Below are 72,089 nucleotides of genomic sequence, written 5' to 3'. Positions count from 1 at the left end.
CCTTGAATGCTAACCCTTCTGGTAGGAGCCCCGAAGCGTTTTTGCCAATGGTTTTGTTAACATAATCTTGACTTCCCTCGGGTTTCTGACATGCAGCCCATCTGGCCCAGGTGTTTTATTTATTTGGTTTTAAGTCATGTATCTGGTCACCAACTCTGTAAGGCTAATTTTATTACACCTCATAACCTGGCTATCTTCAAACATCTGCCTTGCTACCACCTTTAGACTGCCCTTTCCACCTGTAACATTTAGTACTGAGTAACTCAATTGATTTTTTTTTACCTATGTCCACATGGTTACTCATTTTGACATTGCCGTCAAAAACCACATGTCCTGCACTCTTGCAGTTTTACTTTCCCACTGATGTAATAAAAAATTTCAGTGCCAACTATTGTGTCAGACAAATAACTGCAAGTTGACGTCTTGTTAGTACAACTAATATTTATTTAAGACACACAATCAATAATCACCCACCCAACCAACAATAAGTTATCTTACAGAAAATATTAGAGTTCAAGTCCAAGATAAGACCTTGACTTAACTTTGCATGACTGGGAAGTACCCAAGCAGATATTGGTCTTATCTGTGCATTGGTCTCGGTCGTCCTCTGCGTAGTCTGGTCCTTTGGTCTGATCTGGCACTCTGGCTCTGGTCTTCCTTCCTTCTCAGGTGTGGTGGCTCTCCTCATGCTGGTTGTCACTGGCGATGGTCACCGTTGTTGTAGCCCGTTTGTAGGGTCAGAGAGAGAGAGAGATTCTTAGTTGCGTAGCACCCTTTATACCCCATTGGGTTTCGTGCCTCTTTTGGCCGTTGCCAATCAATCAATCAGGACTTGATCACCCTGATCAATAAAGTCCAATCGGGTGCTGCCACACCAATCTCTGAGTGTGTCCCCAACGGCCATGTCTGTAGGTTCTGGGGGCACATAGAATACACACCTCCCTCCCAAATAAGGGGTTATGGTGCCCCTGTGTCTGGTAAACAATTCAATTTGACTAGAAAGTCTCTTTTGTCCTGGAGATGACCCATATCCTGTGTGTTCAGTCGTCTGGGTTGCAGCCTTTTCATCTCTGTCTTTTAGGCTGCAGCCTGTCATTTTAGTTCTTGCCCAATTGTCCCAGAGTGCTTTACAAATCACCATTTTAGATGGCCCGTTTGGCCACACAACCTAACAGTGCCAACCAGCGCCAATGGGCAGGCCCAGTGGGAGCTTTATGGTGGGGTGGGGAGATTCATTTATATGTGGTGCTGGCCAGGAGTGTGCGGAGGATCTGGGGATGCTGACAATGGCTGCTGGGGGACGGGGGCAGGATTAGATGCCGGATCCAACTGTGTTGGTGCGGGACGAAGGGGCCAATGATGGGGGGGGCGGGGGGGGGGATGATAGGGGTGATGATCAGCTGGGGGAGCGAAGTGGTTGGGGAGGAAAGAGAAGTGCTGACTCTGATCAGGGGTGGGAGGGGAGTACCTGAGACCTCCATGGTGAACTGGGGTAAGATTTATACGTGTTCTGATCAGGACGCATTTAAAGATGGCACCCTGACCTCTGTACAGCTGGGTTTTGCCAGCATGTTAAGCCCTAGCGTCCTGCGGTATAGCGTGAAACTTGCCCCCTTGACTCTTTTTGGCAGAGTTTTGTAAGCTTCGGAGAGAAAATTGGCCTGTTTTCTCACCGGGAAGAACACTCTGCAAATGTTTGGTAAGATTTCCCCCAGCAGGTTGAAAAGCCTTGATGGTAACATTCGCATTAACACATTTGTTTCATTGACAATGCTAGGCAATATTTATCTAATCTCTGCATTCAGTGTATTTTCACCAAGATACAAGATACTCTCCCCATTCAATGCCCCAACAATATGCTGTAATCACCTAAGCCTCAGAAGAACACTTCCCGTTCTACTGATGTTACATTTCTATTTTCAATACTAATCGAGGCACTTCTACCTCCCCCGGCCCCTCTGCCCATCCCACAACCACAACGTCAAAAAGCTCCCCCTCATATCCTCTGCTTTACAGTTTCAAACAAACTCTTCAGGCCTGCATCTAATAGGCATTGTGAATTGTGCAGAATAAATCCGTGTGCTTGTCTCCTTATGTACTGTGGAAACAATTTAGTATGTTTGAAAATATTAAGATATGCCAGCTCTTTTCATGGCCTTGTAGTGTTGATAAAATGTGTAGAATGTTCCTTTGGCAAATAGACTGCTGTTCAAAGCACAGTTTTCCACTTGACTGCCTGTAGCTCAATTTAGCAAGACTTGAAGAAAAACAAAGCAAATAAAATTTTCCTTTGCTCTTAAAGCAAAAACAAAGAAATACTTTTCTAAAAGTGGTCAGTGTCCATTAGCAGAGACATCTGTGGGCTATGGTATTCAGACATTCCACTTAAGTGGCAATGCCAGGGGCCAGGATGGCATTGCCACGCTGGCAATGCCCAGGGGGACAACCCCAGCCCGTACTCCTGACTTCATGGGGGCCCTCATGGCCTGTCTTCAGTCCAGCGGTGTTGGGCCATCAGCTTTCTGTTTGTGGGGGAGCTGTTGCAAAGCTCACGGAGTGAACCACCCATGGCGGGGGCGGGGAGAGGCTAGCGGGCCTGGAGACTTCAGTCCTGGGCCAACTAATAGGATACAAATGCCGATTTTAATATTTAAATTAGCCCCACATCGATTTCCAGCATGGAGCTGATGATGCTGGAAATTCGGGCCTTGGAGACGCGTGGAGGCTCTGGCGCCCAGCGGGGAGCCCATTAAACAGCCTCCGCTGATGTGTCCAGGCCCATTTCATTGCTAGATAAATGCAATGGGCTGGAGAATCACCCCTATAAGATCTTGAGGTGTCTTCACAAGGTGGATGTGGAAAGGATATTTCCTCTTGTGCAAAATCCTAGACATGGGGTCACTCTTCAAAATTAAAAAAAAGATTCCCCGTTTAAGATGGAGGTGTTGGAAAGAATTTTTTTCTTTCAGTGTGGTGTCATTCTTTAGAATTCATTCCCTGAAAAGATGGTGGAACCTTTGAAGATAGATTCTTCTGAGCGAGGGGGTGATAGGTATCGAGGGTAGCAGGATGCAGCTCTGCAGTTACTATTAGATCAGCCATGATCTTATTAAATGGCAGAGCAGGTTTGAGGGGCTGAATGGCCATCTCCTTTTCCTTGTTTGTATGTTCGTATATTTATTGTCCAAATAGACCACTGTGAGGCAGCAGTGCTAACCACTGCACCACTGTGCCACCCAAGTTCAACGCAGCTGAACTTCGACGCTAGGCTTCAGGGACGGCACTGTCTGGATCGCTCCCAGCCTGAGTCAGAAGAGCAGGCAAGACATTCTGAGAATAAAAATTCACGTCAGAAATTGGACTGGGAGTAGCAGTCTGACGCTGATTACCATTCCAAGGAAGTTCAGGCCCATAGATTAGAACTTGCTATTTGCAGAATAAATTACAAATTTATTTATACACATCATTAAAAAATAATTTTAATAAAGTTTAAAAGAACTAAATTTCCCTATTCTCCCCTGTAGAACTGGATCAAGTAAGGGTGCACAACAAAATTCATTTCAATTTGCTGGAAAATACATAATAATGTGATTAATGTACACGTCAGTCGGCCCTGAGAAAGGATCAGTGCATAAAATTATATGTTAAACAGAAACATAGAAACATTGAAACTAGAAGCAGAAGTAGGCCATTCAGCCCCTTGGGCCTGTTTTGCCATTCATTTTGATCATCGAATTCGATATCCTGATCCCTCTCCCTCCACTCCATATCCCTTTACCCCTTTAGTCCCTAGAACTATATCTAATTTCTTCTTGAAATCAAATAGGGAGGGACAATATTAGAACAGATAACTTAGCACCAGCATCCATCCAAAGATATGATTTAAATCACAAGCTTTGGATGGTTCCAACTTCATTACATCACTAGTTACCCTGAAAAGGTTAGAAAGATTAAAACCACTTTTAATTTCTGGGTAACTAGTGGAAGATCCAGGGTACACCCCCAAACTCCTAACTAATTCCCTCCCCTACCCACCACCACAGGTCTTCCCAGATCCCCAGCACCCCAGGGGTCTACCCTCTCCCCACCCAACTACCACCCCCATGAGAAGCGCCCATCACCAAGGATATACAATCTTTGACAAGAACAGCACATCCTCACTGGGAATCCTTCACATTCCCTGCCTCAACCCAGGTTCGCCTCTTACCTCAGTCCTCTACCTCCTCCCGATCTCTGACTATCCCTGACTCTCAAACGTCTGACATCCCTCAATTCCAAACCCCAAACCTCTGACCTGTTAGAATGTAACCGATGATAACATTGGATCTGTTGTAGTGTGACCAATGGTAACAAGCTGTGAGGGTCAGCTGACGTAGTAAACTATGTAACCAATGACAAAATGATACGACGATCAGCTGACCAGCTGACTCAATGTAAATAAGAACCTGTTGGGAATAGTTGGGAGCTTGGAATGGCCCAGGGTAAGGCCTCAAGTGTTGGATTAATGAAGTTTCTTTATTAAACCTTTCTCTTTGATTTAACAGTTGAAGTAAGTTTTGTTTCATTTTATTGCCTAAAACTGAAGAGTACCTTTGGCTGGATGAACACGACCAACACCCTGATCTCTGACCAATCCTGATCTCCGATCCCCCACCCACTTCCCGAATCCTATCCACTGTCCTTGGCTATTTACCTCCTGCCTGGCCTGTCAAGGACTGATCAACTTCAATGAATTTTTAATTTATCTGGTTTATGGCAGCTAATGCTGTAAAACAGGGGGCATGTCTTTCAATCATAGAATCCCTACAGTGCAAAAGGAGGCCATTCAGCCCATTGAGTCTGTACTGACAATGATCCCATCCAGGCCCCATTCCCGTAACCCTCATATACCCTACTAATCCCCCGACACTAGGATCAATTTAGCATGGCCAATCATCTAACCCGCACATCTTTGGACTGTGGGAGGAAACTGGAGCACCTGGACCATGCAAACACAGAGAGAAAGTGCAAACTTCATGCAGACAGTGACCCGAGACTGGAATTGAACCCAGGTCCCTAGCACTGGGAGGCAGCAGTGCTCACCACTGCGCCACCATACCACCCAAGTTCAACTCAGCTGAGCTTTGATGCTAGGCTCCAGGGACATGTTGCATTGCCTGGATCGCTCCCAGCCTTAGTCAGAAGGACAGGGGAGACATTCTGAGAATAAAAATTCAGCTCAAAAATTGGACTCGGAGTAGCAATCTGACGCTGATTACCATTCCAAGGAAGTTCAGGCCCATAGGTTAGAACATGCTATTTGCAGAATAAATTACAAAACTCCTCAGCACACAGACATCATTAAAAAACAATCTTAATAAAGCTTAAAAGAACCAAGTTTCCCTATTGTCCCCTGTAGAAACTGGATTGAGTAAGGGTTCACAACAAAATTGATTTCAATTAAGAGTACAGCATTGTAATTCGTTAGCAGAACTTGTTTTGAATAAAGCTTATCACAATATTAGCATGTGTATTAACCTGTTACTGCTATTAAACATTTATCAGTTTTATTCATATTATTTGCTGTCCAGGGGGTCCTTGTACACCAGTCACTGATAGTAAACACCCAGGTGCAGCAGGCGGTAAAGAAAGTAAATGGAATGTTGGCCTTCATAGCAAACGGATTCGTGCAGAAGAACAGAGATTATACAGGCTGCAATTATACAGGGCTTTGGTAAGACCATACCTGGAATGTTGTGTGCAATTTTGGTCTCCCCTTATCTGGGAAGGAAACCTGTTGTCCTTACTTGGTCTGGTCAATATGTGATTCCAGATCCACAGCAATGAGAATGCCCTCATGGACGGGTAATACATGTTGGTCCAGCCAGTGATGTCCACCTCCCATGAATAAATTTTTAAAAATGTTCTTGCTATAGAGGGAGTGTAGTGAAGGTTTATCAGACTGATTCATGGAATAGTTGCACTGACGTATGAGGAGAGATTGAGTTGGCTAGGATTATGTTTGCTGGAGTTCATAAGAATGAGGGAGGATCTCATAGGAACCTATAAAATTCCCTGTGGTGGGGGGAGCCCTGAACTAGTAGTCATAATCTAAGGATTCATAGTCTAAACATTTTAGAGCTGAGATGAGGAGAAATTTCTTCACCCATAGAGTAAGGTAAGCCTATGGAATTCACTATTACACAAAACAGTTGAGGCCAAAGCATATATGTTTTCAAGAGGGAGTTACACATAACCCTTGGGTGAAGGGAATCGAAGGATAGGGGGGAAGGTAGAATTAGGTTATTGAGTTGGATGAACAGCCATGATTATAATGAATGCAGCTTGAAGGGCTGAATGGCCTACTCCTGCTCCTATTTTCTATGTTTCTATGCAAGGAGACTGCATCGTGTTGTAAGAGTTACTGATTTTTATAGAGTTTAACACATATATGGTGTTATGGAACCATTTGTGGAGAGTTAGCTCTAAAGATAGTTAAGATTTTTTGGAACTGTTTAAATTATTGATACTATGCACAGCCACTGAATTAGTTAAGTGTACTTCCAGCTTACTTTATTGCTGTTTATTTTATTTCTTAATAAAGATTCATTTTATCTGAAATCATCACAAGATGTCTGAGACATCATTCTCTGCTTTTCAGACCATTCCGTACATTATACCAAACAGACAATTGAGGGCAATTGTTTAGTTTTCTCTCGTGGAATTTGGAACAAACCACCATTTACCATCACCTTAATAAAATCTTTCCCTGCATAAAGAGAGATAGATAGAGGGATGAATGAGTAGGTCAGAGGCTGGTAATTCTGCTGTGGATAACTCACCTCCTGACACCCCAAAGCTTGTCCACCTTTGACAAGGCACAAGTCAGGAGCGTGATGGAATATCCTCCACCTGCCTGGGTCAGCTTCAACAACAATGAAGAAGTTCAACACCTTCCAAGACGAACCAGCCCACCTGATCGGTATTCCATCCACTTTCTTCAGCACCAACACCCTCCACTATCGATATAGAGTGACAGCAGTATATAGCATCTATAAGTTGCATTGCAACAACTCAACAAGGCTTCTTTTATAGCACCCTGTAAACCTGTGACCACTACCACCTAGAAGGACAAGGCGCATGGGAACACCAGCAAGTTCCCCTCCAAGTCACCCACCATCCTGACTTGGAATTGCATTGTTATCGCTTCACTGTTGCTGGATCACATTCCTTGAAGTCTCTCCCTAACAGCACTGTGGCTATACCCATACCGCATGGACTGCAGCGGTTCAAGAAAGCGGCTCACTGCCGACTTCAAAAGGGCAATCAGGGATGGGCAGTAAATGCTGAACTCGCCAGTGATGTCCCATCAAAGACTACAAAAAAAAGTCAGTGCTGATGTTCCATCTGCTGACAGTGTGTGACATTCCTGCGAATCCTAACTCTTAAACTTGTGACAGTGTGAATTTGCATTGTAAGTTTGACTTACCCAAATGGAATGGAGAAAGCATCCATTCATTTCCTGCACTCAGGACAGTCCTTCTTTTGCACCTCACTGATAGCCACCACCCTGTCACTTTCCTCCCAGATTGTTGTGGTCAGACAGGAAGGTCTCCTGCTCCCAACCCTGAGAATGGAGAAGAATCCCCAGGGAGATATCACTGAACCATGGAGATAAAGCTTGCTGTCTTCTCCTTGATTTTCTTTCATGGAATCTGTGGTTCTGACCTGCTGTGAGTGAATGGTTGTCTGGGTGTTTTTTAAATATGGCATTTGGGGATGATGGCAGGTCAGCCCACTACCTACCCACCCTGTCATAAGATTCAATGTGGCTGCATAATTAAAGAGCTGAACAGTGCAGGATTGTGTGTGCTGACCCATCCCACAGTCCAATTTCCACTCTCGCCACCGGACTTAGGCCACTGCTGAGATCGCCCAGGCCCACCGGAAGTCAAATGGATTTTCTCCGGCCTGTTGCATCCCCATGGGGGTCCTGTCATGGAGGGGCTGGAAAATCTCACCCTTAGAGTGGAATTTTCCCATTCCACCCACCACGGGAATCATAGCGAGCTGGACCATGCAAAAGTCTGTTGACCTCGGGCGAGATTTTCCGGCCTTGGGGCAAGCGCGGCTGGAAAATCTCACCCCTAGTCTCTGGAATGGAAAACTCCCCCCTTAGTTACCCTGCTTTTATAGCAAATAACCATTTGTTTCCATGTGTTTTGTGTCATCTGCATCCAACGATTTTGGAGGCTTAAAATCAGACGGATTGGATATACCTGCCGCTTAAGCTGCGGTTTGGCCAGTTAACCAGTTTAAATCATAAATCACTTGCAGATCCAGCTATAATGTGCCAAAATCTAAGTAACATTCTTTAAGAATGTTCAAGTTGAGAGGGATTGGCATGCCATTGATCTGGACAGTGCTAAATAATTTTTATGTCTTGTGAAAGCGAACCATAAGATGAAAGGAAATGCGTGTAAATGATTTTTTATGCTACTGTTAACGAGTAATTGCTCTTTGAATTGTTTCCATTTAAAAAAAAAATTAATGGGCAGCATTGTGGTGCAGTGATTAGCACTGCTGCATCACAGTAGTTTAATTGCGGTCTGTGTGGAGTTTACATATTCTCCCCTTGTCTTTGTGGGTTTCCTCTGGGTGCTCCGGTTTCTTCCCACAGTCCAAAGATGTGCAGGTTAGGTTGATTGACCATGCAAAGATTGCCTCTTAGTGTCAGGGTCACAGGGTAAATAGATAGGGATATGGGGGTAGGACCTGGGTGGAATTGTGGTCAGAGCAGACTCAATAGGCTGAATGGCCTCCTTCTGCACTGTAGGGATTCAAAGATTCGATGATTCTAGTGACATATTGTAAGAAAATTAGCATTGGAAAGCTTCCAAGAATGTAGCAAGTGTCGATAACCCTTCAACAAGTGTAAATCTCATTGATATTTTCATATGTGGTTGGTGCCTTTATAAAGAAAGCAAATTATGGTACTCAAGAAAGAAAATCTGTTCAGCTCTTACATGTTAAAAAAAAACGTTTGGCACCTAAAGCTTATTTTTCATTCCTTTGTGTATGAAAGTACTGGCTGTTCAGTTTAGGGAAGGAATCTGAAGTATGGTGTTAGTTTTTTGTACCTTTAGTGAAATTCCTTGTGGTTGTAAACATCTGGGAAAGCTTTCATTTTCTGCCAGAACCTCATCTGTTCAAGGTTTCCCAGCACATGACAATGTTCATTCACTCTTTTTTATCCACAATGCCCTTGTATTTGAAGCTTTTACATTCTTTGTAATCAGTGTCTGGATGAGTTACAAATCACTTGGGAATGCATTTTTATTCTTATGTAATCCCACGGAGCTTGGGACGCCTAATAAATGTGAGACGCCTAATCCATTAGTAACCATTTGGACATTTAGCTTCCAAAATCTTTGAATGGCGCTTGGTTCCCCCAGTGATGGGAGCCCAAGAGAATGATGAATTAGACTCCATGGTAAAATTCCATGGAAAGCGATGGTCATCGATCACAGGATGAACTATTGCTGGAGAGCACATCAAATTAAAGCATTTTAAAGTGAAGGTACAATGAGCCGGAATTGAAAATTACCAGCCATGTCAATCTATGCACCTCTGAAGTGAATATCATCCCCCTCCACCGCCACCCCTGCCAAACCACCGCCCCCCCCATCACTTACCTGGCACATTAACTATGTGGTAAAAGTGAACAAAATAGATGAAGTATTTCCTCAGTTAGAACCCAATCAAGAATGCAATAGAGTTTGTTCATTTGCCACAGTGTGTTTGAGCTAGGGAATGTAGAGGAAACAAGGATTTTGTTCCTGTGATTCTTGCTGAAAAATGCTTATGTATGGACACTGGGTGCAAACAATTAGGTTGGGCTGTAGTCTTTTCATGCTCAAATAGTCTACAGGCACTGTCTAGACACGCAAAGGACGATGCTTAGAACCTGTGGAATTAGATTCCGACATGAGCCAGTGCCTTCATACAGAAGCATTAATGATTGTGACAGAATCATTGAATCAAGTCAAAATCCAAATGTGCTTATTGGAAATACAATGCAGACTCCAGACATTAAGCAGCATACATTTAATAAGTACACTAGTATGTGTGAAGTCGATTGAGGAAAGTTTCCACTTTTGAGTGGTAATATCCAACTATATTTTCTAGCCTCCCTTGATATATACAGCAGCATATATATCTAAACAGTCATTCCTTATTGCTACTGACATTGAAACACATACGGTGGAACCTTGAGCCCACATTCGTCATCCGTGAGACCTCAATGATGTAATCAGGTTCATACCACAACAGGCACAAACCTGATGTACAAAGGTTTAAATACATTTCCATATGATTAAAGACCCTCCCCTTGCCAGATGTTGAGCCCACACCATATTTTCTAACATTGATGTGGTTTGCAACATGTTCATCCAGATGTCATGCGGATCTCTCTGGGTGTGTAAAGGTGGGTATTGCCCCCCAGGTATAGCCAGGTATAGGGTATAGCCCCCAGTGAAGCTGTGGTCTGGCAATGTCCCCTGGCACTACCTCCTGGCACTAGTTGGCACTGTCAGGTAGGACTCATGCCCATGCCAACCTGACAGTGCCAAGCTGTGCCGGAGGAAGTGGCAGAAGTGGACCCCAGTGAGAGCCATGTTGGGGAGGGATGGTGAATTCATTTATATGTGAAGGTCTGGAGGAAGGACATGGCAGATGGGGATGCCGTCCATGGCCATTTGTGGAGGGGCAAGGGTTGTCAGCAATGGCTGTGTGAGTGGAAGGTGCTGGCAATGGCTGTGAGTGTAGGGGATGGCGGGGAGGGGGGGAGGGATCCGATATTCAGAAGGAAGGTGGAGGGGTGGGGTTTTCTGGCACTGATTGTTGGGGAGATGGTGGGGGATGGGGAAAAGTTCTGATGTTCAGGGGAAATATGGTGACCTGATCTCAGTGCAGCTGGACTATGCTGGCATGTTGAGCTCCCCCCTCCCCCCATCCCCTCCCATCCCTAAATGATGGTGTCAAACAAGTCCAGCTGATTTCTTGTGACAGAGCATAAAAAGGTTTGGAGACAAAACCTGTGTGTTTCTCAGAAACACACCATTTTTCTTGCTGTACCCAACACTTTGCCAATCTTTGGTAAGATTTCCCTCATAGACACACCCATAAAAAAAATCATTCTCCTGTTTATTATGTGTGAAGGTGCAAAGTTTCACTTTAGTGTCAAAATACGTGCAAATGCCTTGAGTTATCGTTTTTTTTGAATCAGTAATTGAAAAATACTGATAGGTAGAACATTGGAAGTAAATCTAGTTTCAAAACACTTCATGCTGTGCATTTTAGGTTAAACCTCAAATACCTTCAGTGAATTTTGATGGCTTGCAGAACTGGATTCAATAAATATCTACCACACTGACAGATGAAGTTTAATGCAGAGAGGTATGAGATGATTCATTTTAGCAGGAGGGATATGGAGAGACATTGCAGAAACAGAGAGAGCTGGGCTGTATATGTACATTAGCCATTGAAGATAGCAGGGCATGTTGAGAGCAGTTAATAAAGCATATGGTAGCTTAGCCTTTTTTATTTGGGGCATTGAGTACATGAATAAGGAGTTCATGGTAAACTTGTGTAAGACACTAATTTGGCCACATCTGGATTACAGCACCTAGTTCTGGATGTTATACTTGAGGAAGAATGTGAAGGCATTGGAGAGAGCACCCAGGAGATAAACAAGAATGAATCTAGGGATATGGAACTGTAGCTTTGAAGATAGATTGGAAAGGTTGGAACTATTTTCCTTGGAGACAAGATAGCTGAGAGAATTCAAGATCCTGAGGAGTATAGACAGGGTAGATAATGAGAAACTGTTCCTTCTTAAGAGAACAGGAACTAGAGGGCACAGATTTAAAATAATTGACAAAATGAGTAAAACTGATGTGAGGAGGGATATTTTCGCCCAGAGGGCAGTTGGAATCCAGAACAAACTTCCTGAGAGGGCAATGGAGGCAGGTTCAATTGAAGTACTTATAAAGGAATTAAGTTGCTATCTGAAAAGAGAGAATGTGCAAGGTTCAGGCAGGGAATGGGACTAGGCAGAATGCTCTTCCAGAGAGCCAGTGTGGACTCGATGGGCTGAATCACTTCCTTCTAAACTGTAAAGATTCTTTGATTCCCTAGTTTCTTCCCTCTCTTCTAACTGGCACTTTATTCTGGGTGTTGGTTCTATTGGTTCAGTTGTTTTTATTTACATCCTCCATCTCAGTCCTAGGCAATATTTACAGGACTGGCTACCAGTGACAGGTTATTTAATCGTCACCTCCAAGTGACAAATTTACTTACACTACGGGTTTCACGATGGCAGTCATGTGTGACAATCCCAGACAACTTTTCCCCTCCAAAGACTGAAAGTAGTGAAGTCAATTCTGGCGCCGCTATTGCTGTTCTAACTGAGATAGGCTGATTTTGCACAAGGATTAAACAGAAGTTAACATGCTTATCTAAGACTACATTGTGATCTTGATTGACTGGACCAATGGGCCAAGGAATGGCAGATGGAGTTTAATTCAGATAACTGTGGGATGTTGCATTTTGGTAAGACAAACCAAGGCAGGACTTTCACAGTTAATGGTAGGGCCCTGGGGAATATTGTCAATCAAAGAGACCTAGGGTGCAGGTACATAGTTCCTTAAAAGTGGCATCACAGGTAAGCAGGGTGGTGAAGAAGTTATTTGGCACACTTGTCTTCATCGGGCAGAGCATTGAGTACAGAAGTTAGGAAGTTATGTTACAAGTGTACAAAACATTGGTGAGGCCACATTTGGAGTGCTGCATATAATTCTGGTCACCCTGCTATAGGAAAGATGTTATTAAACTAGAAAGGGTGCAAAGAAGATTTACAAAGATGTGACCGGGTCTGGAAAGTTTGAATTATAAGGAAAGGCTGGATAGACTGCGACTTTTTTCTCTGGAGTGCAGGAGAATGAGGGGTGACCTTGCAGAGGTTTATAAAATTATGGGGGGCATAGATAAAGTGAATAGCCAAGATCTTTTCTGAGGGGATGAGAGTCCAGACTAGGGGTATAGGTTTAAGGTGAGGGGGGATCTTTTTCACACAGAAAGTGGTGTGTATATGGAATGAGCTGCCAAAGGAGGTGGTGGAGATGGGTACAAATGCCACATTTAAAAGACATTTGGACAGGTACATGAATATGAAAGGTTTAGAGGGATGTGAGCCAAATGCAGGCAAAAGGAACTAGCTCAGTTTAGGAAACCTGGTTGGCATGAACAAGTTGGACTATGCTGTATATTTTTATGAATAAGAAAAGGCAATTCAACCTATTGGACTACTCTTTCCATGAAATGCATAGCATCTACCCTATCACTGACTCCATCCATGAAATCTACAAACCAGGAAAATGTAACAGTTTCTAGTGATTAGGGGCTACTTCTGCTTCCTTTAATATAGATCCAGTGAGTTCCAGTTAAACTTCTTACTCACTTGTGCTTTCTAAACTATTACAGAGCAATAAAATACCACTGGGGACACTGCATGAACCATCCCTTCTGCTGCATCTAAATTTGTAAATTTACTTCAGTCCTCAAAAACTGATAAATTAGTAAAGCCAAAAGTAATTAAACATTTAAGCAGCGTCTCCCAACTTGCCAACAAACATAGCTTGGAATGTTTGAATCTTAATCTGCAAGTATAGCCAAACTTCTTTTATTTACCTCGAGAAAGTGCATCCTTAGACTCTGTGTATAGAACCCACATGCCAGACTGGTTCGAAAACTAAAATCACATGGGTTTGGGGTGGGCTGGCTAGGTGGATACAGAACTGGCCTGGTTATAGAACACAGTAAGAAGTCTCACAACACCAGGTTAAAGTCCAACAGGTTTATTTGGTAGCAAATGCCACTAGTGGGCTACTAACTGACGTTTGCTACCAAATAAACCTGCTGGATTTTAACCTGATGTAGTGAGACTTCTTACTGTGTTTACCTCAGTCCAATGCCGGCATCTCCACATCCTAGCTGTAGAAGAGTGTAGCGGTGAAAGGGTGTTTTTCAGAATGGAGATCTGTACCTAGTGCTGTCCCACAGGAATCAGTGCTGGGATTTCTGTTCTATAAATGATCTGGAGGAAAATGTGGGTGGTCTGATTAGTAAGTTTGTGGATGACACAAAGATTGCTGGAGTTGCTGCTAGTGCCAGGGATTGTCAGAGCCTACAACAGGATGTAGATAGATTAGAGACTTGGGTACAGATGGCGTTTAATGCGGACAAAGCGAGGTGATGCATTTTGGAGGATCAAATTTAGTTGTGAATTATACTGCAAATGGCAGAACCCTTAGGAACATTAATGTACAGAGGGATCTGGGTGTACAGGTCCACAGTTCCCTAAAAACAGCAACACAGGTGGCTAAGGTGATTAAGAAGGCATATGGCATGCTTGCCTTCATCAGCTGGGACGCTGGGTACAAGAGTTGGGAAATCATGTTGCAGTTATATAAGATCTTGGTTTGGCCACATTTGGAGTAGTGTGTGCAGTTCTGGTCACCACACTACCAGGACATGGAAGCTTTGGAGAGAGCACAAAGGAGGTTCACCAGGATGTTGCCTGGAATCGAGGGTGTTGGCTATGAAGAGGCGTTGAATAAACTAGGATTGTTTTCACTGGAAAGATGGAGGCTGAGGGGAGACCTGATAGAGGTCTACAAAATTATGAGCAGTATAGATCGGGTGGATAGTCAGAGGCTTTTTCCAAGGGAAGGAGTGTCAAAAACAAGGGGGCACAGCCTGGAACATGCTACCAGAGGAGGTGGTGGAAGCAGACACATTAGCAACATTTGAGAGGCATCTAGGTGGGTACATGAATAGGGAGGGAATAGAGGGATATGGACCAAGTAAAGGAGGTTTTTTTTTAGTTTAGTTAGGGCATCATGATTGTATAAGCTTGAGGGCCGAAGGGCCTGTTCCTGTGCTATACTTTATTCTTTGTTCTTTGTTTTAAGTGCTTTACTGTTCCAACTTTATTTATAATCCCAATTGGGAGTCATATTTTATGTTGTGAAAACTGCATGATATTACCTGGTGTTTATGCTTCACAACTACATCAGTAACATCAAATACTATTTGTCAGAGGAATTTCACGTTGACGTGACTCAGATGTGGGTGGCTGATTTTACATTTGGCAGCATAACTGATAGGTGGATGGGACAGGTTGACTGGATGGCTGCCTCAACCGCAGGCAAACGCAGCTGAGCTTTGGGCTCATTCTTGTTTGGATATCATGCGAAAGCTGCACGTGCAAAAAAGTGCTTCAGGCGGACAGTTTGCTGATTTGCTGGTGGGAAATTGCACGCTGCCTCATGTCTGAAAGGCCCATGGCAGCTTAAATGGGCAACTTTTCTAGGCAGAGGGTCAGCATGGTTTGCTGACGTGATTTCCAGAAGTTACGTCAGTGACAGGTGCTTAGGAGTTTGGATGGGGCCATCGTTAATGTGGTAGAGCACTTTAGGGCTGGGGGAACGGGAACATGTCTCAGTGATCTGGAACAGAGAATTGTCAGGAGATTTTCAACTGTGCCAATACTATTTGCACTTGACACAATGCATAGAGAAAAGAAATGACCATGTCTGATGTCTAAGATGGAAAGTACCACTGATGTATTCCAATCTTTCTGTTCAGTAGTAACCTAAGACTGCTGCCCCCAACTAACTCTTTCCTCGGAAGCTTTCCAGAGTTGGCCATTAGGGAAGACATCAGTGTACCGTTCCCCTGTTTTTTGGCAAATTCTGAAAAGCTGCTGAAAGCTGTTCTAACAGCTTGATGCTTAGCATAATCCATTCTTTATTCAACGAGCTAATGCGGAGTGGTACGAGGTGTTTATGTGGATTATGAAGACCCACAGAGGCCTGTTGGGACAAAAAAGTTTCTTTCTATTTCGTAATATTCTATTTCTATGTAAATTGATGCATGCCAAAAGAGTGGGTTGTTACATCCACTCTTACAGCACCCGCCCCCGCCACCCCCCCCCCCCCCCACCCCCCACCCCCAACACAACCCTGCTACCCTCCCCAATCCAATTAACCAGGGGAACCATATCCCTCCTTCCAATTGCAAGTATCCCAATCCAACTCACAACCAGTCCCCACCCCCTCCTCAACAGCTGTGTACTTAACTGTGAGCAAACTTGAGCAGCTACCTCACGCTGCCTCCTCTCCCAGTGCAGATTATCAATGAAACAAAATCCAACCCCCATATACAACGTTCCTCAGAATTCAGCAGTTGTGCACAGGATAATAATCTTGGAAGATGCTGTCCAAAATAGAAGAAAATAACCCTTCCTTTTTTTAACCTTTCTCATGGATTAAACCCACCGGACAACTTTTTAATTCAGCAATGCTTTGTAACTTACCCTCCAGCAACTTGTGGCCTTTTTGCTCACTTTCTGCTATGCACATTATGAAACTAAATATTTCTTGTATTAATAGTGTTGCCCATAGAGAGTTCAAGAATGCAGTAGAATGCCTGTGGACATACAGCAATAAATCTCTCTGTCAATCAACTTGGACCTTAAGACCAGTCTAAAAGCGAAAACTCAGTTTTATTTTCACTCTTTGTCATACCTTGCTCTCCAGATAATTTTCCTGTCTTTTTCTATTTTATCAATGATCAGTAAGCCTCTTCAGTTTCTCCAGAGTTTCAGATACATCATCCTACGTACTGAATTTATTCTTATTTCCCCAAATAAAGGACCAATTCTGATTTGAGTGCCTCTGACAAGAAGTGACAATTGCATGGAAAACTGGTCACTAAAGTGCAGGCCCAAGACAAGTATTTTCCACCCAGAATGCCCTATATGTGCCATTCTTTACCATTAATGCCTGTTCAAGGAATCAGCCCTCAATCCTCATCAAACAGAACCTGACATCAACAATTTGGAACTCCTGATTTCTTCCAGTTTTTCTTTGCTCTTTAATTTCCACTTTTTAAACTCAAAGCTTGCTTTCTGATTTATCTTATTATTTTACCTTTTGCAGCTTCGGGTGGTGTTCTATATTTATATTCCTTGCCTTATCAAGTTAACATAAGTCACAAATTTAATATTAATATGTACAGGGATTAAAAAAAGATGGAGTAGATTTGTACATACCCAGTTCCTGACAGACGTCTGATGCTTCTTTAAAAAGCAAGGCTTATGAAATCTGGTCCCAAAGTTCTTCAACTCAAGATGAACGTATTCTGGCTCTCCTGTCAAGAATGTAGCCTCTTCCATTTCAAGCTCTTACAATCATTTATGAGAAAAGAAAGAGAAGGAGGGGAAGAAGTTACATTTATAAAGTATCTTTATTCAGATAAAACATCCCAAGACATTTCATAGGACCATTATCAAACACAATTTGACACCAATCTAAAGTACATGTAGAGATAGTAGGGCAGATCACTAAAAAGTTGGTTATACAGGAAGGTATTACAGAGTTCTTTAAGGATAGTCATGAGGCAGAGAAGTTTGATAAGGAATTTCCAGAGATTGGAGCCTGTGCAACTGAAGGCTACGGTGCTTAACTATGGTGCTTAACAAAGTAGATGACTCAATTTTATGCACTCATCACTGGCCGAGTGGTCCTTGAATAAATACATTTGAATTCTTGTTTGATAGAGACAGCATGTTCAACTTAGTGCTGGAGGCCCTGAAGCAGAAATCTGGTAGATACTATTCTTCCTCAGTTACTTTTTACTGTTTGAAGTCAAGAGGAAGAAGGAAAGAGATATCAGACAACAGCTTTCAGAGCAGCACAATTCAAAAGTTAGATAAGATTATGCGTAATAAATGAAAGAGAAGCAGAATGCTGTGAAAAACCTACAACTTGTGCAGGCTCTCCAACTTCCCCTCTCTGACCCCTTCTGTCTGACTCCTTGGTCATTCCGGATGGATTCTTCATAAAATGTAAGCGACTAGAGATTGGGAAGGGAGCAGAAGGGACCAGTCTTCCTCTGACAATAGGAATCATATTCTCCTTTAATCCAAATACTGGTTTTCCCGCCCCTGCCGGTTTTGTGACCCTGGAGGTAGTTGGGGGTGAAATTGAACATTGCTGGCTGACATGCTGGTTCTCTGGCTCCATCCCACCTCTGAGCCATTTTTGTGTCGATGGGACTGGGGGTCAGTGGGGCCAAATACTTGCATGGAGTGGGAAGTCAATCAGGTTCAGTAAGAGTCTAATTGGGCCAAATAAAGGAGGGTGACCCCACAGTGATGGCCTAGCTGTGGAATCTAATTGTTGATATGATTTTAAAAAGTTGGGCATTGGGTCCCTTGAGGTAACATCTCTCCTGCATTCCATTAGAACCTGCTGTTCCTCTCAAATTACTGATTAACCTTCTATTTTCGAGAGCCAGTTTGCCATCTTTAAATTGATGACAAATCTGACTCTACGTTGTTAATTACTTGATCTAGGGGTCAATTGCGAGTGACAGTCCTGGCCTCTGTTATCTGTCCCTGGAGGGAAAATCCAACCCATGTGTCAGCAGGCAGCATGTCAGGCTATGAGTGAAGGGACATTTCTAAGTGAAAGTGTGGGTGACAAGTGGAATCAATGGTAAGCACTGAAGCAATGAGCAGAAGTATAAGAACATAAGACATAGGAGCAGAATTAGGCCACTCGGCCCATTGAGTCTGCTCTGCCATTCAATCATGGTTGATATTTTTCTCATCTCCATTCTCCTGCCTTTTCCCCATAACCTCTGATCCCCTTATTAATCAAGAACCGATCTATCTCTGTCTTAAAGACACTCAATGACCTGGCCTCCACAGCCTTCTGTGGCAAAAGGTTCCACAGATTCACCACTCTCTGGCTGAAGAAATTCGTCCTCACCTCTCTTTTAAAAGATCGTCCTTATAGTCTGAGGTTGTGCCCTCTGGTTCTAGTTTTTCGTACTACTACTGACGTCACGTATCTTCTCCACGTCCACTCTATCCAGGCTCATAGTATCCAATAAGTTTCAATGAGATCCTCCCTCATCCTTCTAAACTCCAACGAGCACAGACCCAGTGTCCTCCACTATATATGGAAATCATGTTAGGGCAGTGCATTCTTGGCTTGTTTAACAAGATCAGTTTAGTAAACTTATTTTGGTACTGACTAACCACCTAGTTAATCATGATGGTGGTACTTACTGCCAAAGCCATCTCCCTTTGCTGTCCTTGTCTCAACCTTGCTTAACATGTAAGATGCTGCCCCCATGATGTCTGCTTGGGTTGGTGTTGATCCAGCATTGTGGGTCCAGTCAGAAGCTCTAACCTGGCACGCTTCTGCTGGCTATCACACTGGAGACAGAAGTCTCAGTCTGATTTACATAGACCACCTAACTGCTAAGAAAAGTGTCCATAAAAGTGTTAAGGCCATGTCTGAATTATTGGATGAATAAAGGTTGACACGGAGATCAGCACTGCTGTATTAATCTATATAGCTTCAGCATCTTCAGCATCATTAGTATTCATAGAGCCATAGAGTCATAAAGATATACAGCACAAAAACCAGGCCTTTGGCCCAACTTGTCCATGCCAACCAGGTTTCCTAAACTGAACTGGTCCCGTTTGCCTGCATTTGGCCCATATCCCTCTAAACCTTTCCTGTCCGTGGACCTGTCAAAATGTCTTTTAAATGTTGTCATTGTACTCCCGCACCCTGGACATACTCTCTTCTACTTTCTTCCATCAGGAAAAAGATACAAAAGTCTGAGGTCACGTACCAACCGACTCAAGAACAGCTTCTTCCCTGCTGCCTTCAGACTTTCTCTACAAGAAACTGTAACAACCTGAGTCCTTTTTATGGTGCAATTTTGTGCTTTGCCCTCCAGTTACCTCTGCGTGTGCACATAGGATTGAGCACATCAGGAAAATCATTTCTTTGGATGCTTTTCAAGCATTACACAAAAATAGTTTATTTTGATGTGGACAATGTTTTGCTCATCAGCAATTCAACTGACTGCTCCAATATTTCAGTTCTGGAAAAGAACATTTAAATGCTAACTACAAAGTAAGAATTCTCGAGTCACAACCTAAATTGAACCAGTAATGTATCTCCAATGTTTTCACAACTTGATTAAACTCTGTCCATCACTACTGGCTATGAAACCACCTTGTGCATTTGACAAGAATATGCCCCTTTGATAAAAATTCAGAGGAGTGCGGGAACCATTTCCTTATTTTTTTTCAAAACATTTAGTTGGTTACTGGTTTTCTGCCTTTGGGATAAATGCCAGTGTAAGTTCCTAGCATCTGGTGGCCAGCTGTTTGAATACATTCATTTGTTTTACAAAAGAAAAAAATTAAAACACAACAATTCAAAGGGAAGATGAAAAGATGTTAACAACTGGAAATATTAGATGGAGAAAGCACTTGGATACTTCAGAGAATCCACATTATGCAGTTTTCTTTTTGCAATTGTAGACATCACGAGTGAGCAGCAGACACACCTGGTAATTCACTTCTCTATATTTTAGTGCTCCAAATCACATCTAATTATACCTCCAGCACTCAGAGCTCATATTCTATTGCAGAATTATCCAGGAGTTGGTTTTCAGACCAAATCTTGTTTGAAAAATCCATGGGAGCATGAAAACAGAAAGAATGTAGAAGTCAATTTAAAATGATAGGGATCTATTCAGTTTTTTTCAAAAGAAGTTTTCTCCCTCAGTATGTTAGAGTGGCTTTCCACATTCGTGGAATGGCTTTTTTTTTTAATCTGTATCCATCTTAGATTCCTTAAAATGATGAGGCTTCCAGATAAAACTGACGGTGATAGAAAAACTAGCCTAGACTAGAGATTCTGGATGGACAAGAAATTGAGAAAGGGAGGGTATTATAAAGATTAGCAATACCGAAAGCTGATAAGTCACTAGAATCGGATGGGTTGCATCCAAGGATGTAGGAGGACTCAAGGATGGAAATTGCAGGAGCACTTGCCATAATCTTGATTTGATTTGATTTATTATTAACATACAGTGAAAAGTTTGTTTCTTGCACGCTATACAGACAAAACATATGTTCATTGAGAAGGAAACGAGAGAGTGCAGAATGTCATGTCACAATCATAGCTAGAGTGTAGTGAAAGATCAACTTAATGCATGGTAAACCCATTCAAAAGTCTGACAGCAGCAGGGAAGAAGCTGTTCTCAAGTCGATTGGGATGTGACCTCAGACTTTTGTTAGTTTTTCCTGAAGGAAGAAGGTGCAAGAGAGAATGTCCAGAGTGCGTGGGGCCCTTAATTATGATTTGCTGAGGCAGCAGGAAGTGTAGACAGAGTCAATGGATGGTAGGCTGGTTTGCGTGATGGATTGGACTGCATTCATGATCTTTTGTAGTTTCTTGGGATCTTGGGCAGAGCAGGAGCCATACCAAGCTATGATACAACCAGAAAAAATGCTTTCAATGGTGCATTGCTAAACATTGGTGAGAGTTGTAGCTGACATGCCAAATTTCCTTAGTCTTCTGAGAAATTAGAGGCGTTGGTGGCCTTTTTTATCTGTAGTGTTGGCCTGGGGAGACCAGGACAGGTTGTTGGTGAACTGGACACCTAAAAACTTGATGCTTTCGACCATTTCTACTTCATCCCCATTGATGTTGACTGGGGCATGTTCTCCACTATGTTTCCTGAAGTCAATGACAATCTCCTTCATTTTGTTGATATTGAGAGAGAGGTTATTGTCGTCGCATCAGTTCACCAGATTCTCTATCTCATTCCTGTACCATCATTGTTTGAGATCTGACCCACTACGGTGGTGTCATCAGCTAGTTGGAGGGGAATTTGAATACACAGTCATAGGTTTATAAGAAGTATAGTAGAGGGCTGAGGACACAGGCTTGAGGGGCACTGATGTTGAGGATGATCGTGGAGGAGGTGTTGTTGTCTACCCTTACTGATTGCGGTCTGTGGGTTAAAAAGTTCAGGATCCAGTCACAGAGGGAAGAGTCAAGGCTCAGACCACAGAGTTTGGGGATGAGTTTCACAGGAATAATCGTGTTGAAGGCTGAGCTGTAGTCAATAAATAGGAATCTGACATAGGTGTCTTTGTTATCGTTGAATATATTTAAGACACGGGTAGATAGATTTCTGATAGACAAGGGAATTAAGGGTTATGGGGTGAAAGCTGGAAAGTGGAAGTGATCCACTTCAGATCATCCATGCTCTTATTGAATGGCAGGGCAGGCTCGAAGGGCTAGATGGCCTACTCCCGCTCCTATTTCTTATCTTCTTACGTTATCTAGATGTTCCAGCGTAAACTGCAGGGCCAGGGAGATGGTGTCTTCTGTGGACCTGTTGTAGTGGTAAGTGAACTGAAATGGATCCAGGCAATCTGGGAGGCTGGAATTGATTCGTGCTATGACTAACCTTTAAAAAGCACTTTATAATGATGGATGCTGATGGTCATTAAGGCACGCTGCTTGGCTTTTCTTTGCTATTGGGATGATGGTCATCTTCTTGAAGCAGATAGGGACCTCAGATTGTTATAAAGAGAGGTTGAAGATGTCTGCGTATACCCCCGCCAGCTGATCCGCACGGGATCTGAGTGCATGTCTGGGTACCCCATCTGGGCCAGTCACTTTCCATGGGTTGACCTTCTAGAAAGCTGCTCCGACATCTGCATTGGTGATCTCAGATATAGGTTCATCCAGGGCTTCCAGGGTTGGGAGCACGGTCTCGCTGACCTCTTGCTCAAAACGGGCATAGAATGCATTGTGCTCATTGAGGGGGGGGTGTGTTGGAGCCGGCGATTTTACATACTTTCATCTTGTAGCCTGTTATATCTTGTAGACCTTGCCTTAGTTGATGGGGGTCCTTGTGGCTAACCTGGTACTCTAACTTGGTACGGGGTATTGTCTTTTGGCATCTTTGATGGATGTCCTCAGATTATACCTGGCTTTCTTGTATGGATCAGGGTCGCCTGGCTTGAACGCCTCAGACCTGGACTTCAGCAAGCAGTGGTTATCCTGTTCATTCAGGGTTTCCAGTTGAGGAACAGGCGGAGTTGCTTCTTTGGCATACGGTCTTCTACACACTTACTAATGAAGTCAGTTACTGTAGCGGCGTACTCATTCCGGCTGGTCACAGAGCTTTTAAATACTGACAAATCCACTGACTCTAAGCATTCCTGTAGGAGATCGTCCGATTCCTCTGACCAACAGAGCACGACTTCTCTTGACGGATTCTCCCGCTTCAGTTTTTGCTTGTAAGCCGGGAGCAGGAGCACAGCCTTGTGGTCTGATTTACCAAAATATAGGTGGGCAATAAAGAGGTAGGTATGTTTGATATTTGTGAAGCAGTCGTCTAGGTTTGGGTGTCTGGGAGGAGAGAGCAGAGATAGAGAAGCAAAGGGAGGGAGGGAGCTAATGGCACACTGCCATTGGTGGAATGTTGAAAATCAGGATGTGCAATAGGCCAGTATTGGAGAAGTTCAGATATTTTAGAGGTAGTAGGGCCAGAGACAACTGTGGAGGGGTGGGGGTGGTGGAGAGATTTCCAAAAACAAAGGCTCCCTGTGGTGTGTTTTCCAGTGGGATCTTCCAGTCCTGCTGAGGTCTATGACACTTTGAACGGCCAGTCTGTGTCACCATCAGGAACCTGCAGCAGGGGGTCACCTTTAGCAGCATTGGAAGCTCTCGCCGATGAGAAGAGCCACAAAATCCCATCTAAGGTGGAGAATTGTAAAATCAATGGTGTTTCTTCACTGGGAGTCAGTGAGCACATGAATGATGGGTGAATGGAACTTGGGGTGAACTAAGATATGAGAGCAGTGTTTCAAATGAGCTCAAATTTATGGAGGGTGTAAGGGTAGGGGTGGAGTGGGGAGCATTGGAATATTGAATATAGAAAAAGCAATGATGTGCGTTTCCACAAAAGAGGGGCTGAGGCAGAGTGGAGATGTCATTCTTACAGAGGTGGAAGTAAGTGCGTTTTTGGGATGGAGAAGATTTGGATTTGAGCTCAGGATCAATAGGACACTGAGGCTATGAATTATCCGGTTCATCTGAATCAGTTTCCATAGAGGGGGATAGAATCAATAGTTAGGGAATGGTCTTCTCAATATTTAATTGGAGTGGATTTTTGATGGTTGAACATTGGATGCGATCATTAGTAAAGGATTAGGAGTAGATTTGCTCTACATTCAAGCCCACAGACTGCACCTTTCCCATTGTTATCTATCACCTCTTCAGCATTTACCCTCAGCCTTTGAAAAAGCTGCTAATGGGATAAACTGCTGTATTTCTCCAAAGGTCATCACAATTTTTGACATGGTGTTCCTTCCATTTAATTGTTCCTGTAACCCCATATATTTCTCTTATAGACAGTCGCTTCCACTGCTAATGCACTCCCAACACTTGTACAAATCTGCTGCTCTGCTGCTAAATTGATCATAGAATCCCTACAGTGCAGATGGAGGCCATTCAGCCCATCGAGTCTGTACCAACCACAATCCCACCCTATTCCCGTAATCCCACATATTTACCCCTGACACTAATTCCCCTGGCACTAGTGTTAATTTACCATGGCCGTTCAACCTGACCTGCTCATCTTTGGATCAAGGCAAACTGAAGGCCATTAGCACATTCCAATTTGAATCTAAAACCCATCAATAGCTTTTCAGTTCCAAATCATGTTAAAATCTGAAACACTATGCGTGGTGCTATGACCTCGTCACGCCTGACATTTGGCGAGGTGAAGTGTTACGATCGGCTAAGAGATGAAATGAGAAAAGCGCCCGGTTCTGCCCTTCACTCCCCCTCCGATCATACCAGTTCTGTTTTGCTAGTGAAATTAGCTTCACACTCAGGGGTGGCCATTGGAGAGGGAGGGAAAGAGGAGAACTGTGCAGGATAGGAGCTATCACGCATGGAGAAAACTTTACATAGGATTCGAATGGCAGGTGAAGAATGGGGGTAGACCAGAATGGAAGGCAATCAGCAAAGGGAAGGGGGAACTCTGCAAATGGGGACAACTGGTGACGGAGGAGTTGGGGGGGGGAGTTGTCCTGATGTCCATGGGGTTGGGGGGGGTACAGAATGGCACCAGGGACGATCAACGGGGTGGTTGGGGGGGTGGCTATGGGGTGAGTGGGCGGGGCAGCAGGAGATCAGAACACCTGCGCAATGGCACCCCAGGAGCTCAGCTATCGGCTTCTCTGGCAAGCTCAGTCACCCCATCCCCTCTCCACCATAAGTACCATAAAATTTCGACTCACAGCTTGCCAAAGAAAGCGAGATTCTCTCCCATTTTCTTGCTTGTTTGGCACTTTGAATTTTGTTTTGATAGATCATGCCCACTACATCAAAGTCATGTTACATGACAGAGGAAGAATCAGAGGGGGGTGAATTGCCTTGAGGTTTCCACTGCTTACTCAGGACAAGCAAACTTCTGTGGCAGAAAAACTGAGCCAAAGGCATTTCCACTAGTTTCCTACAGTTAAACCACCTCTCTATAATATTTTCTCATTTCTTGATTCTTCCCACAATCCATTGGCCACGTTCCAAGGGCCATGATAAAGGGATTTTCACAATAACTTTATTACAGTGTGAATGTAGGTCTACTTGTGACAAATAAATAAACCTGACTTTACTTTTAATTCAAATATTTGGTGCTGAGGAACGATGGTGCTTCAGCCTCAGGTTTGCTACTTTTGTACTCACCAAGCATTCTGGATAACTCAGATCGAGAGTTGGAGAGCGAACTGTTCCCAGACTTGCCTGAAAATGGCCAAATTAAAGAGTTTCTCAGTCTTAAGAGTGTGGAAAGCAATGTCTACTGTAACGATAATTAAATCATAGCTATTTACCTACATTCAAATCATCGGCCTGTAATTCTGCTTTTTTTTAGCTTTATTCTCTATTCTGATCCTATGTGATGCTTGCCTATGCTTAATCTCCCTTCTATTTGTGCTTTCTACTTTCATTTTACCAGTTTTACTTCCCTCGAATCTTAACTCTCTTGGGTTCCCATTTTCTGCCAATCTAATTTAAACTCTCCCCAACAGCACCACTGAAATTCCCTTGCAGGATGTTGGTCCCAGTCCTGTTAAGATGCAGCCTGTCTATCATGTACAGGTCTCACCTGCCCCAGAACCAGTCCCAGTGCCTCAGAAATCTGATGCTCTCCCCCCACACCAGTTTTCAGCCACATGTTCAATCATTTAATTCTCCTTTCACTATCCTCACTAGCGTGTAGAATTGAAAGTAATCCTGAGATTGTTGCTTTCGAGATCCCGCTTTTCAATCTCCTACCGTGCTCACTGAAATCTCCTTTCAGGACCTCATTCCGTCTTCCTACCTAAGTCATTGGTACTAATGTGGACCATAGCCTCTGGCTGTCCACCCTCCCGCATACAAATGCCCTGCAGCTGCTCTGTGACATCAGTGACCCTGGCACTAGGGCGGCAACACAACATCCTGGAGTCATGTCTACAGTAAAAAGTCTGACAACACCAGGTTTTAGTCCAACCTATTAAAACCTGGTGTTGTCAGACTTTTTACTGTGTTTACGCCAGTCCAACGCCGGCATACCCACGTCATGCCTGCAGCCATGGAAATAACCGTCTGTTCCTCCAACTAATGAATCTCTCATTGCTACTTCTCATCCCCTCTTCTTCCATCCCTCCTATATAGCTGAGCCACATGTGGTGCCACATACTTCCTTCTGACTGCACTCCTCTGAGGAACCAATGCACTAACCATTATCCAAACAGAAAACTAATTAGGGAACGTGTGCTCAGGGGAATCCAGCACTACTTGCCCAGTTCTCTTGGATTCCCTTTCTACCTCCATGCTCCTAACCTGCAATGTGAGCACCTCGCTGAACATGCCATCCACAGAGCTCTCAGTCTCATGGATGTGCCACAGCGACTCCTGCTCAAACTCTGAAACCTAGAGCTTACGTTTCTGCAGCTTGTGGTTGTCTAGGTCAATGGTGCCACCCACAACTTCCCACATACTACATGCATTCCCACATGCATTCCACACAATCAAGCCGTCCATGTCTTAACATACGGTCATTTAACAAACAAACACAGCTGCTAATTGCAAAGCACATTTTGAAAGTTTTGCTTTTACAACATACTGAAGTGAATTTATGAAACATGATGTGGATTCATAGGAAAACCTCAAGTAGAAAAGTATTGAATAATGAGTTCTCTATAATGCATATACATGGAAAATAACTGTGTTGAACTAAATATTCTTCCTGAATATCATTATAAATAAATCAGATGCAGCTATTCATTGGATTATTAATTTCTTGAACAGTTTTCAAATCATGCACAATTTTCTGGTGGTGTCAGATGGACTTAGTGCAATGCTTCTCCAACTAAACATTAAAACTTTATGGTTGCTGTTAATAATGGATGGATATTTAAAGCAACTGTCCAGCGTCCTTTGATGTTTCATCAGAAGCATTAATCTATTCAAGGTAAACAAGGCCTTTATTCAAATAGTCATAAATGCCTGGTTACACGAATGCATTAAACATTTGCCTGTCAGGACTAAATTCTAGGCTCACAAACCTGCTCAAAACATTAAAATATTAAAGTCTATCTTCTGATGATTTTAATATGTAAAAACAACTTGTGCATTCATCAAAACTCATGTGGATTCACAGATGCCATTGCTGATTTTTACAGATTTCAAAAATGGCATCATGTGAACGTAAATACTGTTGCAATGATGTGGATGGCACACAAATACCCTTTTCACATCAGCTCCTTCACTATGAATAACTCTTCTATATTGTAGAGCCTACATGTATGTTTCATTATTTTTTAAAGATTTTTAAAATTTTCTTCACTCATTACTTTGAAAGTCTACAAATCAGTGGCGTGGACTGGGCACTGAATAGCAGCTGATTCTCACATGTAATGGGGCTTGACACATTACCTAAGAAAAATTATTATACTTGATTGAACTAACCAAATTTATGAACACAACAATATAAAAGCGAATTGCTGCAAATGCTGGAATCTGAAACAGTAACAGAAAATGCTGGACAATCTCAGCAGGTCTGACAGCATCCGTGGAGAGAGAACAGAGCTAATGTTTCGAGTCTGGATGACCCATTGTCAGACCAAATTTATCCATGATTATTACACTTCTGTCATGAAACCATTTTACAGGAAGATCCGCATTCAGGAAGACAGTTCTTAAGAAGAGTCATATTGGACTCAAACATTAACTCTTTTTCAACGGATGTTGCCAGATCTGCTGAGTTTTCCCAGCACATGCTGGTTTTGTTTCAGATTTCCAGCAATCACAGTATTTTGCTTTTATTTTAGTGTTTAATTCACTGTTGCATATCTTTCAGGAATGTCTACCTTGAAGTAGTTCTGCTCTCTCTCAGGATTTCTATTTGTCTCTTTCACCTTTATTGCCTTCATTGTTTTCCACTTCCCTCTTGGCATTTGTTAAGGGAATGGGTGGGAATCAGATAGTTTTCAAATCAGGTCTGAAGTCAGGCAGGGCTGCCCTCTCTCCTCCGTCCTTTTTGTGTGTTGCATTGAACCCTTTGCCGAGGCCTTCAGAAGCGACCCAGACGTCAAAGGGGTGACAGTCCCAGGCAGTGGAGGCGCGCAGGTCAAAGCTTCCCTGTACATGGATGACGTGGCTGTCTTCTGCTCAGACCCTCGTCCGTTTGCAGACTCCTCCAGGTCTGCGAGCAGTTCGAGCTGGCCTCGGGAGCCAAAGTCAACCTGGGTAAGAGCGAGGCCATGTTATTTGGGAACTGGGCTGACAAATCCTTTGTCCCCTTCACCGTCAGGGCAGATTACCTGAAGGTGCTGGGGATATGGTTTGGAGCGGCAGGGGTATGCGCCAAAAACTGGGAGAAGCGCATCGCGAAAGCCAGGCAAAAACTGGGCTTGTGGGAGCAACGCTCCCTCTGCACCACAGGAAATAACCTGGTGATCCATCGTGAAATGCTGTCCGTGTTGTTGTATGTGGCGCGGGTGTGGCCTATCCCCAAATCCTACGCTGCGGAGTGACCCAGGCCATCTTCAAGTTTATCTGGAGATCAAAGATGGATCGTGTCCGGAGGGAGGCGTTGCACAAATCTCCAGAGAACGGAGGGAAAAATGTTCCCAACACCGCCCTCATTCTGATGGCCACCTTTGTGTGCGGTTGCATCAAGCTGTGCATTGATCCTCAGTACATTAACAGCAAGTGCCACTACTTTTTGAGGTTCTACCTGTCCCGAGTGCTGTGAAGGATGGGTCCGGCCACACTGCCGTGGAACGCTCCGAGTAGTTGGACTGTACCACAGCACCTGTCCTTCGTGGAGAAATTTTTCCGCAAACACACCTTTGACCACATGGCGATTAAGCAGTGGTCAGCACGTAATGTCCTGGAGACCCTGAGAGAAAAGGAGATGGCAGATCCTGTTGGATGGTTCCCTGAGCAGACTGTCAGTGTCATCTGACAGAACGCCTCATCACCAGAACTTACAAACAAGCACCAAGATCTGGCTTGGCTGGTGGTGAGAAGGGCACTCCCCTTCAGAACCTTTATGCACGCTCGAGGTCTCAACATCACCGCACGCTGCCCTCGAAGTGGCTGCAGGGCTGATGAGGTGGTCGCACACCTCCTTGTGGGATGTGCCTTTGCAAAGAAGGTCTGGAGTGAGATGTGGTGGTATTTGTCGAGGTTCGTCCCGAGCAGCTCGATGACGCAGGACTCTGTGCTCTACGGGCTGTTTCTGGGAACGTACACTGAGACAAATATCAACTGCTGCTGGAAGGTCATCAACTCGGCGGAGGATGCACTTTGGTCCACCTGAAACTTGCTGATCTTCCAGTTGAAAGAACTGTCCTCGACCGAGTGTTGCAGACTGGCACATTCCAAGGTCCAGGACTACGTGCTGAGGGACGCGCTAAAGCTTGGAGCAGCCGCTGCAAAGGCACAATGGGGAAAGGCCGCACTATAAGGCCTTTTAACGGAGGCAGACCGAGGGCACAGGAACTGCAGAATACCCTCGGCCTGCGTAACTGTGTGCCAATCTGAGCAATAACGGCACACAGTAAAATTTGAGGCATGTATGTATTTTTAAGTTTTGAAATATAACGACTTAATTTATTAAGGACTGTAAAAATTTTTTTTTCTGCACTGTTCACAATTTTTAGACATGTAGATTTGCAATGGTTTAATTGAGATTTTTATGAATAAAGTATATTTTTGAAATAAAAAAAAATTTGCTAAGGTATTTACTAAAACTTGCTTTCACAGACACATCTCCTTTGTCAGTGAGTGTCTCTGGCTTTGACTTACTCCATCTGGATTCCAACTGAAATTCTATTCTTCATGTTTTGAATCCTGCCAAGGTTACAGGTATCTCCGAGACATTCCTTGGATTGCTGTTCTCGCCACATCTGCACTCAGCCTTGTGCACAGCCATTTGCACACAATAATCCTCTCTCTCCAACAGCACTGACTCATCCAATCTTAAAGTTGCCCTAGTCTCTAGTTTCATTCAGTTCTTTGCCTCATGCAAACCTTAACATAAACTATTTCTCATCCTTTCAGGATCCAAAATGTTATTGATACCAATGTCTCTCCAGATCCTTCCTCCCCTTTCCTCTGACCCTATCCCTTCTTCTAACATCACCTCTTGCCATGTACTCATGATACCTTCTCATCTTCCCATCTCTAACACTAAATGATTTGTAGCTTAGCAAACTGTCTCAGCTTTAACTCCTTCCATGCGTCCCCTCCCTCACCCCGCCCACCCCCAGTTGCAAAGAAGAGTCATATTGGACTTGAAACATTTACACTGTGTTGGTTGCCATAGATGATGCCAGAATGCTAAACTTTCCAAAATTTTCTGCTTTTGCAACAGGAAAACTACCATGTGCCAGCCTGGAATATATGTGAGGTGCATTATATTACTAGGATTTTTAACCAAGTTAGTGTCAGGTTACTTAGGCATATTTGCATTCATATAGTACTTTTCATAACTTCAGCACATCCCAAAGCCAATTAGGTTCTTTTGAAATGTAGGCCTTTTTGTAATGTAGGAAATGCAGCAACCCAAGTTTGGCATGGCAAAATCCCACAACGCAATTTGATAATGGCCAGATAATCTATTTTCGTGCTTGAACCACAGAAGCTCGAAGCAGGAGTAGGTCATTTGGCCCTTCGAGCCTGCTCTGCCATTCATTGTGATCTTGGCTGATCATCAAATTCAATAACCTGATCCTGTCTTCCACCCCTATCCCTTGATCCCTTTAGCCCCAAGAGCTATATCTAATTTCTTCTTGAAATCAGACAATGTTTTGACTTCCACTACATTCTGTGGTGGTGATTTCCATATGTTCACCACCCTCTGGATGAGATAGTTCCTTACCTCAGTTTTAAAAGGTTTACCCCCATCCTCAAACTATGACCCCTAGTTCCGGACTCCCCCAGGAAACATTCTTTCTAAATCTATCCTGTCTAACCCTGTTTGAGCTTTATAAGTTTCAATGAGATCCCCTCTCACTCTGATGTGATTGAAGGATAAATATTAACTAAGGCACTGGGCATACCACTCCATACTCATCTTCATAAAAGCGCCACAGGATCTTTTACATCCATGTGTATCAGCAGACATGGTCTAACAAAGTCAGGAACTTTCCTTGCCCTGTGATCCAGGCCCCATTCAGGAGGTATCTGTCTGCTTTATTTTCATGCGAGGTAGGTCGGTTTGTGATGCAGATGGGCCCACCAACTCTAAATGCTCTACAGATTTGGAAACAGGCCCAAGTGTGGGAAAATTGCGTTGCAGCCTCAGTATAAAGGCCTGACTCTGATGCCATTGCAGGGAGAGAAATTGATGAAGGAGACAGCTGACTCAGTATTGGGAAGTCATCTCTGAACCTTGCTATGTGAGTTGTGAGCTTTTCTCTAACTGTTTGTGACAGCTTTGTAACTGTGGTAAACTTGGCCCAACTTAGCTGTCTCCATTTCTCATGAGTGCCACAGACAATATTGACTCACTGCTGGCACTTGTACCTGATGTTCTATCATTCTGCAGCAATCAGGAAACCATTTAGTGTCTGCTCTCTGCACAAAGCTTTCAGTCATAAGATTTCCAATCCCAATATGTTGCTGAATGCAGAAAACAAATGCACCAAATCTTAGCACATTAAGCCACGGTTGGCATGCTGCTGTACATCTCATGGTCCAATGCATCCCTGGATCATGGCTGCTCATTAACTGTTCTTGTCATTCTGGCTTACAGACAGCCATGGTGGTGACATCTATCCAGTACACAGACAGCCCAACCCCAATTGTCAGTGTCCCATTTACTTAGGTCACCTTATTTTCCAACTGGACCCATAGATTGTGACTTCTTATAAAAGGCAAGCACACATAATGGCCCTTGTGCTTTGTTTATTGCCATGCTAGAATGTCCCAATACGGAGCCAGGCATTGAGTGTGCCTTGATTCAGTCACCAAACCTGGACCTCCTTGTGCAGTCAGTGAATGGTTAGCAGGGAGGATAAAGGGGAATGAGTAGATGTAGTGTATTTGGGTTTCCTACAGGTATTTGATAAGGTGCCACATTAAAGATCATTGTACAATAGAACTCATGGTGATGGAGGCAATCTATTAGCATAGCTAGAGGATTGGCTAAACTACAGGAAAAAACACAAGACTTTCCAACCTTGCCATGATGGATTTTTCTGCAGCTGATGTGGCAATTCATTTAAATCCTGATTGACTTCAGTGGGACTGAAAGATCCCACCAACAGGAGGGGCTGGAATACCTTGCCAGAGAACTTGTATAGATTTTCAGGTTGGCAAATTGTAATTCATAGAGTGCCACAGGGATTAGTACTGGAGTGCAACTATTTATGATCTATAATAATGACACGAATGCAGGAACTGACTCTATAGTGTGCAGGTGATACTAAGATAGGTAAGAAAACAAATGGTGAGGAGGATACTAAGAGCCTAAAAAAGGTTATAGATAAAATTTGGCAGATGGAGTACAATATGTGAATAGGTGAAGTTGTCCACTTTGGCTGGAAGACTAGATAGGCAGGGTATTATTTAAATAGAGGAGACATTAGAATGCCGCAGTGATTTGGGTTGTCCCTTACATGAATCATAAGAAGTCAGCATGCAGGTACAATAAGTAATTTGGTGGCAAATGAATGTTGGCCTTTAGTGCAAGGGGGATGGAGTGCAAATGTAGAGCAGTCTTGCTATATCTTTAAAAGGTATTGGTGAGCACTGTGCACAGTTTACGTGCAGAGGATGAGCAGGTTGGTATTATACTCTTAGGAATTTAGAACAATGAGAGATGATCTTGTTGAAACATATAATGTTCTGAGGGGTAGGAGGGATGTTTCCTATTGTAGAGGAATTTAGAACTAGGGGGCACGATTTTCCTGGTCTGCTGTACTACTTGAGTATTGCAGCAGGCTGGCAGATATCAGCCTGTAACAGAACTCACAATGGGTGTCCAGCCAGTCATGAGTCTCCCAGGGAATGTTTATTGATGTAATCAGTCTCATGCTGATTACCATATTGAAACTGACATTTCAATAAGATTAGTAACCCCGGGCTGGTATTCTCCAGGCTCGCTCATGTCTCTCCCCCACCGGGAAAGTTTCCAACCAATGGGGATTACAACTGGTCCCCATCAATAGGGCTCAGATGTGCTCACCCTGCTAGTAGGGACAGTGGTGAGTGAGTTTCTCCCCACCCCCCGAGGCGGGGGGCAGGGGGTTGTCCCTTGGGCAGTACCAGCTTGGTGCTGCCAGTCTGGGGCCCTGGTAGAGCCAGCCTGGTACCCTGGCACTGCCCATTGGCACTGCCCACAGCACCAATGGCAAGAGGTTGCTGAAGAGATCATTGCCAGGTCATAGAGTCATAGAGGTTTACAGCATGGAAACAGACCCTTCAGCCCAACTTGTCCATGCCACCCAGATTATACCATTAAGATAATCCCAGTTCCCCTCATTTGGCCCATATCAGTCTTTACCAATCTTACTCATGTAACTATCTAAATGCTTTTAAAAAGACAAAATTTGTGGCAGCTAGATCCAGACACTTACCACTCTCTGTGTGGAAAATTGTCCTTCTGGACCATTTGTATCTCTCCCCTCTCACCTTAAACCTATGCCCTCTCGTTTTAGACTCCCCTACCTTTGAGAGAAGATGTTGACTGTCTACCTGATCTATGCCCCTCATTATTTTATAAACCTCTATAAGATCACCCCTCAGCCTCCTATGCTCCAGGGAAAAGAGTCCCAGTCTATCCAACCTCTTCTTATAATTCAAACCATCAAGTCCCGGTAGCATCCTAATAAATCTTTTCTGCATACTTCCGAGTTTAATAGTATTCTTTCTATAACAAGGTGACCTTTCTATAATGGAGTCATTAAATCCAACATTATGGCTACAATGCCAAAACTAGTTCAACATCCTCACCAGTGTTGTCAAGATAAGAATGTTGCTTGCATTCTCTCTGCTCACACTTTCAAATTCCCACCACCTCCACTACTTACAATCAACATTCCACTATCCCCAACCCCACCTCCTGCAACCTCAGCACCACACTCCACTACCTCTCTTTCCTCATGGTGTAATTTTCTGTGCTGCATATCTTACACCAGTTAGACTACCTTGGCAAGTATTCAGAGAACGTGTCTCACAACACTGAAGCTAAAAGATTCTCCCCTTTTCTTGCAGGAAAAGTTGTGCACAGATTGAGACATAGAGATGCCATCAGAGGAGGTTGAGTCCATCTGCACACTTTCTCACCCAACAAAACAATAAGAAGGTATTGACAGAGTCATGACCAAGACAACTGACAACTCTAGATGGGTTGTCATGCAAGGTTTCTTCACAGTTTATCTTCTTTTCACTTATTACTTACATCTTACTCTAAACCTATGCAGAGCATTGAGCGCCTTCTGCCCAATATCTGCCAAATTATTACCTCCATCAAAATGACAGTGGTGCCAATTGTAATGGATCCTCTCCTGACAATTTGCAAAGCTTTTAAACAGCTGTTATCTTTCCACTGGGAGTTACCATTGGCCATGACATTTAGAGGGTTACCACACACCTACCCTCCATGATCAATCAGAGCAGTATAAAGTGCTGAGGCAGTCATACTAGCGTGGCCTTGGCTCCATGGAAGAAATACTTGTCCTCCCCCTTGACTGCTCCCTGGTACTAATTTGGTTAGACAGACATAAATATTATTATTACACTACACAGCAATGAAATTGAGCTGTTTGACACACAAATTGCATTTATTATAGTACCTTTATTCTCACAATATGTTTCAAGGCATTTCACAGATGAAAATTGATGTTGAACCAAAGAAGCTGACATTTGGACAAACAATCAAAATGTTGGTCAAAAAAGACTTTTGAAAGGGGAGAAGAGAAGAGGCAAGATTTTGGGACAGATTCCAGAAACAGGGGCTGGACAGCTGAAGGCATGGCCGCCAATGGTGAGACAAAAGAAATGCAAGGCCAGAATAGGAGGAACACAGAGGTTTGGAAAGGTTGTTGAGCTCAAGGATGATAAAGAGATAGAGGGATTGAGGCCATGGAAGGGTTTGAAAGCAAGGATGAGAATTTTAAAGTTAACGTTAATGGACTGGGGCACTAAGGGAACCAACATGCATGGCACAATGGGTGACCAGGACCTGGTGCAAGATGGGAGAAAGACAGTAAAGTTTTGGATGAGCTTAAGTTTACAAAGGGTGTGTTACAATCTCCATAGATACATTTAAAAAGTGATCCAAGCTTCCAATTAATAGCTGAAAGAATGACACAACAAGATTTCTCCAATTAAAATGCTTATGATAACAAATGATGAAAAAACTATTGACTAAACCCTTTTTTTTAAGGTAACTTATACTTTAAACCACAGAAAGAACGTTTCTCTTTTCTACCTAATACACATCACCCTCTCCACTGAATTAGGGAGTCAGAAAACAGTCATAGTCGCTCACATCATTCAACGGGATACATTTTTCTGTTTCACCAAGTAGTAACTATCCAGACATTTGCCTTTGCCTTTGTAAAGTCCCCTGAATCCGCTACCAGCAGTGAAGCCTGTTTCAAGACCTCCCCGAATCTTTAGATGGCTGCATGATGTATCTGTTTGATTAGAGACCGCCTCCGTCCCATATCCTGCTGTGGTCATTCGCAAACTGAGCAGCTTCTTCTCTCTATTGGCCCATAAAGATCTACTGATTGTTGTGATATTGATTGATTTGCAGGAAATCCTGTAATCTGACCTAAAAATTGGCTTTTTCTGACCTCTTCCGCATAAACACATCAGTCTTGTATCCAGGTTTAAATGTTAATTAGTTCTTTTTAACCCCAATTTTTTTCATCTCAGTAGTTAGTGGGCAGTTTACAGCACAGCTGTTTACAATCCAATTCTTTCCACATCTTTCTGGGACTTCAGGATTCTCAGAATCTATTTATTGTAATGTAGAAGATGGCTGCCACTTTATGTAACCGTTAACCCCTGACACCATCACCTTTTCCCTCCCCCATCAATAACAAAGTCTGGACCTCCCTTTGATTTTTAACTACCCCAGGCCTGTTGTGAAACAAAGCAAGTCTAATGACCCCTTCCAATCTACCTTGAAGTATGTTCCAAAACATAACAATCTTTTAAGCTTAATCTTATAAGCTTCACCAGGAAGTGAAGTGCTGTGCAGGAGAACATCAAAATAGTCTAGAGGTTGCAAAAATATGCACAAGAGGTTCAGCAACAGGTGAACACTTGTTGTGCTATAGAGAGGGAAGTGACCAGAAGCTCAATTCTGCATCAGTTAAGATGTTTGTGGTTGGGTGGTGGTCTTTGGATTTTGCAATGTTTAATTGTAGAAAATTTATTCAGTGTTGGATTTTATATGAGCTGTGTCACAGAGGCAATGGTGGGGGGGTGGGGGGGAGCTGGAGCCGGGAGAAGTGATAGTGAGATACAACCATGTGAAAACTGACATTGTCTTTTCAGATGGTGTCACTGACAAGAAACATAGAGATAAGAAATTGGAGGGGTGAAGGATGAATCAAAGAAGTGGTGCGAGACTGGGAAAAGAAGCAATTGCTAGTGTTGCTACAGCTGGATAGATAAAAATTGAATAAAAACAGAGAATGTTGGAAATACTTAGCAGCATATCAGGCAGCATCTGTGGAAGAAAAACAGAGTTAATGGGCTGGGTTTAATAGTCACAGTGGTGCAATATATCACATTTCTTCACTGCCGCTGGGCCATAATCATGGAATTCCCATCCTGATAGCATTATGGGTATAACAATACCACATGGATTGCAATGATTTAAGACGGCAGCTCACTGCCATCTTCTCAGGGGCAATTATGTACGGGCAATAAATGCTGACCTTGCCAGTAACGCTCCTATATCAAGAATGAATTGTAAAAAAAAGTTGACTCTCACACCCTTTGCAAATAGCGCCCAAACTGCTTTGCTTTATTTTTAATGGCTTTTTTTGGATCTGTATGTAAGAGGGGCTTGGGGGCAGGGGGAGGAGTGGGTGTACACAGCTCTTTGAAATCATCTGTCAAGATTTGATAGGGGTGATGGGAGGCCAACTTTTTAATAACCTTGTCCTTATCCAGGTCACACTGCAAAGAGGGCAAGGAGTATCCAGCAGTACATTGTGTGTCTGAGTGTTTGGGACACCTGGACAGTAATATTGTGATTTGATTTTGTTGAAATGAGACTACTTGTATTCATTTAGGGGACGTGGACATCGCTGGCTAGGCCAGCCTCAATAGTCCAGCCTTAATTGCCCCTGAGAAGGTGGTGGTGAGCTGCCTTCTGAAAGCACTGCAGTCCATGCGGTGTAGGTACACCCATAGTGCTGTCAGGGAGGTAATTCCAGGATTTTGACCCAGGGACAGTGAAGCAATGATGATATATTTCCAAGTCAGGATGCTTAAACTCTGCATTTTAGATGATGTCATTGACCAGACAGGTAGAGATAAGGAATGGCATATTGTGCTGTGCATCCTGAATGTAAGGGGTTACTTGCAGAATTGTTCTTCAGTTCATGGTCACTTTTATCGGTCAAACAGAAGCAACAATTCTGAGTGATCCTGGCTACTCAGTGAGTGTAATTCACTGAACGGAACACTAATCAATCGATTTGCAGTCAACTACAAGGTGCAAGTGACGTACCCAGTCAGAATGCTGTATTTTTTAACAACTAGGAGACCAGAAGGAGTCAGGGAAGCAACGCAACTTTCTATTTGGCTCTTTAACTGTTATTCAATAACTAATTGGACCTCATGTTGGCGAATGTCAAAATGTCAGATGGCATCCGGAATTAGGACAAAGTTGGTGGTGTTCCAGAGTTGTCTCTGTTTGCCGTCCAGGTCTGCGATTAACGTCACCCGCTGCCTATAAATACTGCTGCTCCCCAAACTCGCAGGAGTCTGCAAAAAAGTTTAAAACCAGCAGCTTTGCAGGAATCTGCATATTGCAGACTGGAGCACACAGCACAGAAACAGCATGAGGAGCCTCTGGGCAGATAGCACGCTAGCGTTTTATATCCTGTGCATTGCATCCAAGGTGAGGAAACATATCTGTGGTCCTATTTTGCGCTTAAGGCAGGTTAGATATTATTAAACGATAGTTTATTTAAGCTATTGCCCCATGTCAGCAGATTCCCAGTGAAGTCAGTGATGTTTATTGGTAGCTGTCAAAGGTTTTGTATTTTTTTCGGGCTGGGACAGTGGAAAGATACACTTTGGCAATAATAGTGACTTGTAATGCAACAGGGGAAAGTTGATGTTTCGACCTGGTTAACTGGAGAGGTTTAACATTTATTTTTTCGCCCTGTTTCTGTGATTCACATTTGCAATTCAGAATGCAGCCACAATTCCGAGGATTGCTGATCTCTTAACAGGAACAAGAGGTTCTCCATTCTCCCCCGTTTCCCCACTGGGATTAATTAATTGTTATTTCCCGATCACACCTCCGCCTCCAGTGTGCACGCCATGCTCTTCCTGGGTGATAAAGTGTTGTAACGGCTGCTCTCTTCTCCCGCAGGTTGGTGCCCAGTTCTGCCGCTATCCCTGCCACTGCTCCCCGGCTCTCCCCCGCTGCCCTCCGGGGGTCCCGGTGGTGCTGGATGCTTGCGGTTGCTGCCAAGTTTGTGCCAAGCAGTTGGGAGAATATTGCTCCGTCTTGGATGTGTGTGACCCCCAACAGCATCTGGTCTGTGACTACAGCATCGGCTACTCTGGGACCAGAGGGATATGCACCTGTAAGTTTACTTACCAATAAAAGGTAACTAATTGTGTGTATATGGGGTCACCCACAAGAGTATGGGAAAAGGCCCTTCGGCCCGTTGCATAATTTGTTCTCCGAATACCTACCCTGTGGCCATTCCATCACTGTGTACATCTGTTTCTTAGGCTAACATTGCAGTGTTAAATTTAATTGCCATATATTTGCATGCTACAATACTAAAATACCTTGTAATGTCAATCAGGGTGTTTTGAGTCACATTTAATGATGGTGTTGGTGCATTAAGGCCCATCATTAGACAGGGTAAAGTCATTTTTTTTTGTCATCCATGAAATTGATTTGAGCAACAAAGATTAAGCTCCTTAAGGAGCTGGGTCTCTTTGGGTTGGGTCAGCTCCAAGAGGACATTCCTGGCAATTGGAGATCAGAAACAGGCCAATGTCTGATTCAGTCATCTAATATCTTGGCTGGAGGAAGGGATTGGCACCCAGTGGATGGGTTAGAATGGGAAATGCAGTCAGCGAGGGGATTGATCCATGTTTTACTGCACGTGGAGGGTTCCAGGCTTCCTGAATAGTGAGAACAGAGGGGCAGCATGGTAGCACAGTTGGGGCGGCATGGTGGCACAGTGATTAGCCCTGCTGCCTCATAACCTCAGGACGTAGGTTCGATTCTCAGTTTGGGTCACTGTCTGTGTGGAGTTGCACATTCTCCCTATGTCAGCGTGGGTTTTCTCCGGGTGCTCCGGTTTCCGCCCACAGTCCAAAGATGTGCGAGTTAGGTAGAATGGCCGTGCTAAATTTACCCTTAGTGTCAGGGGAACTACCTAGGGTAAAGGCATGAGGTTATGGGGATAGGGCCTGGGTGAGATTGTGGTTGGTGCATATTTGATGGGCTGAATGGCTTCCTTCTGCTCTGTATGATTCTGCAAATAGGAGTTGACGTAACGGACAGAGTTTTCACAGTCCTGTGCAGGCAGGAGTAGAGATGTGTGGCACAGGGGGACAGGAAAATAGCATAGAGCTCTGTCGGGAAAACTCTCTAATAGTAAGCAGGAAGAAAGTTGAAAGCCCACTCCAATGCAGCAGGCAGCCAATTATGCCACTTGAAGCCCTATTTTCTAATGGAAAGGGGTCTTCCCACTGTTGGAACTATTCCCCCCCACCATCCTGTACGGAGTCTGCCAGCTCCCTAAAATGACCTCTCAGCAGAAGGCCATGTTGCAGTAAAGATACCGCTGATCAAATGCTGCTACTGTGACAAAGGCCCCCCACACTGAAGGCCAAATGTATCGTAGAATTATAAAATCCCTACAGTACAGAGGAAGGCCATTCAGCCCATCAAGTCTGTAGCAACCACAATCCCACCCAGGCCCTATTCCTGTAACTGTCATTTACCCTGCTAATCCCCCTGACACTAGGGTCAATTTAGCATGACCAATCACGTAAACTGCACATCTTTGGAGTGTGGGAGGAAACCGGAGCACCCAGAGGAAACCCACGCAGACATGGGGAAGAAGTGCAAACTCCACACATAGTGACCTGAGGCTGGAATTGAACCTGATGGAATTGAACCCATCTCTGGCACTATGAGGCAGCAGTGCAAACCACTGTGCCGCCCTACTTGCTGTGGGCTTTCTCAGTGTAACATTGACAGAAGGTGTTAGAGAACATTTCCATGTTGATCTGCACTCACACTTTCTTACCTGCTTCAGCACCACCCACCTCTCCTGGTGGAGTTGCCAGCTGGATGTCTCTACACACCCGATGATTGGGCCTCCTACTTCCCTCTCCATGTATCGGGGCACTTGGAGGTGCCTTCCTAATTGACTGCCTCTGGGAAGATCGTGCCCAATGCCCTACCTCTTCCAGACCCTCAACTTGGAATTGAGACCAACACTGGGACTATGGAGAAGCTGGGAGAACTCAGTCCAATGTGTCACATGATCACACCCCTGAAGAGAATAAAGAGATTTGGTAAAATGGTCATCCACTCAGTGTTTGCCTTTTCCAGTATTGACTGCAATACAAAATGCATTAAAACAAGTATTGAATGTGTCAGTTCACTAACATGTGTACAGTAGAGTAATTCTCTAGGATAACAAATGATTATAGTCAGTACTGGGCATGATTGAAAAATCAGTGGCTGGCTGTAAAATTGAACTCTGGATCACCATTGGTGCTGGTGCTGCACAAGATCTGAAATCTGAAAATAGTGTGAGGCCATGCTTTTAGACACAGAATGAAGAGCCGAACCTGGGGTAACAGGGGTTAGAGGGTGGTTGGGTGGGGTGGGGGTGGGGGGGGGGGGGGGTGCGGGTGGGGTGGTAGGGGTGGAGGTTGTCGAAGGGGCTGGGATGGGAGAAAGTGGTGGGCGCAGGCTGCCCTGAATAAATCAGTGCAAATACTAGTGTAAGTACAGTGCAATCGGTCCATGTTTGCATGCTGTTTGGTCCTGGAAAGACATGTGGTCTTCCCTGGAGCCCATTCTGGCAAAATGCACCTTCTGAATTTGAGTGCAAGTTGGTCCCAGGAAGATGCACTTTTGTTATGGTCTTTGATAACATCCAACATCTTAGTGTTTGCCACTATTGAGACCATGAAATCAGGGTTATAATGCCAGGAAGTCTGCATGGCAACACACACAACCTGTATCTGAGTTTCGCTCAGGCTTTAGCTGGCTTCTGCCGCTCCAACAATACAAGCCATCAGATGCTGGATCACATCTGGGCCCAATAGTGTTGTCATGGAATTGGCCACTGCATCCACACTGGAAAGGATGGGCTCCAAATTCTGTGCAATACCCTATCCCATGTTGAAGCCAGATTCCTCCATGCTCCTTGGGAGAACAAGTGGCTGTCTGGCAGTCTGTCAATAGAACTATCATCTTGGTAGCTTTGTCATCAATGTTATTCTATGTGCCACTGCATTTACCTGCTCATCTGAGTAAACTTGCAACGGAACTCATCTACCACCTTGGCCTTCAGGGAGTTCCCTTCAGCCTGACAGAGCCAACTTATGCCCAGTGATTCACCAAGTGCCGATCCTGACCCTGTAAGGTTTATACAATGAAAGTTTGCACAGTGCAGTATCTGAACTGGTGGCTGTGAGCGTCAGGTTAAGTGACAGTTACAGAGTCATAAAGACATACAGCATGGATACAGGCCTTTCAGCCCGACAAGTCCATGCTGACTCAGTTTCCTAAACTGAACTAGTCCCATTTGCCTGCATTTGGTTCATATCTCTCTAAACCTTTCCAAGCCATGTACCTGTCCGAATGTCTTTTAAATGCTGTAATTGTATTTGTCTCTTCCACCTCCTCTGGTAGCTCAACAGAGTCATAGCTCCCCTCCTCCACAGGTCTAATACTTGCTGTGACTGACAAGGCGGCAATTCCTGTATATCCAAAAAGCATAAAATCAGACTAGAGGTTTGAGCTGAGAGAAGATGAGGTGTAAAAATCCATGGTCATGCCAGATGTAGCTTGCAATTCATGTCATATAGCAGAATGTGAGGCAGTGGGAGTTGAGATGGGGCTTAAGGCAGTAGCATAACACCCTCCACAATGCTTTTGGCCATGTCATCTTTCCTCAACAACTTATTACATGGAAGGTGCCATACAAATGCCCCAATGTACTTCACAAAGAACAATAACATGACATCAAGCCACATAAGGAGATATTTGGTGGAATTCTCCATTTTGAGACTAAGTGCACTGGTGGGTGGCTCTGTCAGCACCTTTCCCATTGGCCAGAATGGTGGGATCCCATGCCAGATTCAGTCCTGGATCATCATTAATTATGCACAGATAAATTCCCCTCTGACTCTCTGGCAGCTGATTCATCCGATCACCTTAAGTTGACAGGTTCGAAGGCCCCAGTGCAATCCAGCACACTCATATCACTTTTTCCAGTCCACCTGTCATCACCAAACCCTCTGACATGTTTGGAATGGAGAAGATGAAGGTTAATGGCCTTAAGGAGAAGGCTTTCAGCGCTAGGCCCTTATTCGGAAGGGTCTGGGTCCACTGGCATGTCCTCTACCCCAGGGATGGCTCTGGGAAGCACTCCAACCTCACTTCTCCGGCCTGGGAAGCCTCAGTGTTCAGGAGGTCAGACTGGTTGCCTTCCATCCACGAAGCACCATCCAGTGCAGGAAGCAGATGATTTGTGCTTAGCCCTGCACTCCATGGCTACACACTCTGATGGGCACTATCACGATGAGGTCACATGGGAACCAGATATTTTGACTTCCTTCCAGGTGTCCTATCTTCTCTAGGAGTCAGGCTGGGGCAAGTGATGGCGAATTTCCAGCGTCTTCTGTTTTTATATCAGAAATATAACACAGATTTCACAAGCTCCCGTTTTGATGGAGAAAACTGCCCCAAGTAGCTAGGCAGTTTTAGTTGTCAACTACAACATTCATCTAACCTCTGAAAACGCTGACAGCTGCCTTGTGTCTACAAAACTCAGTATAATAAGGAAAGCTTTTCTTCCTGCGCTTCCTAACTCTGTGTATGATCTGCTATGTTCAATTGTCACAACAGTCTCAGAGTGTGGGATATGTGGAGTGCAGCAACACTGGGATTATTACTCATACTGAAGTACTGCTAATCAGAGTTTTACCAAAGCCCTCCATTAGGGCCGAGCCATTAAGGTGGCACAGTGGTTAGCTACAGGGAGGATGAATGTGAGCCACTACTCAGGACACGCCAAGGGTGTGCAGCCACTCAGAATCCTCTCTACCTGTGCCCATGCCAACTCCAGCAGCGCAGGCCACCAGGCGCTTCTGTCCCTGAGCAGGAGGCTATTATGAGACTGGTCCACTTCAAGGCTCCAGAGGACGTCTGCCAAGGTTACCAAAGGCACCAGGACGTAGCAGTCAGCAGGCTACCTTCACCCTAGTTGCAGATGCCAGGGAGACACCAATGGTGGGTTCAGAAAAGTTACAAAGTTTTGATGTCACCTCAAGGTCATGGGTGCTGTGAATGAATTGGACTCTTTTTTTCCGAAGTTCAACCCTTTTCATACTCCAGAGTGTCTCCTTTCAAGATTAATATTCATATGATATCAACCTCAGGGTCTTGTGATACTTGTGTGTTGCCAGGAAGAAGTGTATAATTCTTTATTCAGAATTTCTGATGAGCAAGTTCTCAATCATTAGTCCTCAAGGGATAGCAATGGTTGAGGAGGGCTTATCAACATTGTGGATTTGTATGCATCTGAGTTTCCTAACTGATAGTGCCTCAAACCAAGACATGCACTTTAGGATGAGAGCCCTATACTTGTCTGCACTTTCTTTGGGCAGTGTTTGCATCCTTACAAGGTGTGGGAAACATCTAGCTTCAATTTACATTGCTGTTCTTCCTTGCTGGACTTTTATGGGCAGCACAGTGGTTAGTACTGCTGCCTCACAGTGCCAGGGACCTGGGTTTGATTCCCGGCTTGGGTTGCCATCTGTGTGGAGTCTGCACTTTCTCCCTGTGTTGCGTGGGTTTCCTCTGGGTGCTTCGGTTTCCACCCGAAAGACGTGCTGGTTATGTGCTTTGGCCATGCTAAATTCTCTCACAGTGTATCTGAGCAGGCGCTGGAGTGTAGTGACTCGGGGATTTTCACAGTAACAACATTGCAGTGTCAATGTAAACTTGCTTGTGACTAATAAATAAACTTTCTTTTTAAGTTGACAGAATAAGCGCGTATCAGGACATCCATGATCACAGCCAAGACCTACCCCAAGTGAGCACGTAAGGCCCGAATATGAATGCAGAGCCTGTCCTTTCAGCTAGTCCATCAGCAGTCTTGAAATGTCTTGGAGGGCTAGAGGAGGTGTCTCCTGCTGATTGAGCTTAAAGATTTACTTCTCTTGGAACCTTACAGCTATAAGGGCATCACAGGCACATTTCCCACGTCTCCCTTTCTCAGTCGTATCCGGGCACTCATGTTGTCCTTCCGCATCCCCGAGGAGTTCCTGAACCTCCTCAGTTTCATCTTCCAAGGAGGTCTCCTCCTCCTCCAGTTCACCCTCTGGCAGGTCCTTACCTCCTTACATAGACAGATTGTGAAGGGTACAGCAAAATGCTATCATGTGGCAAACTCTCTCCAGTGCATATTGCAGGAAGCCACTTGAGTGGTCCAGGCATCTGAATTGCATCTTCAGCAGCCCTATGAGGAAGCGTGTGGTGGCGTGAGCAGCGCTGTAACTTCCCTTGGCTCAACAGTAATGCGCCAGTGTTATGAGCCAATGTTTAAGTGGGTAGCCTTTATCCCCCTGCAACCATCCTTGCAGACTTTCTGACCCCCTCAAGATCCCAGGCTCATGGAACTGATGGAAGACGTAGGAGTTATGGCAACTCCCAGGGAAACATGCACAGATGTGCAGGACGTGCTTTCGATGGTCATGTACCAACTGCATGTTGTCAGAATGGAAATCCTTGCGGCCAAAGGGCTGCTTCCAGGGAACCTGTGTTGCCACATGGATGCAGTCTATTGATCTCTGCACCCTAGGGAACCTGAGATAGCTGCGAAGCCCGTGAATCTCTGAACCTCTCTATCCTCATCCAGAACAAAGTCCACATAATGGGCGTCTGTAAAAGCATTGGTCACTTCCTGAACGCACTGATGTGTTGCTGACTGTGAAATGCTGCCCAGGTCTCCAGTTGTTCCCTGGAAAGAGCCAGAGGCAAAGAAATTGAGTGCAGCTGTCACTTTCAGGGGCACTGGCAGGGGGAAGCCTCTGAACCCACATGACATCCAGTCTTCTCAGAGCAAGTAGCATATGTGATGGACCAGATCTCTGGACAATCACAGTCCTGTCCTGCACTGCCTTTCACTCATTTGTAGAAAGGAGACTTGTGGACCCTTGGTGATGTCTGCGTCTCTGCACCTCGGCCTCTAATTGATGCTCATGCTTCTCCTAGCCCTTTCCCTCACACAGTGTCTCCTGCTGGAGGCCAGATGCTGGTGGGCAGCTATTTCAATAAGCATTCATGAGAGATAAATGGTGTTTGCACCACCTGTCAGCAGGAAGAATTATTATCCCACGGTTGGGAGAATTACAACAGGATTTCGGGTTTCCGATGTTTTTGGCTCCTGCTAGATTCACTGCACCCGTCTGCCTCCAAACCCACCATAGGCGAGTTGGGAGAACTCCATCCATTTGACCAAATGACCAAAAGCTTGGTCAAAGAGTTAAGTTTAAAAAATGTATTGAAGGAGGAAAGTGAGGTAGAGAGGCAGAGAGCAGTAGGGAGGGTACTTCAAAGCTAAGGACAAGGCAACTGAAGGCATGGCCACCACTGGTGGGGTGATTACAATCAGGGTGCTCAAGAGGTCAGAATGAGAGAACAGTAGGTATCTCGGAAGATTGTGGGGTTGGAGGATATCACAGAGATAGGAAGGTGTTTGGCCGTTGAGGGATTTGAAAGCAAGGATGAGAATTTTTAAATCAATGTGTTGCTTAATCAGGCTCCAGTGTCACTCAGAGAGCACAGGAGCAATAGGTGAATGGAACATTGTGCGAGTTTGACCATGGGCAGCAGATTTTCAGATGATGTCAGGAAGGGGAAAGAAAGAAATGCTTGCATTTCCACATTGATGTTCAAAACCACTTGCTGTGTCAAAGTGCTTTACAATTGATGAAGTACCTTTGAAGTGCTATGTAGGGAACATTGCAGTTAATTTGCACACAGCAAACTCCCGCAATTTGTAATGCGATAAGGACCCGATAATCTGTTTTTGGGAAATTAATTGAAGGATAAATATTGACCGGGACACTGGGGGTTAACTCACCTGATCTTCTTCAGAATAACATTGTGGGATCATCTACTTCCACTTCAGAGGGCAGGCTTTAATGTCTTACCTAAAAGAGGACACCTCTGCCATTGCAGCACTCCTTCAGTCCTGCACCAAGGTGGCAGCCCTGATGTTTGTGCTCCAGTCTTGAAGTGGGCTGAAAAGCACAACCTTCTGACTCAGAGGTGAGAATGCTATTAATTGGCACTAACTTGGTTGATCAGCTGGTAGTGCATTGGAAGAGTCAAGTGTTGAGGTAACTATGCCAGGCGAAGGTTCCAGTAATAGATGAACTGAGACAGGGCTGGAGTTGGGCATTGTTGCAGAGATGGAATGAAGTGGTCTTCAAGATGATATATGGACATACCTTCATCTGCTAGCCTTCACCTTGCAACTCATCTCTGCTTGAACTTTGTTGCATTGGCTGCAAGAGTCCCACAGCACAGTGCTTCCAGATAGGCACTGGTATGTGGATCTGGGGTGATAGAGACCCCTGTGCTTCCCAACCCCAAGCACATTACTGATCCAACTTGGAGGGGCCACAGGTCCAGCAGCACAGAAGCTCACCTGGTGATCAGATATGATACCAAGGTTATGAACAGTGTGACTTAATCTTGGAGTTGTTAGAATTGGCCCTGCACTGGTCCAGTGATGTAGAGCCCAAGGGATGAAGGAATGCCTGGCCACTATCAGTTCTCTGCTTTTTAAGTTTATAAGTTTATTTATTAGTGTCACAAGTAGGGTTCCATTAACTCTGCAATGAAGTTACTTGAAAATCCTCTGGTCACCACATTCCAGAGCCTGTTCGGGTACACTGAGGAAGAATTTAGTATGGCCAATGCACTTAACCAGCACGTCTTTTGGACTATGGGAGAAAACCAGTGCACTCAGAGGAAAGCTATGCAGACACGGGGAGAATGTGCAGGCTCCACACAGACAGTGACCCAAGCTGGGAATCGAAACCGGGTCCCTGGAGCTGTGAGACAGCAGTGCTAACCACCATGCCAGTGTGACACCCATGCTCCCTTGCATTTCAAGCTGCCTTGTCCTGCAATAGTTAGGGAAGAATATCAGTGATTGTGCTGAATAATAAATTATTGGAAAGACTCAGCAGATCTGGAAGCATTTGTGGAGCGAGTTAAAGTTTTAAGTCCAGATGACTTCTTCAGATCTGAGTGATGTTGCACTGTGTTTGGGTGGTGTGCCTACCGGTGCGAAATATTGGATATATTTGGTGGCGGCAAGTGACAATTATGAAGTGACATAATTTGCGGATGTACAAAGATGACTTGCAGTATCTAGGTTAAAAGTGCGAGTTCTGAGTGCTAGGGATTGCTCATGCTGAGTGATAGGGGATGTGGTGCAATATGAGAATTTGGTGCAGTGGTAGATAGGAGATGTCATGTGAAGATGCATTCATCGATCTTGACCATGCATATCAGATCATTAAAGGTGAGCCATGCTGCCTTCTCTCTTCCCAGATGCTCCATCTTCATTCTTTCCGATGGCAGCAGTGGTGGTCAGTAGCAGCTTTTCTTTAAGAGAGACAAACAGACTTTAAGAACTGGAGGCTGTGTAGAATACATGTGCTAGTATTGCACTCTGCTAAGCCTCCCTGTTATGTGTTCAGGCAGGCATCAGCACACAAAACCATGGAATTAAGGAGGCAGTTGTTTTAACAGGAACACACATGTGCATGCATGCGCGCACACACACACACACACATTTTTAGGTCAATTGGATTTTAAATGTTTATCAACATATCTACTCCTAGATCAGCCTTCATATAATGTATTGTTTGTCTCAATCCACTAACAGTTTTCACCGTCTGACCCAGTCAGATATAGATATTCACTGAGTTTACTCTCTGATGCTGGACTTTATCTTGTGGCTTAATAAAACATGAGGTTTCAGAGCCTCTGTGACAATCAATGTTACATCTGCCTGTTTTCATTTAGAGGCATTTTAAATTAAATAATCATTACATATATTCTCGCAGAATATTGCTGCCTATTTTTAAAACAGGTACAAGGTTTATTATTTTTCTGTCTGCATTGGTATTTAATCTGGAATTTCTATGAAATCCCAGAATCAGCATGGATCTGGAAATACTGCAATTTTCACTCACAAATCTAGTGGAAGAATACATTGTTTCATTGGTCAGAGAGATGACATGGCGGCACAGTGGCTAGCATTGATGCCTCACTGCACCTGTGACCCCGGTTCAATTCCTGTCTCAGATGACTGTCTGTGCGGAGTTTGCACATTCTCTCTGTGGCTGCGTGGGTTTCTTTCCACATTTCAAAGATGTGCAGGTTAGGTGGATTGGCCATGTTAAATTTCCCCTTAGTGTTCAGTTGTACATTACCTGGATTAACCATGGAAAATGTGTGGGATTACGGGGAAAGGGCAGAGAGAAGGCCTGGATGAGATATTCTGTCAGAGAGTGCAGACTCATTGGGCTGAATGGCTTCCTTCTGAACTGTAGAGATTCTATTCTATTCTAGCCAACTCTCGCACCTTGATTGCATTTGCTTCTGTGTTCACTGATTCACAGCAACAAAAGTTCAAAAATTATCAGAACATTATTGATTTGTAAAGAGCACATTTAAATCACAGTGCAACTATGTTTTTTTAACTAAATCCCACTACACGTGATAACACTTTAAAAAATAATTGGTATTTTTACGGCACCTTTTAATAGTCAAATATATCCTAGGACATTTCACATGAGGTATCAATCAAACTTTTACACCCAACTACATAGGGAAATTTTAGGGGAGAGAACCAAAAGCTTGGTTAAGGAGCATCTTAAAGGAGGAATGGGGGTGGGTGGGTGCTGGGGCAGGCTTAGCAACTATAATAACTCAGGACACGAAGTAAAAGCAAAGCAAAACCATAAGCCTGTGGTGAATGTATACAGGTCCCAACTGGGACGTTACAGCACCATAGCCACTCAGGGGCCTGCTTTATAAAGGGCTTGAGCTACGAGTGTCACCTGGTAAGATAATTACCATGATGTGAAGATGCCGACGTTGGACTGGGGTTAACACAGTAAGAAGTCTCATAACACCAGACTGGCATTCTAATCAGTATTCTGTAAACTGAGTGTGTGCCTTTATATGCCCTGTTTGTGATCAGAACTCCCCACTCACCTGACGAAGGGGCAAAACCCCAAAATCTAGTGGTGTTTGCTATCAAATAGACCTGTTGGACTTTAACCTGGTGTTGTGAGACTTCTTACTAAGATAATTACCAACCATGAGCCCTACTGGGAGGTTAATCAGGGATTCCCCATCTAAGTCCTGGGGGTTACCGCAGCAACTAAAGACTACCAATGGCCGTGAAGCAGTTTGGAGTGTCCGAAGATCATGAAAGGTGCCATAAAAATACAAATGAACACTTTGTAGTACAGAAGCATCATAATTGTGCACCCAACTGAATCATCAATGCATTCTTCTGTGCACCAGTTTACGGATATGCAGGCAATAAGTGACGATTCTGCCCTTGATATGACTCAAGTTTTGTGGTCAGTGGAGAATCAACAAACACATTCCATTCATTGTGCTTGCAGTTACCCACAGGTTTCTGTGGTCTTTTGAGTGGTATCCTATGGTTGCTAAGTGTCAAACAGTGCGGTTGCTTTTTCAGGAGACATGGGACCTGTAAACAAGACAACCAATAGCATGTCTTCTTAAACCACTCAAGATAAAGAATCTCCATTGTGGCATGTAGAGCCTGAGTCCACCTACTTGAATAAAACTAAAATTGACCAATGGAATCTAAATCAGGAAATATAAGTTAGAATATTTAACTGTTGTCAAATAATCGACAGAAAACAAAAAGAAGGAGGCGGGATTAAGAGAGAGATAAAAGGACAAAAATAAAAACTAAATAACAAATAATTTTTTAAAAATCTCCAAAAATAATTAAGTTCTGAAGGATTGCAGCTCCACATTTATAAATGTAATTTGTTTTTAGCTCTAAAGAGGTTGCTTGTCGATAATTACTTAGCAAGCTGTTAAGATACAATTGCACTTGATACAAGTCCTGGCATTTTCTGTTGGCATTCTTAATGAATATCCAGTGTGTAAGTACTACACTTTCATCTCCTTTCATTTATTTTAATGCCAAATCTCTCGGCATGAATTTTCTGGAGAAGCAGGGAAATCTGACAGCAATTTCCGGATTTCTGCCTTTCGTTGCGCAAGTGCAGGTGCCAGAAGTTGCTGCCTTAGTTACGCCATGGTAACTGGGAACACTAATGGCTTCATCATTATTCTTGCTGCAAAGTCCAGGCCAATATCTTGTCAAAGGCTATTAAGACATATAATGGCCCTGGTTCTGTAGTGAGTGTAATTTTGTAGCTATCAGCACCACCATTATTAAAGTGTAAATTAGATGGCGATTTCCAGAAAACACATCTGGGAAACTGCTCCTTTAGCCAGCCTGTTCCTCCAGAAGCTGCACCCTACTTAACAGACAGTGCACAAAAGTTGCATTTGCTGCCCACTAGATAGTCTGCAAACACACCAGAACAAAATAGCGTTTTTTTTCCCCATTGGAGCGGAAACTGAAATTTAATGGCGTTTTAAGTCTTCAGCTGGGATTTTCCAGTCACGCCCATGGCAGAGTTCTCACGGGTTGGGACAGAAAATTTGACAGACCAGCCAAAGGTCCATTGGCTTTGAGTGGGAATTACTGGTCCTGTCCCAGAAAATCCTGGCATCCGTTATTGCCAATAAATCTCTGACACTGAAAGCTCATTTTCACAACCATGGTATTTCATTCCTATATTTTTAAATGACCTAAAACTTACTTTCTTTATCTTGTTTTCTTTTTCTCCCTCCCAATCCCTCCACTTCATTTCCTAATATAATTTGGGCATTGAATCAGATATTCTAACATCATTGACTGATATGGACACCTCCTGGGTGTGTTAACCTGATTTACTGATCAATCTTCAAACTGGTTTGTTCATAAGATAGAAGCCAGAATTTTCCAACCTTGCCTGCGGTTGGGATTCTCCGGTCACGCTGCTAAGCACCAAATTCTCCGTCCTCGCTGGCAGCAGTGGCGGGGGCGTACAAGATGACAATTCCACCCAAAGTGCTAATCTTGTTCACACGGTTGCATGTCTGTATTAGAGGCCGAGGTATTGTTTTGACTCCCTCACAGTTTTGTTTTAATTCATTCGTGGGACATGGGCGTCACTGGCTGGTCAGCATTTAATGTCCATCCCTGGTTGCCTGAGGGCAGTTAAGAGTCAATCACATTGCCGTGTCCCTGGAATCACAGACCAGCTAAGGATGACAGATTTCCTTCCCTAAAGGATATTAATGAACCAGATGGATTTTTCCAATAATTGACAATGGCTTCATGGTCATCAGTAGACTCTTACTTCCAGATTTAAAAAAAATTCAAATTCCACCGTCTGCCGCGGTGGGTTTCAAACTCAGGTTCCCAGAACATTAGCTGAGTTTCTGGATTAATAGCCTGGTCTGGGTTATCGCTACCCATTAGTGCAAGTGCAAGTGTAAAACCCTATTCAAGTTCTGCAAGTAAGTGTGAGTAATGGACATCATTGGTGACCACATATACCTTGCCTTGTATATTCTATCATAATATAAAGCAATAGTGTTATATTTTTCAACATATTGAACTATATTATGGTGAAATTCAGTGTAAATGAGATATGAATTATTAACATTTTTAAATTGTGTCTAGCCCTTGAAACTGGAACATGTGAATACAATGGGGTGATCTATAACGATGGAGATGTGTTCCAGCCCAGCTGTAAATATCACTGTTGGTGTTCGGATGGAGGGATTGGTTGCATCCCCCGCTGTAGTGAAGACGTCCGTCTGCCTGGGCCAGACTGTCCTTACCCAAAACGTGTTGAGATCCCAGGGGAATGCTGTCCACAATGGATATGTGAGAAGCAAGACAATGGTGTCTTTGGCAATGCCTTGGCAGGTAATTATTCCATGTTCTTTAGCAAATAATAACACATTTCAACACTCCCATGTTACAGGAACAGTAGAAGCTGACTGTAATGATTGATTTGGTTGGCAGCCTAGGTGATCAGAGTAGGAATATGTCCTGTACCAGAGTGCTTTAAATCATATTTAGATAGTTCAGTATATCACTTAAACAGCTTCAGTTATGAAAAGCAAATCATGCTCAACAAATTTACTGGAATTTTTTTGTGTACGTAACTAGTAGAATAGGTAAGGGAGAACTGGTGTATTTGGACTTTCAGAAGGATTTTGATAAGTTCTGTCATAAGAGATTAGTGGGCAAAAGTAAAGCACATGCGATAGATGGTAATGTCTTGGCATAGTTGGTTGACAGACAGGAAACAGAGAGTGGGAATAAATGGGTCTTTTTCTGAGTGGCAGGCAGTGATTAATGGGTACTGCAGGAATCAGTGCTTGGGCCCAACTGTTCACGATATATATGTATAAATAGCCTGTTCGAGGGAACCAAATGTAATGTGCCCAATTCTCTCACCCTGATGGGCACATTTTTTGGCGCATCGAGTTGGGAGATGCATGTCTCATCCATTTCGCGGAATTCGCCCGTGCTTTCCAGACGCATGTGTGTCTTTCTCAGCCGGAGAGCAGGTGCAGTTGGGACTGCACTGGAAACCAGCAGGAGAACAAGTAATTTAAATCTATTTTTAATCTATTTTAAATGTCATTATCGGGCCCAGGACTGGATTCTCCGGGCCCGATAGCATCTCCCACCCCGCCACTCTGGCAGGGTTAAGAGTAGCTCCCCATGTTCAGGGAACTAACGGGAGGCCCCGTTGGAATAAAGGAGAGGCAATCAGAGTCCCCCAAGAGGTTGGGCAGTGGGGGGATAGTGCCCCATGGGAATGGGCACCTTGGCAGTGCCAGCCTGTGCCCCCAGCACCGCCCAAGGGGCAAAGTGCCCATGCCCAAGGGGCACCTTGGCACTGCCCACCTGCTATCGGGCAGTGCCAAGGGGCTGGTGCCTAGGGGATGGGACGGGGGGAGGGCCTATTTTGGGCAGGGCCTAGGGGGTGATTGGTGAGGGTGGGAGGTCCCGCTGCCACTCTGCAGATAGAATTGATTTGGGCTGGAGGGAAGCCAACGATTGGGGCAGGCTGGGGGTGGGGGGAGGGGGGGAGGTGCAGGGGGGTGAGGGGTCTGCCTCCCTTGGTGAGGGGGAGCGGGGTGAGGGGGGGAGGGGGTCAGGATTGTCACTGCTGGCGGGGGTGGGCTGAAGATTGTGGTGCTCTGGGATGGGGGAGGTGGGGCTTGTCCGGGAACACTTGTGCGGGCCACGATCGGGCGTGGTGGTGTTGCAAAGGGCAGCACTCCAGGTTCTCAGGCTGGCCAGCAATGGACCTGGCCAGCAAACTGCAGCCTGACAGCTCGGGATCACTGCGCACGCACAGAGTCCCAGAACTGTCAGACTCTGATGTGAATAGGCCTTGTCCCCTGAGCTTTTAATGGTATGGTGGGAAGGTCTTATGAGGAAAGGCTGAGGGACTTGAGGTTGTTTTCGTTAGAGAGAAGAAGGTTAAGAGGTGACCTAATTGAGGCATACAAGATGATCAGAGGGTTAGATAGGGTGGACAGTGAGAGCCTTTTTGCTCGGATGGTGATGGCTAACACGAGGGGACATAGCTTTAAATTGAGGGGTGATAATTATAGGACGGATTCAGAGGTAGGCTCTTTACTCAGAGGGTAGTAAGGGTGTGGAATGCCCTGCCTGCAGCAGTTGTGGATTCGCCAACTTTAAGGGCATTCAAATGGTCATTGGATAGGCATATGGATAATATTGGAATAGTTTAGGTTGGAGGGTCATTAAATTGGTTCCACTGTTCGGTGCAACATCGAGGTCCAAAGGGCCTGTACTGCGCTGTAATGTTCTATGTTCTATTCATGAATCTCCCATACCCTGTGCATTGCAATTCGAGTCTGAACTCCCAGTGTAAAAACAATTGTGAATTACACCATTTTTCCCACCAATCAGCACTTAGAGTTTTTTTGGGAGAATCGGGCCCCCCATTTCTAAGTTTGCTGACAACACAAAACTGGGTGGAACCGTGAATTGTGAAGAGGATGTAAGGAGGCTTCAGTGATTTTAACAAGTTGAGTGAGTGGACGAACAGATGGCAGATGCAGTGTGACATGGCTAAATGTGATGTTATACTTTGGTGTGAAAAAATGGTGATATATTTGGACGTGTGGATGTACAAAGGGATCTGGGTGTCCTTGTACACCAAGAAATAAAAATGGAGCAGCAGGTGCAGCAAGCAATTAGGAAGGCAAATGGCATGTTAGCCTTCATTGCAAGAGGGTTTGAGTTCAGGAGTAGTAATGTCTTCCTGCCTTGGTGAGACCTCACCTGGGGTATTGCCTGCAATTTTGGCCTCCCTACCCAAGAAACAATACATATGCCATAGAGGGAGTGCAGCAGAGGTTCACTAGGCTGTCATTGGGGTTGGCAGGACTGTCTTATGAGGAGAGAATGATTCGACTGGGCCTGTATTTGTTAATGTCTAAAAGGGTGAGAGGAGATCTACTTGAAATACTGGACAGACTAGATTGAAGGAGGAAGTTTTCTCTAGTTGGGGAATCTAGAATCAAGGGACACAGTGTCCAGATGAGGCATAGACCATTTAGGACTGAGATGAGGACTAATTTCTTCAGTCAAAGGGTAATGAACCTGTGGAATTCTGTGCCGCAAAAGGCTGTGGAGGCCAAGTTATTGAACGTATTCAAGAAAGAGATAGATAGTATTTTTGATTTTAATGAAATAACAGGGTGTGGGGAGAAAGTGGGAATATGGCACTGAGATAGAGGCTGGAATTCTCTGACCTCGCCCGTGGCTGGGATTATCTGGTCCGGCAAATTCTCTGTTCTCACTGGCAGTGGTAACGGAGTATGCAAGACCAGAGAATTCCTACCAGAGGATCAGCCATGATCATGTTGAATGGCGGAGCAGGCTTGCGGGGCGGAATGGCCTATTCCTGCTCCTATTTCTATGTTCCTCGGTTTAAAAGCACAAAACAATCAAACAGATAGTCTTGAATAATGGCCAATATTTTACCCATTTTTAGTATGTGGAGCAGGATGGAACCGTTTCGATTGTTTGAGGATTGGTGGTAATCTGCATAATTGATAATTAAAACAAATGCCCAGCCAGGTGTGCAGTGTACATACTAGCTCTTTCCTTAGTTATTAAGCATTTAACTCTTGACCTTTCCATATTGCACAAGCGTTATTATACCAACCTCCACTTATATAGCACTATTTAGGAAAGCGAAACATAGGAGGAGAATCAGACAAAAATGAGCATTAAAACCAATATTTGGAAATGTGCTCAAAAATTTGGCCACAGCCAAAGGAGGGGGAGGTGGTGGCCTTAGAAGAGCTGTTGCTGAGAATTTAGAGATCTAAGGAGCATATAAGAATGTTGGGTTTAAATACCTCCAAGCAGGCAAAGGGAAGGAGCTAACAAACAGAAAAACAAAGGGGCAGATTGAGGGTGAATGTAGGGCTGGAGGATGTTAAGGGATAGATGTCGTCAGATGATTTTCCCAAGAAGCAGCCTGTAGATGTGGAAGATGAGGGGGTCAAGCACACATTCTTCATGGATTTGAAGCAACGATTTAAGAGCAAGATGAGAAGCCATAAGTGGAGATGGTCTGGCTATGATCGGAGAAATGAAAATGGGATTGTATGAAATCATCAGCACTCTGGAAATCCATATCTCTTGTGTTGAAATCAGCAGGTAACAATCAGCTGTAAGGCAGCAGGCTTGAACTTCATTCAGAGCTTGTGAAGTTACTGACCCAGGACCAGATTCTCCGACCTCGCCTGCAGCTGGGATTCTCCAGTCTCGCTGCAGTGAATGGAGATTTGGCTGAGTGCTAAATTCTCCATTCTCACTGGCAGCAGCAGGGGCAAGGTGTGAAAGGCCAGAAAATTCTGGCCCCAGATTCCTGTTAACAAATTTTAACTGTATCTAACCCAGAGGTGATCAGATAGACTATGGTAGATGGCAGACTGCTGTACATATTGGAATGGAACTGTGGTTTTCTTACAGTAACTTCATTGCAGTGTTAATATAAGCCTACTTGTGATACTAAATAAACTTTAAAAAACTGTGCTGTCTTGGACATGCAGCGGCAACTTGCAAGCAGGCTGTTCAGTACTGTTGACAACTCCTGGTTCACATCAAGGAAGCTGAGTCTCTGAGGTTTGTATCTTCAACTTCCAGAACTAGCACCTGGGCTTGTCCTCTGCAAAGCCAGATCCTGGGCATTCCTGTCTCCTGAGAAAAGGCCACACAAAATAAAAAACCACACAACAGACTTCTGAGCAAACCTAGAACTCGTGGAAAAAAAGGGACAATAGCAACATAGATACAAAATTGGCCAGATGACAGGTAAAAGGGAGTAGTGGTTAATGGTTGTTTTTCAGACCGGAGGCAGGTTTAAAGTGCAGTTCCCCAGGTTGTTATTTTTGGACCCCTACTCTTCCTTATATAAATCCTTATTTTGGTGCAAAGGGCACAATTCTAAAGTTTATGGACGATAGATAAGTTGGAAGTAGGCCTGTATGGTGAACTGTGAGGAGGATTATGTAGAATTTCAAAAGGACAGACAGGTTGGTGAAATGTGCAGACAAGTAGCGAATGTATGTTTAATGCAGAGAACTCTGAAGTGATACATTCTGGTAGGAAGAATGCAGAGAAACGAAATAAAGGGTACAGTTGTAAAGCAGGTACAGGAGCAGTGGGCCCTGGTGTATATGTACACATGTCATTAAAAGTGCAAGACAGGTAAGGGAGCGGTTAATAAAGCAAACAGCATCTTAAGCTTTACCAATGGGGCATAGTTTACAAAAGCAAGAAAGTTACATTAAATCTATATGAAGCATGGTTCAATCTCAACTGGAGGATTGCATCCAGTTCTGGGCACTACACTTTAGGAAAGAGATGAAGGCATTAGAGATGATGCAGAAAAGATCCACGAGAATTATTCCAGGAATGGCTTCTGCAGAAAATGCAGATGTATAGGATTGGGGGTAATCTAGGTAATTGGATCAGGAATTGGCTAGCAGATAGGAGACAGAGGGTGGTGGTTGATGGTAAGTATTCGTCATGGAGTTCAGTTACGAGTGGTGTGCCTCAGGGATCTGTTTTGGGGCCACTGCTGTTTGTAATTTTTATTAATGATCTGGATGAGGGTATAGTTGGGTGGATTAGTAAATTTGCTGATGACACCAAAGTCGGAGGTGTGGTAGATAGTGAGGAAGGGTGTCATAGTTTGCAGGGAGACTTGGACAGGTTGCAGAGCTGGGCCGAGAGGTGGCGGATGGAGTTTAATGCGGAGAAGTGTGAGGTAATTTCACTTTGGCAGGAATAACAGATGTGTCGAGTATAGGGCTAACTGGAGGACTCTGAATAGTGTGGATGAACAGAGGGATCTAGGTGTATGTGTACATAGATCCCTGAAAGTTGGGAATCAAGTAGATAAGGTTGTTAAGAAGGCATACGGTGTCCTGGCGCTTATTGGTAGGGGGATTGAATTTAGGAGTCGCAGCGTCATGTTGCAACTGTACACAACTCTGGTGCGGCCGCACTTGGAGTATTGTGTGCAGTTCTGGTCCCCACATTATAGGAAGGATGTGGAGGCTTTGGAGAGGGTGCAGAGGACGTTTACCAGGATGTTGCCTGGTATGGAGGGAAGGTCCTATGAGGAGAGACTGAGGGATTTGGGGTTGTTTTCGTTAGAAAGAAGGCGGCTAAGAGGGGATCTTATTGAAACATATAAAATGATTAGAGGTTTAGATAGGGTGGATAGTGATAGCCTTTTTCCTCGGATGGAGAAAGCTAGCACGAGGGGGCATGGCTTTAAATTAAGGGGGGGTAGTTATAGGACGGATGTCAGGGGTAGGTTCTTTACCCAGAGGGTGGTGAGGGATTGGAATGCCCTGCCTGCTGCAGTTGTAAATGCGCCTAGTTTGGGGGCGTTTAAGAGATCCATGGATAGGTTTATGGATGGAAAGGGATTGGTTTAGGTTAGAGGGTCATTGTTTTTTAACTGGTCGGCGCAACATCGTGGGCCGAAGGGCCTGTTCTGCGCTGTAATGTTCTATGTTCTAATGAGGAATTTCAGTCTTGTAGATAGATTGAAGAGGTTGCGACTGTTCTCCTTGGAGAAGAGCAGGTATTGAAGAGATTTGAAAAAGAAGTTCAAAACCATGAGGGGTTTGCACAGAGTAGATAGGGAGAAACCCTCTCTATTGGTGGAAGGATCGAGAACCAGAGAGCATAGATTTACAGTTATTAGTAAAAGAAGCCGTGGTGACACAAGGATCTGGAATGCACGGCCAGCAAATGTGGTGGAGATTCAATTGAGGCATTCAAGAGGAAATGGGATTATTATCTGAAAAGGAAGAATGTATGAGGCAACAGGGAGAAGGGGTGGGGCAGGGGTGGCTCCAAGTTTATTGCTTCTCCAGAGAGCTAGCAAAGACATGATGTGCAGAATGGTGAACTCTCCTATGCATCTGCCTCTACTCGACTCAATCCCAACTGAGGTGTCAGTCTCTGGGTTGGTGTTGGAGAAGATTGCGCAAATGACACTGGTTCTTTGGGAGGGTACTCCTCCAGATCCTGAGCTTCCTATCTTCTTCTGGAATGAAGAAAATATACAGGTAGGGAAAAGAAACAAGTGTTATTGTAGGTTTATAATCCTTGACAGCTTTCTGAATTGTTAATACTGAAATGCTATGCAATTTACTTTTAGGGTTGAGAGGAAATAGATTGTCGATATTAAGAAAGACGGATACCCTTTGTGGGCTTGTGTCAGCCTTGTCTGCATCAATGCCTTCAGCAGCTTACTGGCCCAATACTGCATGGTTTTCTCCTGCACCTGACTTAGTGTGTGCCAAGGTAGAGGCAATAATCCCTTCCCCTAATCCTCTTCAAATCCTCTTCCTATTGTTCATCATCCCTCAGACATCTGCAAAAGGATTTGAAGAAAATTAGTAAAACTTTGGTATCTATTATCCAGCTGTAAGCACATTCATCATGTTCATTTTGGAGAGTATGCAGAGAAGGAGAAGCAGTAAGATTGTAAAGACTGAGGGAGTGGCTACAGTTTAAAAAAAAGATAGCAACAAGACTGTGAATTTTGAGTTGTGAATTCAGGACTGCTCTTTGTGACTGTTGCGAGGGCCTATGCAGCAGTTGAGGGGATGTTTATTAAGGGAAACGTTGCAGCCTTAGATCTGTTGTTATCGGAGAAAAAGCAACTGGAATGAAGGGAGAGAAGAGTGAAATGTTTGTATGTGGAGAGGGTGTTGGGTTGGGGGAGTTAACATGGTCAAAGACCATTGTGGATGGTTGTAACCTCAGGTTGGAAAATTGAGCATGACATCCTGAATTAGTCTAACACTGCTGTCAAGAAATTGCCAGAGTTAATAATTAAGGATAGGGTGACTGAATACCTTGAAAATTTTCAGCTGATCAGAGAGTGGCAGCATGGATGTGGAAAGGGTAGGCCATTCCTGACAGAACTATTAGAATGTTTTGAAATGGTGGCTAAATTAGTGGACTTTTTTATTAATTCATGGGGTGTGATCGTCACTAACAAGGCAGGCATTTATTGCCCATTCTGAATTGCCCGTGAGAAGGTGATGATGAACTCATAGATGTTATTTATATGGCCTTCTAGAAGAGATTTGTTAATGTCCTACATAAGAAGATGTTAGCTAAAGATGGATTCATATTAGTGGAGAAAAAAAGTGTTGAAAAAAACTTAAGGGACTAAAATTCAGCAAGTCCACAGGAGCTGTATTCTTGGAGTTCTGAAAGAGGTAAGTAGCAGAGGTACTGGATGAGCTGCGTTTCCAAAATCCCCTAGGTTCTAGGATTATTGTACTTGATTGGAAGTTAGCAAACATAACACCTTTATTTGAGAAAGGAGCAAGAGTAAATGGGGATCCACAGGCCACTTATCATGATGACAGTTGTCAGGAAAATGCTGGAATCTATTATTGAGAAAGTCTTAACCATGCACATAGAAAAGTATGGTATGATCGGCCAAACTCAGTCTGGTTTTACAAAAAGGAAATCGTGTTTGACAATCTTGATTTTTTCTGAGGATGTAACTTGTAGGGCAGATAAAGGAGAACCAGTAAATGGGGTATACTTGGATTTCCAAAGGCATTCAATCAAATGCCAAAAGATTATACACTAGCTAAAAGCTCATAGAATTGTGGCCAATATATTGTGGATAGAGGACTGGTTAATGGATAGTAAGCTGAGAATAGGGAAAAACAAGCATTTTCAAGTGGCGTACAACAAGGAGCAGTGCCAGGCCTCAGCTATTTACAATCTGTGTTAATGATTTAGGCAAAGAGACAGACAGCAGCGTGTCTACAATAGAAAGCTAGATTGGAATGTAAGCTGAGAGGACAAAGAGACTGCAAAGAGATGTAGACAAGTTAATTGGACAAATGGAGTATAATGTGGGGAAGTATGAAGTTATTCACTCTGGTTATAAGAATAGAAAAGCAGAATTTTTTTTATAGACTAGTAACTTGTAAATGTTGTTCTCAGTGGAACTTGGGCATATTCAGCAGGAGCACGAAGTTAGCATGTAGGTCCAGCAAGCAATTAGGAAGGCAAATAGCATGGAGATTAGAGTACAGACATAAGGAAGACTTCGTACACTCGTACATGGCTTGGTAAGATTAGACAATGCGCAGCTTTGGTCTCCATATTTACTTGCATTGGAGGTGGTGTACTGTAGACTCACTAGATTGGTTCCTGAGATGAGAAGGTTGTCCTGAGATGCTGGGCTGAGTTAGCTGGACCTAAAAGTGAGAGGTGATCTCAGTGAAATTTACAAGATTCTGAAGAGGCTTGACAGGGTAGGTGCTGAGAAATTGTTTCCGCTGGTTGGAGTAATGTTTCAGGATTCAGGGCAGATCATGAAGATAGATTTCTTCAGTCAGAGCGTTGGGAATCTTTGGAATTCTCAGCCCCAGTGGACTATGGATGCTCCCTTGTTGGCTATCTTTAAGGCAGATCTTTGTCTCTCAGAGAATGAAGGGATATGGGCATCAGAGAGGAAATTGGAGTTCAACCACGATTGTATTAAATGGCAGAGCAGATTCGAGGTCTAGTATATAGTCTACACTGCTCCTGTATCTTATGTTATAGAGGGTAAGTAGGTCAGACCTGGTAAGGTCATTAGATTTTCATCCCCAAGGAACATTGGTAAATAATAGGTGTTTATGTTTAATTGAGGTAAACCCGCCAGATTTTTTTAAAAAATGGCAATTCAGAAGCTTTACAGTCACCAATATTCTGGATTTTTATTCACGATTTATTTAATTAACTGAATTTAGATTCCCAGCTACCATGGTGGGTTTACCTCATCCATATTTTGGGTGCGTTCACACTGTAAATACTGGAGATCTGAGCTGAAAATTTCTCCTCTCAGTCCTATCAAAATTCCCCATGCCTGGGCAGGTGATCATTGTTATGCAAGTAAGGCCTGACCGTCAAAATTAACCATTATTGCTTATTATTTTAGCTTGAACTATATTGTTCATTCACGTGCTGTGAACCTGTCCATGTGAGCTGCTTATCATAGTGAGTATGAATGAAGCCAGCCCAAAACAGAATTTTTTTTTAGTTGTGTGTAGCTATTGTTTAAGCAGTAACACTTAGCAAGCAGTGTTCTCACTGCACAAGTGCTGTCTTCCACAAGAGCAAGTGTGCATTATGCCTTCGATATTAAATGCCATTTCCATTATTAAATGCAACACCACCAACATCCTGTGAATTTCCATGACCAGTAACCTAACTGGAGCAGCCACTTCAATGCTGTAGCTCCAAGAGGAGGTCAGAAGCTGGATATTTTGTGGTGTGTAACTCACTTGACTTTTCACATATCAGGACTGTGAAGGAATACTCTCCACTTAACTGGATGAGTGCAGATCAGATACAGATGATATAGCTTTGGTGGAATGATTATTCAAAGATAAAATGACAATTGAAGGAAGTTACTTTGAACATGCAGTCACCCTTCAGAAATGGTGTCAGTTGCATGCTCTGCAGATCAATGTAGATAAAACCAAACAGCTACCTTTGTATAGCATTGGCCTGCCTGTGTGCGTAATGATCAACCAGTAGAGGTTCTAGAGCATTTCAAGTATCTGGGAACACATATAGACCATAAGGTAAGCTGTATATTAAGGGAGCTAGCCAGCACCTGTTTTTAATTCAGAAACTGAAGGGATTTGGAGTGAGTCATCATAGAACCCCTGCAGTGCAGAAAGAGGCCATTTGGCCCATCGGGTCTGCACCAACACTTCAACAGAGCATCCTATCCAGACCCTATCCTCATTACCCCACATATTTACCCTGCCAATCCCCCTAACCTACACAGCTTTGGACACTAAGAAGCAATTAACACTGCCACTTAACCTAACCCGCACATATTTGGACTGTGGGAGGAAACTGGAATATGCGTAAGAAACCCACGTAGACACGGTAAGAATGTGCAAATTCCACTCAGTCACCCAAGGATAGAATTAACACACATGAGGCAGCAGTGCTAACCATTGTGGCGCCAAGTTAAGATGCTTTAGAGTCTGGTAGAGAGCATCCTAACATTCAACATGGTAACCTAAGTGTGAAATGCAAAAGTAATCTGGCCAGAATTGTCAACACTGCAGGTAAAGTCATTGGCAGACAGCAGACACAGCTCGATAACATATTTAACAGCATAGTTAAGAGGAAAGTTCAGGTCATCATCAGTGATCCCTCTCACTGCTTCTATTCTCAATATGAAAGGCTCCATTCTGTCTGGCTAATGAACTGTAGGTGTATCTTCACCACACGGACTGCAGCAGTTCAAGAAGGCAGCTTACTACCACCTTCATAAGCGCAATTAGAGATAATAAATGCTGACTTGCCAACGATGCCCCGTTACCATGAATGAATAATGAAATAATCATTATTTGCCAGTGCCATGAATGAATAATTTTAAAAATGCTTGCATTAACAATTCCCAATCGTGCTTTTAATGTATATCTTATACCTTAATTTGTATCTTACAATTATAATATAATAGTCTATTAAAGTATTAGACTTAAATTTGCACTTCATATTTTTAACAGCTTAAATAAATGCATGAATTATTAGTTAATTTTATAGCTAATTTTGAAATAACTAAGACTATCGTTTATTTTAACTTCAGCATTTAGATCGGAAGCATTCTATGGAAGATATCCTGCCAATGTACCTTACAACTGCCCAGAGCAAAGCAGTGAGTGGAGTGCCTGTTCCAGGAGTTGTGGAATAGGAGTATCTACTCGGATTTCCAACAAGAATCACCTTTGTATTTTGGAATCACAAAGTCAGCTTTGTATAGTGAGACCATGCCAACAAAGCCAGCCAGAACAAGCTCATATGGTAATAATAATTATTTATCTTTTAGCTAGCAATTTATTCAGTAAATTGTTGTTGATGAAGCACACTATGATAAGATTAAGAAAGTAAACGATGCTTTGGTAGTTAAGTGTTTGAAGTATTGGTATATAACACTCTATGTAAACTGATTATATGTGGTGAATGAGAACCCTTCTACCAAAAGAAAGAGAACAGTAGAAAGCTGAGTATTCACAGCATAAGCAAAGGGTTCAGCCAAAAATATAAACAAGCGTTATTAGAAGCTAAGCATATGTGTTTGTGTGACAGTATGATTACAGTAAAAATAATGGGTTGGTTATCAGAACTCACCATCATTAAAGAACAAATCAGAAAGCAACTTTTGGGAGCTGTACATGGTTCAGTTAAACCTGAAAATCCGGATGTTGTCATCTCAATTGCTGTGCTCCTCCAGAAGCTGTGCTATAACAATTGTGCACTGCTATACATGGAAGGGGTATAAAGGGCGGAATTTTACCGGCACATCAGTCCGAGGTTCATACGATCCCGCCCGAGGCCAACTGAGAATGCTGTTCTCTGAGCCTCACCAACCCCCATTATAAGAACATAAGAACATAAGAAATAGGAGCAAGAGTAGGCCATCTAGCCCCTCGAGCCTGCCCCGCCATTCAGTAAGATCATGGCTGATCTGTCGTGGCTCAGTTCCACATTCCCGCCCTCTCCCCATAACCCTTAATCCCCTCGCTTATCAAAAACCCATCAACCCGCGTCTTAAAAATATTTAGTGAGGCAGCCTCCATCACTTCAACGGGCAGAGAATTCCAGAGATTCACCACCCTTTGAGTGAAGAAGTTCCTCTCAACTCTGTTCTAAACCGCCCCCCCCTTTATCTTGAGGCTGTGCCCCCTAGTCCTACTGTCCTTTCTGAGCGGGAAGAGTCTCTCCACCTCTATCCTATCCATCCCATTCATCATTTTATATGTCTCAATGAGATCTCCCCTCATTCTTCTAAACCCTAACGAGTACAAGCCTAGCTTATTCAGCCTCTCCTCATAGCTCAACCCCCTCAACTCCGGCATCAGCCTAGTAAACCTCCTCTGCACTCCCTCCAAGGCCAAAATATCCTTGCGTAAGTGCGGCGACCAAAACGGCACACAGTACTCCAGCTGCGGCCTCACCAGTGCCCTACACAGCTGCAGCAAGACCTCCCTACTTTTATATTCAATCCCCCTCGCTATGAAGGCCAGCATCCCATTCGCCTTCCTGACCACCTGCTGCACCTGCAGGCTGGGTTTTTGCGACTCATGCACAAGGACCCTGAGGTCCCTCTGCACCGTCGCCTGCTGCAGTTTTTTGCCACGTAAGTAATAGTCCTTCCTACCATTATTCCTACCAAAGTGGACAACCTCACACTTGCCAACATTAAATTCCATTTGCCAGTTCCTGGCCCATTCGCCTAGCCTATCTAGATCCTTCTGCAGACTCTCCACACCCTCCGCACAATTGCCATTCCACCAATCTTGGTGTCATCAGCAAATTTCGACACCATACACTCGGTTCCCTCCTCCAGATCATCTATATAAATGGTAAATAGCTGAGGCCCCAGCACCGAGCCCTGGGGCACTCTACTAGTCACCCACCCATCACAACCCACTCTCTCACAATGAGGTTCGTCAGGACAGCTGAGGCAGTGGTGCAGGAAGTCTGTGCACAGCAAGCTCCCTCAAACCAGCAACAGCAGGAGTGAGAGATTTGTGACCCGCCCGCAGCGCGGCCCTCCCTCGTGAGTATGCCAAGAAAAGTCAAGGCTTGTCCATGTAAGTCAAAGTGAATTTTTAATGGTGTGGTAGATTTTAATTGCTGTCAAAAAACCTCAGTGGTATTGAAAATTAACTTTAATAAGTGCAGTGTCTCAGTTTTCATTTCTGAACTATTGTTGGAGGTTTAAGATAATTGTTTAAAAATGTTTTCTTGATGTCTCTATTACCTCTCTCTCAACCCCATCTTTGTTTCTCTTGCTTTACTTGGCATTCTGCACTTGATTTGACATTGAGTTGATTGTTTTAACCGACCCTTAGAAACATAGAAACTAGGAGCAGGAGTAGGCCATTCAGCCCTTTGAGTTTGCTCTGCCATTCATTTCAATCATGGCTGATCATCAAATTCAATATCCTGATTCTTCCCTTCCCCCCACCATATCCCTTGATCTCTTTAGCCCCAAGAACTATATCTAACTTCTTCTTGAAATCAGACAACATTTTGACTTCAACTACTTTCTGTGGTAGTGAATTCCACACATTCACCACCCTCTGGGTGAAGAAATTTCTCCTCACCTCAGTCGGAAAGGTTTATCTCTTATCGTCAAACTACGGCCCCTAGTTTTGCACTCCCCCACCATTGGGAACATTCTTTCTGAATCTACCCTATGTAACCCTGTTGGAATGTTATAAGTTTATACGAGCGGGCGGCGCGGTAGCACAGTGGTTAGCACTGCTGCTTCATAGCTCCAGGGACCTGGGTTCGATTCCCGTCTTGGATCACTGTCTGTGTGGAGTTTGCACATTCTCCTCGTATCTGCATGAGTTTCCTCCAGGCGCTCCAGTTTCCTCCCACAGTCAAAAGGCGTGCCGGTTAGGTTGATAGGCCATGCTAAAATTGCCCCTTGGTGTCCTGAGATGTGTAGGTTAGAGGGGTTAGCGGGTAAATATTGTAGGGATATGGGGGTAGGGCCTGGGTGAGATTGTGGTCGGTGCAGACTCGATGGGCCTAATGGCCTCTTTCTGCACTGTAGGGTTTCTATGATTCTATAAGTTCCCCATTACTCTTCTAAACTCCAGTGAATATAATCCTAGTCTCTTCTCATATGACAGCCTGTCATCCCAATATTAAGCCTGGTAAACCTTCGCTGCTCTCCCTGTATAGCAAGAACAGCCTTCCTCAGTTACAGACATCAAAACTGCACACAGTACTCCAGGTGTGGCTTCACCAATGCCCTATACAATTGGAGTAAAACATTCCTATCCCTATACTCAAATTCTCTGGCTATGAAGGCCAACATACCATTTGCCTTCTTTGCTGCCTACTGTGCCTGCGCACTTACTTTCAGCGGCTGATGAACAAGGACATCAAGGTCTCGCTGAGTATCCGCCTCTCTCCACTTACACCCATTTGTGTAATAATCTGTCTTCCTATTATTGCTACCAAAGTGGATAACCTCACATTTATCCTTCCTGGTTAAGACTTTATAACTCTCAGAAAGATTCTCTAATCTGATTCATTAATGACGTACACCGGACCTAGGTCCCTTATTGAGGGCATGCACTTAACTATTTATATGGCAACTTTAATGTAATAAAGCACCCACGGCTATACTTTCCAGCAGTTCCTTCTCATGGCGAGAGCCCACCTTGGGTTTCCTGGCAGCAGGAGGTGCAAACACTGGGAAACCCCATTAACAAGCCAGCCAATGATGGGCCAGGGAGCCAGCGTTGAGGAGGGGGTACAGAAAATTGCCCCACCCAAGACCAATGAAATTAGGCAAGGCAGTTTTTGGGCAGAGGGCCATCTCGGTGTCAAGTATGAAACTAAGGTCGCAAACAGTTTAGTCTCAGATTGTTGTCAAGGGGAAGCATGGAGTCAATGAGCAATTTTGAACCCAAACTCTCTGGCACAAAATGACCAGCATGGGCACAGAATCCGGAAAGAATCCAGAAACGCAATTCTCTCCAGAAATCACATTTCCCGATTATCCCCACCCCTTGCTAGCGACAACACAAGGTTTCTGCCAATAGATTTAAAAACATTTCATATAATCCACATGATCCCTCCCCTCACTAATATTCATACCTCGCTGACGTGACACCACGCCAACAGGATTTACAACAGGTTTGGCCAAACGAGATACAGTCAAGGGGATCCCTCCAGGTGCTCAAGCGTAAGTATAGCAACCCCCCTCCGGGGTGGGGAGCATTGGGAAGACATGGCTGATCATTGCCCTGGAACTGCCCCTCGGCATAGGTTGGCACTGCCAGGACTGCTGGGGCTAGTGCCAAGTGTTTGGTCCTTGTAGGATCCCATGGAGATGGTGGTTCATTTATGTGTGCTGGTGGGAGAGAGGAGGCACTGAGGGGGGAGGTGGGGATGCCAATGATGATTGGGAAGGCATGGGGTGAGGAGGAGGTAGGGGTAGGGGTGCCCCTGATACTGCCATGGTAGAAGGGGAAGTTAACTTTGTGTTCTGATTGGGGCGTCCTTTAGAAATGGCCTTCCAATCTCAGTGGAGTAGGTGCCAGAGTGACAGTGTGAACCGCATCCATGCATCTTTTTTAAAGACTGAGAGGCTCAAAATCTGGAGAGGAAACTGGTCAGCGGAGCTGGAGAGCTTCACGCCGCTTTTCTGCCTGAGCCTGACACTTAGAGGAATTTCAGTCAAATTCTCTCCAACAGCGAGGGAGTTTGCATGAGAACCAAAGATTCATGTCTTTCTCATGTTTAATTGGAAGAAATTTCTGCTCTTCAGGCTGGACATCCAGTCTGCAGTCTGATAATTTAGCAACAGTGGAAAAGTCAAGAGATGTGGTGGTGAAGTGGAGTGATCAGTGTACATGTGAAAACTAATGCTGTGCTTTTGGATAATATCGCTGAGGAACAGTATGGGGAAGAGAAATAGGAGGAAAATAAGAGAGATCATTGGGGCACAACAGAAGGTTAGGGTGCGGGAGTGGGTAGCCATTGCAAGTGGCTGCAATTATTTAGATAACATCAAAACATCAGTGCAAAAGCCCATAGAAAATCTAAGTGTAATGAAAAGCTAGCACCTTTCATTTGCTGATGAATGCGAAATCCAAGTCCCCTGTATAGTAGTTGGATTGTATTTGTGAAGCTCTGCACTGTCTTGTTACAGTGTTCTGTTATTTGTGGAATTGTCTCAGTTAAAGACAATTATCATTATGCAGCTCTGAAATTGAGGACTTTTAAAAATTCCTTCCAGGGACATGGGTATCGCTGGCTGGCCAGTATTTATTGCCCATCCCTAGTTGCACTTGAACTGAGTGGCTTGCTAGGCCATTTCAGAGGGCAGCTGAGAGTCAGCCACATTGCTGTGGCTCTGGAGTCAAATGTAGGCCAGTCCAGGTAAGGACGGCAGATTTCCTTCCCTAAAGGACATTAGCGAACCAGTTGGGTTTTTCCGACAATTCTCAATGGTTTCACGGTCATCAGAAGATTGGGTTTTTCTGACAGTTCTCAATGGTTTCATGATTATCAGAAGATTCTTAATTCCAGATATTTTTTATTGAATTCAAATTCCACCATCTGCCATGGTGGGATTTGAACCCAGGACCCCAGAAACATTAGCTGAGTTTCTGGGTTAACAGTCTAGCGATAATACTGCTAGGCCATCGCCTCCCCGTGATTGGAGATGTCGCGCGTATTGGACAATATAAAGAGACCACAAGTGAGATGTAGTTTCAATCCAGATAGTTGCTTTTCATGTCTTATTTTTGTGTTCTGTTTATATCACACACGACATATGTCCTCTTTTCAGAGAAGGAAGATTTGCAGACCAACAACAAGGGCACCTCAACCAATTCACTTTGAATACAACAACTGCATAAGTGTTAAGTCTTATAGACCCAGGTACTGTGGTTCTTGCTCGGATGGACGCTGCTGCACTCCACATAGAACCAGAACAGAACTCGTGGAGTTCAACTGTAAGCATGGCAGGATTGTGAAACAGCAAATGATGTTCATCATCTCCTGTGCTTGTCATTATAACTGCTCGCATGCTTACAAATAAGCTGGAATCTTCTAACATGCTGCAACACTAAGGAACAGATTATTTCCATACAAGACTGTACAGCATTAAAAAAAATCACGCTACTGAAGATTTAAACGTGTCAACATAGATGGAAATAGTAGGTATACAACTGCTCCTGTTTAATATTCAGAGCACCTCTTTAAAATTGAGTTACCAGCACTGAGTAGCGTAATCTCATAGCATAAATATTCAAAGTGAACACTTTCCCTGACTACATATCAGCCACTAATTGCTTTGCAGAAATATTAAAATTCTGTTCCACAAGATACTGAAGCTATATTGCTCATTGCTGCTGTAATGCATGAAACATATATAAAACCTACGTGAACATCTTTGATGTTTAACTGACGACCTCGGTTAGACTAGCTGAGGATTCAAAGTCCCCACCCCAATATTCATTTGTTGGGCTATAAGCTCCCTCTACAGGATGTCACAGGGCTGCACTATTTGCACAATGTTGGAGTTTACAGGAACACTGCCCAGACCTTTCACCTAGCAGAATGTGAGTGTGAACACTCAGAAGCATCACAATACAAGAGACATCTAGCTACAGCATAATTGAAGATAGACTATTTATCTCAAATCAATCAATCATAGTACAATAAATTGTTATATGTTTAATTAAGAGTGAATGCTACTTGCATGACTGTATACCAGCAATCAAAATTGTAAGACTATTTTCTCAAACTTTCACCTTGAGAAATGTATTTTTTGTAAATTTCTGTATATATCAGTACACATTATCATCAATTACTTTTTTATAGTAATGAATTAAAAAGAGGTGTCACTGTTCACATGTACCTAACAAGTGGTAAGGAATGTTTTAACTATGTAAATAAAAGATGTGTACTCATTTATCTATCTTCATCATTTTATATGCACACTAATGCTCTGAATAACTCATTCTAATTATTCTTTACTTGCACAACTTTTAAATGAGGCTATTTATTTAGTTTTTCTTATCGCTCAAGAGCAAAAATCACACAATTCGCCCTTAATCCATGGCTTTACATAAGAACATAAGAAATAGGAGCAGGAGTAGGCCATCTAGCCCTTCGAGCCTGCCCCGCCATTCAATAAGATCATGGCTGATCTGTTGTGGCTCAGTTCCACTTTCCCGCCCTCTCCCCATAACCCTTAATCCCCTCTCTTATCAAGAACCCATCAACCCGCTTCTTAAAAATATTTAGCGAGGCAGCCTCCACCACTTCAATGGGCAGAGAATTCCAGAGATTCACCACCCTTTGAGTGAAGAAGTTCCTCCTCAACTCCGTTCTAAACCGCCTCCCCTTTATCTTGAGGCTGTGCCCCCTAGTCCTACTGTCTTTTTTGAGCGGGAAGAGTCTCTCCACCTCTATCCTATCCATCCCATTCATCATCTTATACATCTCAATGAGATCTCCCCTCATTCTTCTAAACTCTAGCGAGTACAAGCCTAGTTTATTCAGCTTTACATGAGTGCACAGCATTTTACACAGGCCCTATACTTGTAACCACATATTTACTCACTAATCCCACTAACCTACACATCTTGGGACAGTAGGGGGCAATTTAGCATGGCCAATCAACATAACCTGCACACCTTTGGATTGTGGGAGGAAACCGGAGCACTTGGAGGAAACCCATACAGACACGAGGCAAACATGCAAACTCAACGCAGTCATCCAAGGCCAGAATTAAACCCAGGTCCCGGGAGCTGTGAGATGCAGTGCTAACCACTGTGCTACTTATTCTTCTGCTTCATATGTT

The 72,089-nt window shown here is 43.9% G+C and overlaps 1 protein-coding gene across 1 annotated transcript; it reads left to right on the top strand.

Moving 5' to 3' along the window:
* The first annotated feature begins 38,470 nt into the window (after positions 1-38,470).
* On the top strand, positions 38,471-71,195 carry LOC145353662 (CCN family member 2-like). The gene is made up of 5 exons (XM_080204429.1): positions 38,471-38,595; positions 39,076-39,292; positions 52,793-53,041; positions 64,332-64,546; positions 70,068-71,195. Exons 1-5 carry the CDS (start codon positions 38,536-38,538, stop codon positions 70,317-70,319), a joined length of 993 nt encoding a protein of 330 aa, XP_080060555.1. The 5' UTR covers positions 38,471-38,535; the 3' UTR covers positions 70,320-71,195.
* The last annotated feature ends 894 nt before the right edge of the window (positions 71,196-72,089 follow it).

The sequence above is a fragment of the Carcharhinus amblyrhynchos genome, chromosome 16, assembly GCF_965287045.1.
Source record: "Carcharhinus amblyrhynchos chromosome 16, sCarAmb.v2.hapA, whole genome shotgun sequence".
NCBI lineage: Eukaryota > Metazoa > Chordata > Chondrichthyes > Carcharhiniformes > Carcharhinidae > Carcharhinus > Carcharhinus amblyrhynchos.
Note: the sequence above shows the minus strand (reverse complement) of the source record. Positions and strands in the feature narration are given on the sequence as shown.

Bases quoted from the DNA above. Each gene is read 5' to 3' on its own strand.
- LOC145353662 (XM_080204429.1), top strand. From the start codon at position 38,536: ATGAGGAGCCTCTGGGCAGATAGCACGCTAGCGTTTTATATCCTGTGC. The intron at 53,042-64,331 runs GTAATTATTCCA...TTTTAACTTCAG, and splicing joins CTTTGGCAATGCCTTGGCAG to CATTTAGATCGGAAGCATTC. The intron at 64,547-70,067 runs GTAATAATAATT...TCCTCTTTTCAG, and splicing joins AGCCAGAACAAGCTCATATG to AGAAGGAAGATTTGCAGACC.